Source organism: Lissotriton vulgaris, chromosome 2_1 (assembly GCF_964263255.1).
Source record: "Lissotriton vulgaris chromosome 2_1, aLisVul1.2, whole genome shotgun sequence".
Lineage (NCBI taxonomy): Eukaryota > Metazoa > Chordata > Amphibia > Caudata > Salamandridae > Lissotriton > Lissotriton vulgaris.
Window position 1 is genome coordinate 730,866,340 of NC_141687.1, and position 72,089 is coordinate 730,938,428.

Consider the following 72,089-nt stretch of genomic DNA (forward strand, 5'->3'; position numbering starts at 1 on the left):
CTTTTTATTTACCTGGTATGGTGCTCCGAAGACCAAAGACCTGCTTCTGAGACGGACACGTGCCCAGTAAAAACCTTTCACCGTTCTGAGAAGCAGGCAGTGCAATAAAGAAGCCACACTTGTCCCTTCGATGACAGGATTAGCACCAAAAGCAGGTGCTTCGGAGTGCATTTTTCATAGGGCCGGACTGCGTACTGCTCCTTGGCCTCACCTTTGCATGTCAAATAATCTTACTGGCCTGCTACTCTCTCGAGCTCACAACCCACACCATGCCTGCATCGCCTAGTGTTTGTCCCACATTAATGGCAATTTAAAATAAATTGGCCTGTTTTATTCCCATAAAATTAAGCCCCCAGGACACCGACCACCCAGGGGATAAAATCAAAACAAGAGCGGGTGACTCTGCAGCAATTTTTTGTAAACATTTTTTTGCTTTGGCGGTGTCCCAAGATGGCTGGCAGCACTTCCTAGTTGAAGTGCTGACAGTCTATCCAATCTCACCATGAGGTCTGTACTTAGTATCCCCCAGATATATAAAGTTTCAGGGTGATCAGTCAAGAGGGTGCAGAGAAAAAGGGGGGAAAAGTGTGTTTCCCATGATAAATCCCATGGAGATTTTAGACATGACTACAACCTGAGCTGCTGAATGGAATGACACCAAATTAGACAGAAAGTTATCTCTTGGTCCAGAAAGAGCCCTTATTTGTAGTTTGGTGTAAATTCGTTCAGTAGTTTCTGAAATATTTTAGGAATAAGAAATGTGTCTAGGTGCAGCCTATGTACACATCTCATTGTGAGATCTGATTGGCTTTCAGCACTTCAACCAGGAAGTGCTGGCGCCTTGGGACCAATATACATGATAGAACCCCATTGAAATGCATTGTAGTAAATGGCAGGTTTTGAGGGTCACCAAAAGGAGAACGTATAAAGTGTTATAACAGATTTTAGTTACATTATGAATCATTTGTTGATGGTACCATACTCATTTTAGGGCTTGTGGTGTGTTCTAAAGTGATTTTACCCTGTGAAAAAGCCTTCTGCTGGGATTTCATGAATCATTTTTGAGAGTAAACTATTTTCTCATGATTTTCCCATAGAGGTTATGGAAGATGCTCCAAAAGCTAAAATGAGAGCATACTTTCTGTAAATTTACATTATCTTTCTCAACCAGTCCAACATTCTCAATAAAACATGTACATCCATTAAGAGCAGTGACTGTCAGTTGATTCCCTTGTGTTCTTCTGTGGCTTCCCATAGTGTTCTAAAGAACAACTAGAGTGCCAACAGTTTTACTTATGCAAAGGTATGGCACTCCGGAAGTCGTCTTAATTGGATTAAACACTTAGAACATTTCATTTAGAAAGGAACAAAATGAGGGGGTTCATTTTACAAAAGAAATTATGGTTAGTGCTACAGAAAGACGCCATCTTACCTGCGCTAACTATAACTTACATCCCTGCAATGCACTGATTATTACATTATTCATGACATGGTCAGTGACATCACTCATGACATCTCAAATTATGTGTGAATGGAATGGAACTATAATCGCTAGAACTCTGTTTAGGGTTTGATTATGGCTAATGTGTGTATATTAACACCCATTTTCCTTTCTTTTCTTTTCCTTTCTGCAAGAACCACTATAATACATAAATTGCCCAGTTCAATGCGGCCGACAGCCTTTCACTTTAAAGTAATATGTAGTTCATTGTTTATGTCGATGTTTGCAATTGTAAGTATGTTTATTATGAGTAAGTCACGTTGACAAACCTACAGGTACGGTAGTCACAGGGCAAGATATGCTGAAATGACAATGTGTGTATATTGTAAGAATTCCTGAATATTCGCATCATGACTAGGTAAATATGGCCAACAGCTTTTTGGTCAATGTTGGCAAATGGAGGCATTTGTACATTTAAATAAGGAAGCCACAATAACGGCTGGCATTGTAAGCAAGGTTCAGACGAGCCGAAATGTGTGGATTGGTACTTTACAGATTAAAAACTTCCAAACTACAACCTGAGCGCTGATTCCTTCCTTGTAAGAGTGAGAGGAGATGGATATATATATATATATATATATATATATGAGGTATGTAAAGCTCCGAAGGTCCGCAAGTACAGCAGGTGAAGCCACACAAACAAACAGGAACCAGCAAGACCCTGGATGGTGCAATATTTTTGTTTATTTAAGTTTCTAATCCCAGCACCAGTCCGCCATGACGCGTTTCGGCTAGAGATAGCCTTGATCACATGACGACGTCATGGGGGCTGACCACCCATTTAAAGTGCAATAGTGCCATCACGTGACATAGAAAGGGAAAAAATACTGTTTCCTATTTTTTCACAAAGTTGATAACTGCATAAATGCCGGTATTGCGCAGAGAATACAAATCGGTAATAGATGGTTAAAATATCTGTAAAATACATATTCCAAACCCGAATGTAAAACCTCAGTGACCAAATAATATTGTGTAAATTGATGGCAACACTATATAAATATACAGTTAAAACCTATAAAATGAGTATAAATGTTAAAACTTATAAATATTCACATATAAATATTGCCATTTAAAATCCATCAGATCAAAGCACCCTCCGTATGTCGAATAGGGCAACAGAGGATAAATGCAAAAGGATAACAAATAATCCTGATTGTCGCACATTCATGTCTGATCAAAGGAAAAAATGCCCAAGTGGGCTATACACTAGCACTGAGGTAAAAGGTGAAATTGAATCTGTTCAAATACGCGTAATTAGTGCAAGCATGTCATGATGGCAATAAAGTGCTACCAGAGAAAAGTGCAAAATTGTTAAATCAATAAAAATAAGAAAACAGTTACAAATAGGTCAGGAGGGGTCTATGATGCATGTTAGAGTTACATTTCCCTGGCCTAAACTCAAGTTTACAGGACAATCACAGTACTGATGAGAAAGTGCAATGTGCATGTCACAGAATGAGCAGATACTATAGATAGGTGTGGCAGTCCTCCCCAGTGTTGAGCCCTTGCGGTGTCTTGGTATCTAGTAATATAATGTAACAGGTCTCTAGCTTTCGCAACAGGGACTCTCTGTCACCTCCCCTCCGCTGGGGGGAACAGAATCTATCACAAAATACTTTAGCAGGGAAGCATCTTTCCCATGAATCTTCTCAAAATGCCTGGCTACAGGATATGAGGGATCTGCGTTGATGATCGCTCGCAGATGCTGTAGAATGCGTTTGTGGACTTGTGGCCTCGTACTGCCCACATATCTTAGCCCACAAGGGCATTCTAGAACATAAACTGCAAATTCAGATTTGCAGTTTACTTTTTGCTTGATTTTAATGGGAAACAGGGAAAGTGGCGAGCTCACCTCAGACTTGCTGGTGCCATTTTTGCATGCTTTACAAGTAAAAGATTTCAGGAAGCCCTTGCTTTCGTCTAACCAAGATCCCATAACCACCTCTGGGCTGCTAGAGACCAAGCTTTCTTGCATTGACCGGGCTTTCCGATAAGTTATACTAGGGCGTTTGGGCATGACAGGGCCAAAGACAGGATCACTAGAAATGAGGGACCAATTGTCCTTGATTATTTTATGAAAACGTGTGTGTTGATTACTGTATCCAATAATCAACCTTGTCTCCTCACAGGATCTATTAGCGGGAGACTCAACCTGTTTAACTCCTGAGCCCAGGAGTACTGTCCTGTCCATTTATTTATTTATTTATTTATTTATGGAATTTTTAATGCGCAGCTAATACCCGAGGGTGTCTAGGCGCAGTATGATGCTTTAGGAACCAGTAATCAGCACACAAACTTATTGGTTAAAGAGCCAAGTCTTTAAAGCCCTACGAAAACAAATAAGAGTGGGGGCAGTTTTGAGTTGGGAGTTGCTACCAAGAATCGTCTGTCTCCCCAGGTGGCGGTTCTTGTTCGGGGCACAGATAGTAAACAGCTAGCTGCTGATCTTAGGTTCCTTATAGGGGTGTATAGCTGAAATGCCTCTCTTAAAAACTTCGGGCCAGTATGATGAATGGCCTTATAGGCAATACATAAGGCCTTAAATTTGATCCTGCTCTCCACTCTTAGCCAATGAAGATGGCGTATAGCTGCCGAGATGGACTGGCGCCTTGGAATGTTGAGAAGGATTCTGGCTGCCATATTTTGAACAGATTGAAGCTTGTTCAAGATATATTTATGAGTGTTAAGAAAGAGGGCATTTCCGTAATCAAGCTTGGAAAACACCAAGGTGGTGATTAGGGTTTTTCCAGCTGATGATGGTAAGTACGGTAGCAGCTTTTTTATCTTTTTCAACGTAAAAAAGGCAGCTGAGACAACCCTATTTACATGGTGTTTGAAGGACAGATGTTTATCAAAGATCACTCCAAGATTCCTGACCTTTGGGACTGGGACCGGAGGAGGACCCATCTGAATAGGCCACCAAATCGGGGACCATTCTGGAGAGATGTTGCCAAAGGTCATAACCTCCGTTTTCTCCGCATTCAGTTTTAAACAATTACTGTGCATCCATGCTTGTACCTCCAGTATCCCCTCCTGGAAATTAGCTGCTACCACTGGGCCGTTCTTATGGACCGCCAACACAAGTTGGGTGTCATCGGCGTAAGTAGTTAGGCGCATCCCATGAGATTTTATGACCCTTGCCAAGTCTGCAACATTAATGTTGAAAAGCGCAGGGCTTAACGACGATCCTTGGGGGACCCCGCATGGCAGTTTAGAAGTCGGTGAATAATAATTGCCCAGTTTGACTGCCTGTTTGCGGTTAGCCAAAAAAGAGGCTATAAGATCTTTGGCCAAATTGTTAATCCCCAGGGCTGTGACACGGTCGACCAAGATAGCATGGTCGACCGTGTCAAAGGCCGCCGAGAGATCCAACAGAATGAGCACTGCTGCTCCTCCCGAATCCAAGATGTTTCTAATTTCATCGGAGGCCTTTATCAGCGCAGTTTCGGTTCCGTGTCCCCTCCGGAAACCGAACTGCGTATCATCCAGGAGTTCGTATTGTTCAATGAACTCTGAGAGCTGCTGGGTCATGATGGCCTCTACGATTTTAGCGGGAAAGGGAAGGCAAGCAATGGGTCTGTAATTGGCCGTAACGGTGGGGTCTAAGGAAGGCTTTTTGAGCAAAGGTTTGACGATGGCCTTCTTCCAGATCTCTGGGTAGACGCCTGTTTTAAAGATGGCATTACAAATGGTGGTAAGCGGCTGAGCGATGGTATTGTAGAGTTGATTCATTATATCAGGAGGGCATGGATCAAGCGGAGAACCCGATTTGATCTTGGCAGCTAATATGCTGAGCTGATCTTCTGTCACTAGCTTGAAACCAGAAAAAGAAGGATGGGTCACAGCCAAATGGGAGGATGGATCAGTCCTAATTTCCGCCGGTAGCTGTGGGAAAATGGAATAAATGTCCATTACCTTAGTGGTGAAAAAATTGGCCAGCGAGTTACAGAATTCCTGAGAATGCTCAGTTGCCGGGCCAGTGGGAGGAGTAGAGAGAGAGTTCACCACCTGGAATAGCATCCTCGCTGAGTTCTGGGCCTGTTCAATTTTACCAGTAAAGAATGTATTTTTTTGAGTAATGATAGCTTTCTTATAGATCGCCAGAGCATCTTTATAAATTTGCTTAGCAGAGGGACTATAGTGCTTTCTCCAGCGTCTTTCTAGACTTCTACAATACTGACGCTGGAGACGCAACTCCTCTGTGAACCACTGGGCCGATGGTGTAACTCTATTTGGGCAATAAGATTTCTCAGGTGCCACCTGATTGGCTGCCTTTAATAACCATCCCTGAAAGTTAGTGGACAAACTTTCAGGATCACAAGAACTTTCCGGGACCGAAGTCCTAAGGAGATTTGAGAGATGTGGAATATCGGCATTTTTCCAGGCTCGTGTTCCCAGTGATAACCGGGCTTTGGTCTGTGGGGGATTGGATTGTATTGCTCGAATTCTAAAGATGATGGCTTGGTGATCAGACCATACCAATGGTAGTACTGCTATCAGGTCAATGTCTGGATTATTTGTGAACAGACCATCCAGTGTATGCCCCACTTCATGCGTGGGACCCCTTACCAACTGTTGCATTCCTATTGCTTGCATGTCTGTAATAAGTTGGGCAGTGTCCTTAATTTCCATATCTTCCAGCGGAAAGTTAAAATCTCCAAGGATAGTATAATCCAAGGATCCTATGACCGCTTCAGTGATATCTGCGAGAGCAGCTAAGAATTTTGTTCGGGGACCCGGTGGCCTATAGACCAATGTCCCTCTAAAAGCTTGCTTCTGGGTGAGATTAATAACAAACGCGATAGCTTCGCAGTTTGGGGTTGGAATAAGCTCAAATTTTGTCCGATAAACATCTTTATGGATGATGGCCAAGCCACCACCTCGCCCAGAAGTTCTATCTTGTCTAGCGACACAATAGCCTTCGGGGGTGACCGAGACAAAATCAGGGCCAGAGGCCTCGTCACCCCAGGATTCGGTGATGAACAGAATGTCCAATTCCTGGTTAATGATACAGTCCCTAATAGATAGACTATGTTTGGGGAGGGAGCGAGAGTTGATAAGTGCTGCTCTGAAGTACTGAACAGTTCGAGAGTGAGCCTTGCTAATTGAAGGAAGATGTAAAGTGTGATTAGCTACAAGTACAGGCGGTGGGAGGGTATAATGACAGCCCATACAGGATGACACTATGGGAGTAAGGTCTTTAGGAGGCGTAAGCATAATGCAGGACCTACCTAACCCAGGGTTCATCCCTCTTAGTTGGCTGGAGGTATAGGTTAATGTTGGTATACTATCATGGATGGCAGCATGGACAGGGGGGGTGGCCCTGCGCCCGGATCTGGCTCGGACGGGCGCAGACAGGCTTGTCTTAGGCGCGTCTTCGGCGCGCGCCCGCTGCGCACGTCCGCTGCGCATCCTGATGAGAGAGGACTAAGTAGCTCCCTCCCGGAAGTGGAGAAGAGCTAGAACGCGTCCCGAGGCAGCCCCAAGATGGCGGGTGGTGCTCGAGGACGAGTCCGATTCGAAATGCCTATTCCCTCTGATGTGGAAGGGTGAGTAAAGTGCAAGTATGCGCAAAATCAATTCAACTGACTGCTGCAATTATTCCGTTTTAAAATACAACAATTTACATTAAAAACGTCAAGCAACCTAAAATGCCTAAACACAGGTCTAAACAGGTCTAAATTATTAAAAAGCTGGGCGATGTGAGAACACTTCGTGCTCAGTGCTGTGTCATAAAGTTATTCTGTTGGCTCTCTGTATGGCACTGTCTCTAGTTTCTGGTTTGTAACCCCTTTGGAGGAATCGGGCCCTACATTGGGATTGTGCCAGCCGGCATTGTTCCTCACTGCTGCAAATTCTCCTGACACGGAGCATCTCCCCATAGGGGATACTCCGTATCAGGTGTGCTGGATGGTGACTACCAGCGTGCAGTAGTGTGTTACCCGCTGTGGGCTTGCGGTACAACTTAGTATGGAGGCTACCATCCTGGACGAAGATTTCCACATCCAGGAACACAATGGATTGAGTGCTGACTCTGCTAGTGAACTGAATATTGAGATTGTTAACGTTCAGTTCTTTTATAAAATCCGTCACTTCAGTCTCGATGCCATCCCATATAAAAAACAGATCGCCAATGTACCTTAACCAGAGTTTCACTTTGGTGTTCATTGTGGCAGCATAATCAGTCATGAGGACCTGCTCCTCCCAGTACCTCATGTGTAGGCAGGCGTAACTGGGTGAGAAGCAGGCCCCCATTGCCACTCCCCTGGTCTGTAAAAATAGTTGCTTGGCAAACAAGAAGACATTATTCTCTAAGCATACAGAGATCATATCTAACAACATTTTCGAATGTTCCTGGAAGCATTCCTCTCTCTTCCCAAGAAAATGTTGAGTGGCTTTGAGTCCATCTTGATGGAATATACTGGTGTATAATGAGTTAACATCCATAGACACCAAGATGTAGTTTGAATTCCATCTAAAATCAATAAATCTCCTTAGTAAGTCACTTGTATCCAAAATAAAGGATGGCAGCCCTTTTACAAACTCTTGTAGAAAAAAGTTGATGTATTTACTCATGTTTTCCAACAGGCTGTTACAGGCTGAGATGATAGGCTTGCCCGGTGGCTGCTGGTAGTTTTTATGCACCTTTGGGATGAAATAGATTACCGGGGTGACTGGGTAATCCTTTTTCAGGAATCTGAACTCATCCATAGTCAGCAGGCCTTTGCTCCTCCAAGCTGAGAGTTTGGAGTAGATTTCATTCCGGGCCGTATGGGCATCCTGCATAGTAATACGCTTGTAACAGTCCCTGTCATTGAGCTGTTTAAGAGCTTCATCCAAATACATCTTACGCGGCCATAAGACCACGTTGCCACCTTTATCAGATTGTCTTACCACCAAAAGTTTGTTTGCTTTAAGCTTCTTCATAAGTTTATGGTACTCACTGTCCCTATAGTTGTAGCGCTTAATTGCATGAGCATTTTTGATCTGTAATTCCTTCAATTGTGTGGTTACTCGGTCGTGAAATATATCCACATTGTCCTTAATCATCAGGGGGCAGAATTTTGATTTGGGTTTGAAAGGTGTGGGACACAGTACAGGAAATGGTTCACCTCCAAGCGCTGCCTGATTATCTGTTTGAGAAGGGATCTCCTCCTCCTGAAGCTCCAAAAATTCTTGCGTCAGAGCTGCTCCCAGAATGGCCACTTCACTGATTTCACTGGATTCATTGTGGGCAATGGCAGCACCCAGAGTCCCACTAGATGTATTTGAGTTCATTGTTTTGCGTAAAGCATGGTATTTGCGCAGTTTTAATTTTCGCACATATTTGAACACATCTATCTTGGTTGTGGCATAGTCAAAATCGCCATGAGGACTGTATGTTAATCCTAACGCTAAAATAGATGTTTCCTTTGGAGTCAGAGCAATGTCAGTTAAATTGATAACTGCATGAGCATTGGCATTGGCATCGATGGTGACATTTACTCCTGTTGTTGCGCTTGTTGCGCCTTGTTCCGCTGCCATCTGGATCGTGGTTTCTTTTGTCTGCCTCCTGCGTTTACGGCGATTGCTGCTTTTCCGCCTCTCTGCACGTTTCCTGTTGGCGTGCTGCCGGCGGCTGCCTGGGTTCCTGAGCGCAGGGTTAACTTGTGATCCTGCTGGACCACCTCCAGCTCCTGGGCTAAAGTAAATTTTCGAAACCCCGACCGTTGTTGGCGCCTGGCTTCTGTGTCAGACTTACTTTCAGGTTGCGAGCTGTCCCCTGAAACCGAGGACACCTCAGTCTGCCCTGTGATCACTGTAGTGCCTGTAGTGTTTTTAACGGCGGTAATGTTTATGTTCTGGCGCTGTTTGATATTATCGTATCTCTTCACGAACGTAAAGATCTGGCCATTTTCGTAATCCAGTCTGTCGCGTTGAAACTTGTATGCCTTCCTTCTTTTGATGACATCCTCCTCACGCTTAAGGCGTGTATTCATTGCCTCTCTGTATTTTGTAAGTTCAGGAGAGGGAGGCAGTTTATCAATGTCAGCATTAATTGAGGGTATATCATCCAAAAGTTTAATCCTATCGCTCTCAGCATACCGAATGAGTATGCCCATTAGGCGCTTTGAACCATCAAGGTTACATTGCGCCCAGTCCGATAACATTTGTGGGTCGGGTTTTTCATATGAGGGGGCTAACATGATGCGCAGTCCACGCGGCACCCGCCCCACCTCTAGGTAGCCCGTTAGAGAGGTGTGCTCCCACCACTTGGATTGCTCACTTTTGCTGCATTTTTCAAGCCGCTTGAACAGGTCCTTAGCACCGCTGCTGTGTTCAGGCACGGTATTTGAGCTAGTATTGGGAACTGACTCCCCGCCCGGTGGGTCCGTAAACATGCCCCTGGACGCCTCCACACGCCCCCTTAACGTGTCTGCCGATATGGTGCGTGTCGATGGGCAAATGTCAAGTGCACAAAAAAGTCGATACTCCTACCAGGCAATGCTCCTCGGAGTCAACTCTGTTACTCCACACAGGGGATCTTGCAGTTAGTCCGTCACAGCATTGCAGGTACTTGCTCGGTGAGCCCAGGATTCCCGACCAGCTTCCGCCGACCCGATGCCCTGAACTACTTCCGGTCTTTCCGCTGCGTCGCCTGCAAACAATTCCGCTTTCCCTGGGGCGTTGGTGGCGTCTCCTACACGGAGGTTTCGAATGAGTCCCAAGGAACGATGCTTCTTGCCGCAACTTGCCCAGAACGTGGAGGGGTCTCACAAAATCCGGGGAAGCAGTCCCGGATACAAATATGAGGTATGTAAAGCTCCGAAGGTCCGCGAATACAGCAGGTGAAGCCACACAAACAAACAGGAACCAGCAAGACCCTGGATGGTGCAATATTTTTGTTTATTTAAGTTTCAAGCCCAGCACCAGTCCGCCATGACGCGTTTCGGCTAGAGATAGCCTTGATCACATGAAGACCTCATGGGGGCTGACCACCCATTTAAAGTGCAACAGTGCCATCACGTGACATAGAAAGGGAAAAAATACTGTTTCCTATTTTTTCACAAAGTTGATAAGTGCATAAATGGCAATGCCGGTATTGCACAGAGAATACAAATTGGTAATAGATATATATATATATATATACATATGTATATGTATATATATATTACCTACTGGCGGTCGCCAGTAGGTATATATAGTTAGGATTTTTTTGAATAGGGATTTCTGAAAATTCTATGTTGAATAACTTTGGCGTTGATGGACGGAATTGGCTGACATTTTCAGGAAAGTGGCACATTTTGTTTCTGAGCATCCCCCGAAAGTTTGGGGGGGTTTTGTCAAGCAGGGGCTGAGAAAAAAGGGGGGTCCCAAAACGTGTTTTTAACATTGAGTTTTCCATAGGGCGGTTGGACTCACATTTAGCTCGAACGGCGGAATGGATTTCCACAAAACTTGGCAAAATTGTAGAGACTGGTAGACCGATGTGCCTTTGCTATGTCTCAAGATATATACTCCAGTGGTTTTTACGAAAATTAACTTTGAAAAATATATATTGGGCTACATTGGGCTATATATACGTTAGAGCCCAAATGTAGCCCAATGTAGCCCAATGTAGCCCAAAGATGGCCACCAGAGACAAAAAAAACAAATGTAGCCCAAATATCAGCCAGATGTAGCCCAACTATAGCCCAGTGACAGAATGTCCCTGAGTGTTCTAAAGAACAACTAGAGCGCTAACAGTCTTACTTATGACAAAAGTATGGCACACCTGAAGTCATCTTGATTGGAATAAAGTGTTAACACTTAAAACATTTAATTTGCAAAGGAACAAAATGAGGGGGTTCATTTTGCCATAGAAATTATGATTAGTGCTGAAGAAAGAAAAATTAGGGCACATTTTGAGTGACTTCTCAAATCCTCTTATATTTCATTAAAAAAATTCTGATATGCAGTCTCCCAAGATGGCCACCAGAGACAAAAGAGCCCAAATGTGGCCCAAATATCAGCCAGATGTAGCCCAACTATAGCCCAATGACAGAATGTCCCAGAGTGTTCTAAAGAACAACTAGAACGCTAACAGTCTTACTTATGACAAAAGTATGGCACACCTGAAGTCATCTTGATTGGAATAAAGTGCTAACACTTAATACATTTAATTTGAAAAGGAACAAAATGAGGGGGTTCATTTTGCCATAGAAATTATGATTAGTGCTGAAGAAAGAAAAATTAGGGCACATTTTGAGTGACTTCTCAAATCCTCTTATATTTCATTAAAAAAAATTCTGATATGCAGTCTCCCAAGATGGCCACCAGAGACAAAAGAGCCCAAATGTAGCCCAAATATCAGCCAGATGTAGCCCAACTATAGCCCAATGACAGAATGTCCCAGAGTGTTCTAAAGAACAACTAGAACGCTAACAGTCTTACTTATGACAAAAGTATGGCACACCTGAAGTCATCTTGATTGGAATAAAGTGGTAACACTTAATACATTTAATTTGAAAAGGAACAAAATGAGGGGTTTCATTTTGACATAGAAATGTTATATATATATATATAATATATATATATATATATATATATATATATATATATATATATATATATATATATATATATATATATGTATATATGAATTCAGCTTTTCTCCTCACAGAGAAGTTTTTTCCTCGTGCACTCCCGTGTGACATTCAAATTAAACCACACTGGTTTTTAGTCGATTGTAAGGTTTATTTCCAGCAACCAGCAACACCTTGCTGGTGTTGCTGGTTGCTGGAAGTAAACCTTATAATCGACTAAAAACCAGTGTGGTTTAATTTGAATGTCACACGGGAGTGCACGAGGAAAAAACTTCTCTGTGAAGAGAAAAGCTGAATTCATTGTTTCGCGGCGGGTCCTGCCGTGCCTCGCGTGCACCGCTTCAGAGCACCCGAGAGCCTCCAACTTGGGCCTGATGGAATCAATATATGTATATATATATATATATATATATATATATATATATATATATATATATATATATATATATATATATATATATATATATATATATATATATATATATATGTATATATATATATTTATATATATATATATCTATATATATATATATATATATACATACATATATTACCTACTGGCGGTCGCCAGTAGGTATATATAGTTAGGATTTTTTTGAATAGGGATTTCTGAAAATTTTATGTTGAATAACTTTGGCGTTGATGGACGGAATTGGCTGAAATTTTCAGGAAAATGGCACATTTTGTTTCTGAGCGTCCCCTGAAAGTTTGGGGGGAGTTTCGTCAAGCGGGGGCCGAGAAAGGGGGAGTCCCAAAACGTGTTTTTAACATTGAGTTTTCCATAGGGCGGTTGGACTCACTTTTAGCTCGAACGGCTGCATGTATTTCTATGAAACTTGGCAAAATTGTAGAGACTGTTTGCCCGATGTGCCTTTGCTAGGTCTCAAGATATGTGCTCCAGTGGATTTTGAGAAATTAACGTTCAAAAAAATATATATATCTGTGACAGCGTCCCGGTTAGCGCCCCGGTTCGCGTACCAGACGCGTAACGGAACTTCGCGAGGAGAAGCGGATTGGCTCTCCGGTGACTCTCAACATTCTAAACAGTCCGGAGCGGCCGCCATCTTGTCTCTCTGTAGGATCGAGAGACAAGAGGTGGAAATAAACTAAGAGGGAAATGAATGAAAGGGGGCAAGGTAGACCCTCCTGACCCCCTAGGATTGATGTGGGGGCTATTAAAGGGCCCCGCGGGTCAAAAAAATAAAAAAAAAATGTTCGATTTTTCGCGGTCGAAGCGCTACTCGGTACGCGAACCGGGTAGCTCACCGGTAGCGTAACGGGAGTCCGCCATCTTGTGTTTCGGATGAATTTAGTCACAAGATGGAGGATAAACAATGTTGGGAATGGGTATAAGGGGGCACGGGAGACATATCCTGACCCCCTAGGTTTTCTGAGGGTGGCTGAGGAGGCCCATATATGTAAATAAAAACAACTTGTTTTTTTTCAAATTTTCGCACGGTTAGCGCCCGGTCCGCGCACCGGGTAGCGTTCCGTAAAGCGTAACAAGGGGAAAACCAAGGGAAATAGTAAAATAATATTTTAGAGTGCTTTGAGGTAGGGTAGCTCTGAACAGAGCTGTTGTGTTGTGTGGGTGATGTAAGTACCAACATGTAGGTACCAATGAAGAGTCTAAAATTCAATGTACACCGTCTCCTCTGCAGATATTTTGTATGTTCTAATATGGGTTATTTAAATGTAAATGTGTGGAAAAGCACTTCATGCTTTAAAGCAATTGTATTTTTGAACTGATTGTTCTTTCCTCTTAGTCCTCCTCTTTGGTTTTTTTTCCCCACACTCTTCTTCAGCATGATAGTTGATAACTTCGTTCCCTCAAAACATTTATATACATAAAAAAATTATATTAAATACATATAAAATGTATTTTTCCTTTAAAAGAAGAATACATTTTACAGCTTTTGATATTTGCTATTAAAAAAACATTGAAATTCACTGAAAAAACCATAGGTTATAGACCATATATAGTTAGGAATTAGCATTTACAAAACCTTGAAAATTCACTGAAAAAACCATATGTGACATGATCAGCAGTGGATTGCGGGTGCGCGATATATAGTTAGTGCAACTAACTATATATGTGAATTTCAATGGTTTTGTGTGAGTAAAATAAGGTTTTGGAAATGCTAATTCCTAACTATATATGGTCTATAACCTATGGGTTTTTCAGTGAATTTTCAAGGTTTTGTAAATGCTAATTCCTAACTATATATGGTCTATAACCTATGGTTTTTTCAGTGAATATATATATATATATATATATATATATATATATATATATATAGTAGATAGTTTTAGTTAGGACCTAGTTTCCCTAGCAAACTCGTTTATTCTTCCCCCAATAGCTTAACTTTGGCGCCGGTTCACGAATCTTCATGACATTTTTAAAACTAGTGGGGTGTTCTGGTCAGCTCCGATCCTGAAAGTTTTGGGGAGATTCAGCAAGCGGGAGCTGAGAAAAAAGGGGCATCCGAAAACATGTTTTTGCGATGGTTTTTTCCATAGGAAACTTTAGACACGGCTACAGCCTGAACTGCTGAACGGAATTACACCAAATTTGGCAAAAAGGTAGCCCTTGATTCAGAAAGAACTCTTTTTCTTAAATGGTCTAAATCCATTCAGTAGTTGCTGAGAAAATAAAAAAATAAAGGTTTTGATATATAGAGGCGCAGCGGATCCATGGACCCTCCCGACCACAAGCTTTATTCTATTAACTGTCAACACTCCAAACCAGGAAGTGTTGGCAGCCATCTTGTGACTCTGTAGAACCAAGTCAGAAGAAAACAGGGAAACAAATGTATAAAAAAGAAAAGGGGGCAGGGTAGAAACACCCTGACCCCCTAGGCCGGCTCACGAGGTCCCACAAGGACCCCCAGGGCCCAAAAAAGCTTCTTTTTCTTTTTTAAACAATGGAATGCACAATGGGAGGGCTTCCTCGCTATCTTAATTTTAAGCCCCAGGGTGGGCCAGGTCACGGAGGGGTTTGGAAATGTATAGCAGGGGTTCTCTTTTTTAAATTAAAATCACCTGTGTAGGGGGGGCTCGAGCCCCCCCACATGCCCCAGGGATGGGCACTAACATTTAAATGCGGGGTCCATTATGGAACTGTAAGCCCTCAGGGACCACCAGCTCTGGGGCTTTGGAAAAGTTTGGAGGGGGCCATACAGCCCCCCTCCTCGAGCCTTTGATGGCCTTGGGGACCACCACCCCCAGGGCCGGCTCCTGCAGTGTCCCGGGGTGCCCACCCCCGAGACACTGCTGTTTGCTTTGGTGCTCCTGCCCTACCATAGCAAACTCTGGCTTGGATTTTGGAAGAGAGAGCAGGGCAACCTGCTCTCGCTTCCAAAATCCAAAGCAGATGGCTTTTCCACACAGGGAGCTGCATGTCAGCAGCTCCCAATGTGAAAAAGCAGTGCCGGCTTCCTCAGGACGTGGGTAGCGGTGGGACCATGGGGAAATTGGGGCTCCCCCCACAGTCCCCAATAAAGTGGCAAGGCCCCTGGGGATGGGGTCCCCGGGGTGAATATAAATTACTTCTAGGAGCTGGATTTTTTCAGTTAAATTTGAAGTCACGACCCTAGCGTGGCACTCCCCCTGGTGTGAACATGAGGGGCGCACTACTCCCAGCATGGCCCCCTGGTTTGAACACGAGGGGTGCGTGGCTCCCAGCGAAGCACCCAGGTGTGAACGCGAGGGGTGCGCATCTCCCAGCACGACCCCCTGGTGTGAGCACAAGGAGTGCGCGACTCCCAGTCGCACTGGGTGCCTGGCTCCCAGCAAAAAAAAATGAAGGTTTGTTTATTATAAAACTAGGTTATATGTTCGGATCTTGGGTGGCTCTTAAAAGAGCCCTTGTGTTTATTTGGAGATTTTTATAGCTACATGTAAGTGCAGATGCAGAGTCTTAAGTTGTTGAGAAGGACTCTATTTCCCTTATATGTGAAGTGTACACCATCACTCCTGTAGATACCATCCATATCAATATGCAGATTGTTGTTGTGTAGGGACCCCATACTATGGTCTCTGAGATAAGCAGAAAAAGCTTAATTGACATTTTTTCTAGCTTTCTCAATCTGTGGACAGAATTGATTGGACCACTTCTATTTCAGTCTTTGTCATATGTTAGAGTACACAAAGGCAGTTTGGGGGAAAAGCAACATCAATTTTGTAAAGGTGTCCTTCATTAGCATTTCCAGACCTACCCCAGTCAATGAGCCAAGGTCATTGCCACTGCAGTGCACAATCATGAGGACAGGGAGTTGGAGATGCAGACAGGTTTTAACCAATGGCATCAATTGGTGCCTCTTTAATCCTCTCTGTTCAATCCATTCAATGTCTACATTTTGCAAAGCTAGGTCTTTGACAATACCTCTGCTTTCAGCATACTTTTTGCACCAAAAAACATAGATGTGCCCAATAAGCCACACTGAAAGCATCTTGAAGGGATCTCTGTAGGTAATCAGAAGATGTCTGTAGCTGAGGTAGGCAGGTGGTAGAATGAAATATATCTAAAAGGGTGGCCAAGATGCTGTTTGTAAGAAAGTAGAGATTTGAATGGCTGTTTAAGAACATTCTACATTCACATATAGGGTGCATTTTACTTTGCTTAGAAAGCATGTTTCTTATTGGTTAGTAACACATGTTGGAAAGGTACAGCAGGAAGGATAAGGGCATGCTTTGCAAAAGCAACCGTACTTGCTGTTGTAATTTGCTACATTCTGGGGTGAACTTTTGACCTGACAGTTAAGTTTAATGTTGCATGAGCTGTTGCTATGGAAACTGGCATTAAGCACAAGGGGTGAAGATGTCAGTTGAAAAGTGTTATTATCTTTGACAAATGGAAATCTGTTTTTCAATTTGAAAAACACTGGGAAGCATTGCCATTTGTGGCTTATTTGTATATGTATGGAAAAATTGAGGGAAACTTTGCCAATACTGATTTGACTTTGGAAAGTGTGCTGTTCTCTATAAACTGTGTGTTAAATAGAATCCTGTCTGAGTGTGTGAGATTTTTCAGTCAACAGATTTATTTAAAAAGGTGAGTTATATTTTTTGAGATTTATTTAAAATAGATTTGACATTTTTATGAAACTGTGTTATTTAAATTTAAATATTAAATGTACAGATGCATATTGGGATAATTTCTATTGTATTTGAAGTTTGTTTAAAAAATAGTATGTGCAGCGATATATATAGTATTAAGTGTGTTGAAAGGTATAGTTGAATGATGCCTCTTATTTATTAATAATTGGTTAAATATGCACTAAGAATGTGTATTTTCAAAAATGTTCATATAAGGTGCAGTTTATTAGGCATGATTATTTCTTCTTTGCAAAAAGGTATAGTTTAATAATATTGAATTCTGTTAATAGTTTGGTAAAATGAGGTAAGACTGTGCTGTTTGCAAGATGATCATATAAGGTGTTAATAATGATGAGTCTGTTATTAGTTTGTAGAGTTTGTATGGTTTTAGAAATCCTCATAAAAAAAGTATTCTTTATTACTCTTCTTCACTAAGTCTGTTGAGAAGTACAGTTTGATGATGTTGCATATTTCTGGATTTAATGGTCAATATGTAGCTCAAAAGACAACCAGTACATTTTATTCTTTCTGGTATGTAGTAGTTATCTACCTAAGTAGATAGTATGTCATGACTCATGTATTTGTTTAGATTGTTTTTATATAGTTGTATTTATATTCAAGGAATTAATGAGAGGTACCTGACAGATTAGAGGAGTGCAAAGGTAGTGAATATGTGATTTTATAAGTGCATGAGTAGTGATTTACTGGTTCTATATTATCTAACCTCATAGTTAGTATTTAAGTACTATCCATGCATTTATGGAATAAGTCATACAGTAACTTATGTAGTGGTAAAATCGGTAATACAATATATATGCAATCCAGCTATTCCTTTGTCACTCCCTGTAGACTATTTCAATCATTCTGCCATGTCTCTATTTAATCACTGTGCCAAAATGCAAGCAGTAATAAATTCACCATTATATTAACCATGTCCTTATCTAATAACTTTGCTGAAACACAAGCACTTATAAACTCACCCTGCTGTCAAGTACCAGCACTCTAACTATCCAGTCACTGTTCATGCATGTGATTCTCTCCTACAAAAATGCAGGTAGAAGCCATGCAGATCAGCAATCAGACTGTCACTCTCTGTCCACTCCTGCAATCATCCTAAAAGAACCAGGACATTTTCTAATCACTGGGCCGAATCACAAGCACTTATAAACTTGCCCTGCTGTCAACTACCAGCAATCTAACTATCCAGTCACTGTCCATGCACTTTTACAATGACTCAGGCATTAAGACACACGGTGCTACAGTTAAATGTGCACAATCTATGCAGTCCCCTAACCCCATGCAGACTACTGATTCACTCCTGGAAAAAATCCAGGTAGTAGCCATGCAGTTCTGCAATCAGACTGTCACTCTCTGTGCTCACCTGCAATCATCCTGACAGAACCATGTCCTTATCTAATCACTGTGCCAAAACACAAGCACTTATAAACTCACCCTGCTGTCAAGTACCAGCGCTCAAACTATCCAGTCACTGTTCATGCAATTGTACAATGCCTCGGGCATTAAGACATGCAGTGCTACAGTCAAATGTGCACAATCTATGCGGTCCCCTAACCCCCTGCAGACTATTGATTCACTTCTGCAGAAATCCATGTTGAAGCCATGCAATCTAGCAATCACTCTATCACTCTCTGTCTACTCCTGCAATCATCATGAGAGAATCATGACCTTTACTAATCACTGTCCCGAAACACAAGCACCTATAAACTCATACTGCTGTCAACTACCAGCACTCTAACTCTCCAGTCACTGTCCATGCACTTGTACAATGACTCAGGCATTAGGACACGTAGTGCTACAGTCAAATGTGCACAATCTATGCAGTCCCCTAACCCCCTGTAGGCTACTGATTCACTTCTGGAAAAATGCAGGTAGTAGACATGTAGTTTAACAATCACACTGTCAATCTATATCCACTCCTACAATCATCCTGACAGAACCATGGCCTTTTCTAATCACTGTGTTGAAACACAAGCACCTATAAACTTGGCCTGCTGTCAACTATCAGCACTCTAACTATCCAGTCAGTGTCCATGCACTTGTACAATGACTCAGGCATTAAGACCTGCAGTGCTACAGTCAAATGCGCATAATCCTTGCGGTCCTCAACCCCCCTGCAGGCTACTGATTCACTCCTGCAAACATCCAGGTAGAAGCCATGCAGTTCAGCAGTCACACTGTCACTCTCTGTCCACACCTGCAATCATCCTGACAGAACCATGTCCTTATCTAATCACTGTGCCAAAATACAAGCACTTATAAACTCACCCTGCTGTCAACTACCAGCACTCTAACTATCCAGTCACCGTCAATGCACTTTTACAATGACTCAGGCTTTAAGACAAGCAGTGCTACAGTGAAATGTGCACAATGTAAACAGTCCCCTAAACCCCTGCAGACTACTGATTCACTCCTGCAAAAATCCATGTAGTATTCATGCAATGCCCCAATCACACTGTCACTCTCTGTCCACTCCTGTATTCATCCTGACAGAACCACCTCCTTATCTAATCACTGTGCCAAAACACAAGCTCTTATACACTTACTGTGCTGTCAAGCATCTATGTACTTGTATAATTACACAGGTAGTGCCCATGAAGTGCAGTAATGGCACTGTCACTCTCTGTTCAGTCTTCCAATTATCCAGTCAGTACCATGTCCTTATCTAATCACTGTGCAAATACCAAGCGTTTAAAATTTCTCCATTCTCTTTTGATGCAGTACTCTAATCATTCAGTTAGTACCCATGTGCTTATGCAATGACCCAGGTACTAATACTTCCAGTATTAGAATCATCTATCCAGTATTGATGCAGTCCTCTGAACATGTAAACTCTACTTACAAACAACCACCAGTGCACATCCTTTTTAGTCACTGTTATCCAATGGGCATCCGGCCACGTCAATCCAAAATCTCAAGTCGCAATGGTGATGGAACTTATCAAGGCTCCAAGTAGCACGTCTAAACTTTGGAATTTAAAAAGGTGGATGGATCCTAGAATAAGGAACTACGCTCACAGCATTTTGACGTGTGAATAGTGAAAGGCTTGGAGGAACAATGCCCAAAGGTTTTTACTAGTTATCGATTCTTAGAACACATGCTGCTCACCTAAAAAGTACTTGCTTTGAAAAAGCCAGCGGAGGGCGAAACGCGCGTCGGCTGTGACAAGAAAATAATTAATAAAAGAACACTAAATATTAATGAACATTGTGCGTTTCTATTGTGGATCAAAAGAACACTTGAGATATTGGATTGACGTGGCCGGATGCCCATTGGATAACAGTGACTAAAAAGGATGTGCACTGGTGGTTGTTTGTAAATTGTATGTGACACTCTGCCTCACCTTGAGTGGGTAGGGGATCATAGATTGGTGCTAAAAGGTGGATGAGCACTACATCAGGTTTGCACTCCAATAGAGTGATATAATTGACATTGTCTAAATCCATAACAAGGGAGATATTCTATTCTATGATGTGCTGGTCGTGCTAAGCAAATCCACCACTTGTGTTTTGTCATGTAAACTCTACTTATTCAGTCCTACAATTATCCAGTTAGTACATGTGTTATGAAGTAACTTGATTGTGATTTCAAAGCAAAGTTTTCAAATGGTTTTCATGTAGAACATGTTTGTTTAGTAATACAATAGTACATTTTATAGATTTATTTTTAATAATATTATAGACATATATCTGTTTTAACAGATATTGTTCATCATCATTTAAAAAAAACTTACCATGGGTAGAAAAACAGAAAAGACGAAACAACCAAAAAAGGACTATTATTTGAAGAAAACACAACAGCAAGAATTAGATTAACTACAACATGTGGGGAAAAAGAAAAAGTCTTGTGCTCAGAGGACAAAAGAATTTATTAAAAAACTTTCAAAGGCTAGAAACAGTGTGCACAATGTGGAAAGTAGAAAGAATGTCCCAACAACAAAGAAGAATAAAAAGAAAAGAGGAGAAATAAATGGGAAATTACGTTTTCAAGAATCAATGTTTGGTAAAAGGAGAAAAAATCTGTTTGAAGAAATTAGACAGAGAATGTTGTACAACAGAGTTGTCTTTAATTTGTTGAAATATGTGAAGAAATATAAAAAAAATTAGCATTTTATGTAAAGAAGAAACAGATTGAAACTATTGCTGAGAATGCTTTTGAATTGAAAAGGAAATGATTCATTTTAGATTTAAACCGAATTCGATCATTAGATAAGCCAATACATTTTATGAAGGCAAAAAAGTAAGAAAAAGAGAGTAATTAACAGAACTAACATTTGTGATTTTTTTTGAGTGAATGGAAACACAGCTCAAGTTCAGAGCCCTTTTTTAATGAAGAGAGCCATTTTCAAACCAATACATTATTGCACGCAGTTGATACTAGTGGTTAAAAATAGTTGTCCAATTGAAAAAGAAAAGGTGGTTCCTAGAAATGTAGAAGAAGTGATAGCTGATGACATTCTAGGGAGACATACTAAAGCCCCAGTGTATACATGGAATTATAGTAGTATTTGCAGTATACAACAGGAATCTATTGTTATTTTACAGAATTTCTTACGAGAGTATAGTAAAAAAAAAGTGTTAAACAAAAGATTAAGATGCTGCAATGACTAGATCCTTGCAGAGTGAGAAAAGTACTGGTTTGCAAGGTAATTCTCTGGCTTTTCTTTCTAGAAAAGTATGTCAAAGTGTTTCTCATCATTTCAGAATTTTAGCAGTACATCATTCTCAAATGTGGAAGTTAGTCAGAAGATTGTATTACGCAAAAAGTCAAGCAATATTTTTAAATGATTTAAGCAGTGCTCTTTTGCATGGGTCAGTATCAGTAAAAAAAGTTAGTGATGAAATAGAGTTACGTTACTTTGGTCCTGAAGAAGAGAGTAGACAAAGTGAGACATTGATAGAAGTAGGTGTTGAAGAAAATAGGCAAAATAGTAGTACAGAGAAGTTTGATAAAGAAATTACAAAGTTTTAGGTAATTTTGTGTGAAAGGCCAATTTATACTTGTATTTGTTGTTGATGAACTCACTATAAAAATCAGACTATGGCTGTTGGTCTATATTTAAAAAGTGAAAGAGAAAATAATGATAAGTGGAAGGAAATTAATACTTATTTTCCAGTAGAGGATTACTTTGATTTGGGTACTGATCAGCGTATTTTTAAATATTGTTATAACAAATTAGAGGATAATAAAGTGCCAGCTACAGCTGTCAATATTAATCTAGTGTAGGTAGCTATTCCTCCAGAACTGATAGATTTAAATACGTATGAGTCTATTCTAATTCAATCTGTACACCCGTTTCAGGCTATTGTTCGTATGGAGCCGAAAAACAGTTAAATTGCCTCTTACAGAGTGGATTAAAAGGAAGAGTTGTATATTTACCTCTAGATTTAAAAACAATATTGAAACTATTGGTGTAGAGAAAGAAAAACGTGAACCACTAATTATTCTAGTTAATGGTGTTCCTACTAAGAGTAAGAAAATCTGGCAGGAATTAGTGGATGTCAGAAAAGTGCAAAAGGCAACATTGTATCTTATAAAAAACAATGATTACTACAAAAATGTGTATGTGGAAGAAGAAGAAATATTTTTAGGAGATGATAGTGAAATGTTAAGTGGTCAAATTGTGAGCGTGGACATCTCCAAAAGTGAAGAAATTTATGAACATTATAGTGTACATCCTTTACATTAGAAAGAAGTGATGTGGAATGCTATTGAATTATTCCAAATGTAGAAAGCGAAGGGGATTCCTATGACTGTTTGGGAAAAAAGTTTGGAAGCTCGTTGTTTTCCTCAACTGTTCCCAACTGGAAAAGGTGGACGATATGACAAACGATCAGTACAGATTCCTGCATCAGAATATCGGACAACAAGATTGTATGCAGAAGATCTAAGATTTAAACAATGTATCCCATATATATTTCATCTTTTGCTTGAGAGTGACTTGTCTGGACTTTCATATGCAGACAACCACATTTTAAAAACAGGAGTACATCTTCAAAATGTTTCTGCAAAGGAATTTATGGATAAAGTACATCAGAGTGATGATCATTTAGAATCTCAATTCGTTAATTTAATGGCATGTCAGCGTGATACTAATGAGTATTGGTATCGTCGTCATGGAGAACGTAAATGCATGCTAAGGAACTTAGGAACTCCTACGTGGTTTGTTACCCTAAGCTGTGCTGAATACTCATGGGATGACTTACTTCAATTTCTTCGAGAAGCAAATTCAAAAATTAAAAACATTGAATTCAGGACTCCTGGAGAATTGTGTTCTTTGGATCCTGTACATGTATGCCGATATTTTAATCATAGGTTTGAAGCTATGATGTCTTTTATCTGCAATAAAAAGACTCCTCCTCTTGGAGAAGTTATTTATTTCTTTTGGAGAAATGAGTATCCAGATAGAGGTGTTTCTCATATACATATGCTTTTATGGATCAACGATGCACTCAAATTTGGAACTGATTCGGATGAGACTGTTTTATCTTTTATTGAAGTTTATGTTGCATGTGCTATACCAAAAACAAGATAAGAAAACACCTTAAGACAACAAGTGTTACGGTTTCAAACTCATCAAGGTGGCAAATACTGTAGACGGAAATACAAGTCGAAGGAAAAGTTTTATACCAAATGTCGTTTTGGATTTCCACGTCCAGTAATATCCAAAGGAAGAGTAAACAGTTTCATGTCAGCAGTTAGACATACCATCAGTAGAAAATCCCATAAAATACTTACAATTTGAAAAGAAGTAAATAATTAAAATATATTAATGATTATAATCCAGTTATTCTGTTGATGTTGAATGCTAATATGGATATCCAGGATGTTGCAGACAATTCCATTGCTGTTGCCCAGTATGTAACATCATACATAACAAAATCAGAAAAGACGGAGTTGAAAGAAATGTGGAAAGAAATTTCCCACGAGAAGAGTCTTAGTAATAAATTGTACAGCTTTAGTTTGAAGATGCTCTCCCATTAAGAGATGGGAGCGTAGGAATGCTCAGATCGGTTGTCCCCCTCAAGTTTATATTCAAAGTAAAGAGGAATTATTTGGGTTAGTCTAGGTCTTCCTGCATCTCAAAACTGAGTACTTAAATCGCTACAAGAAATTGAATATTTAGCATTAAATGAACCAGAAGAAAGAGAAATTGTTAAAACAAACATGTTGGATACATACTATCCAAATAGAAGTCCTCATCTTGAGAACATATGTCTCTATGAAGTGCTGCAATATTACAGTTTTGAGAGAAATACTACAGAGAACATAAATGAAGTTAAGTATGTAGTGATTGGTTCAGAAGAATGTTTGGTGAAACATAGTAAAGGAAATCTGATTAATCATAGGAAACTGAGTTGTGCACTTTTGCAACTCTTCAAGCCTTAGTGTACGGAACTGGAATTACTTGGAGATTTTCAGTGCTATGAAGATTCTTTCAATGAATTTAAGGATAGCATTGAATGCACAGTTTTTGCAAATCATCTCAAAATGTTGAATGAAGAAATCGATCAAGAAGCTACTATTGCAGCTGATATTGCTAGAGACAGTTCTCAAGACAATCAAAGTTCTGCTCCATTGAGTCAAGATCCACTAGGCCAACCAATTCTTGAAAATGAAGCAGCAATCGCTATGAGTGAAGTGGAAACAGCAATGCATCAAGCTCAAGAAGATATTATGTACTTAGGAAACTTGAAAGAACAACTAAATATTGAACAGAACTAAAAATATCAGCAAGTGAAACAGCAGATCGGCCATGGTTTTCTTCATGAAAAGAATGCACATCATTTCAACCTATCCAAATGTATGTCAATAGTGCGCCACATGGCACTTTGAAAAATGCAAAAAAGCGAATTTTTCAAAGAAATCGCAAATTACCACAACTTGAAGTTGGTGGTAATTTGCGATCCCTTAAGGGCAAATCGCACTTTTTCTGTGCTTTATACATTGCATTTAAGGAATTGCAATTTGCAATTCCTTAAATGCAATTGCAAATTAGAGAATCACAAATTTTGTGATTCTCTAATTTGCTATGCACTTTTGGGGTGATACATCCCAAAAGGCTTTTTCCCGTTCGCAAATGGGCCGAATCTGAGAATCGGCCCATTTGCGAATGGGAAAAGGGCTTGATACATATGCGCCATGATGTCTTATTTGGAGGAAAACGTGATTGTTTTTGGTGATCTACTACAACTTACTCCTGTAAAAATGCAACCAGGATTGGATGTGGAAAAAGGTTTGTTAAATGGAGCAATGCGAAAAGTTGTTGATTTTGTTAATTATCAACATAGAGATGGAATTACATTTTTGAAAATCAAAATGTTATCAGATTGAAGAAGTAAAAGAAATTGCTTGTTGTTCTGTTCATTTTCTGCTTGTTAAAGATTTGTATGTTCATAGAAAACAGTTTCCTCTTTCTTTGGCATATGCAGTGACTATTCATAACTCTCAAGGTTTAAGTGTAGACAGTGCTTTGGTAAACATTGGAAGTACCGTATTTAAAGAAGGTATGGCATATGTTGCTTTGTCCTGAGTCAGAACTTTATCTGGATTGTATTTCATTGATTTTGATGAGAGAAAGATTAGTGCAGATTCAAATTGTGTAAGAGAGTTTAATCGGTTAAGAAGACTGCATGCTCCCAATTTAGGTGAATATCCTGTATATGAAAAGCATGTAGTAGGTCGAAAACGAAGATATGAAAATATCTGTAGTGAAATTGAAAAGAAAAAAAATCAAGATAATGTTGAGATTCCAAACAAAAAGAAAAAGGACACTATTGAAGAGATTGTAGGATATCTGTTAGAAAATAGTTCAGATATCAACTGCTATGCTAATGTAGTGGTCAATGTTGTACTTTTTCTAGAAAATCTCCAACAGCAAATTATGGAGAATCGAGAAAAGGTTTTGTTCGTTGTTGCATTCTATTTTTGAAAAATTGAGAACTGATAAAAGTAAAAATCAAAGTGTTTCTAATATTCAAAATCTTCTGGATATATGTTCTGGTTCTTCTCAATTTACACTGAATGTGCAACAAGATGCTCAGGAATTTCTAATGTGTATGCTTGCAGTATTGGAAGATGAAGGAATAGAAATCGAAAATCTGTTTGGACTTTGTTATAGATGGGAACATGAATGTGAAAATTGTACATTTACTTCAACCACTAACATAGATACTGAAGGATTCATATATTTGAAAATACCAGATTGTAAAACAGTGTCTTTCAACAAATTAGTTAAAGCAGCTAATCCAAACAGGGAGTGTAGCCAATGCAAATCAGAAATGTTATCAACATTATTTATACAAAGATTTTGACAGTATATAATTTTAATGATACAACATTGTAGAGCAGATGGAAAAAAATTGGAAACTTTAATTAAAAGTTTTTAGCAAGTCAGCTATCAATATCAGGAAGAACTTTTGTAGCAGTAGCAATTATTTTCCAGAATGGACCTTCTACAACATCTGGACATTACACAATGAAGGATGGACATATTGTAATATGCTAATTTGGTTTTAGATGTCATTCGCCTAAGGAAATACCAAATTCATACTTAATATTTTTAAAGCCAAAGTTCTAAGAACATAATTCGGCCTATTGGGAATATGTTAATATGTATTAATTAGATTACTTTGGACAATTTCAGAATAAAGGAGTTCAGGAATATCATTTGGCCTGGAGGAAAGATATTAATACAAAAATGAGCAGTTTTTCTGGGATATTCTGCCACCAAATGTTTTAAATAACATCATTTAGAGTATATGGAAGTTATTAAGAATAGCTGATTGAATAATTGTTTCTGTTCTTTCATAGTGTAGTACCAAAATTCTCTTAGAAAGAAGCATTTTATCTATTTGATAGTTGTATTATATGCAATCTTATTGAGAATGTTGTTTTTTACGCAATGTGCACAGATAGTTGACTATCTTGACAATATTTTTGAGACAGATTTGTTTTTTTTTAAACAATCTTATAGATTGTTTTTTTTTGCTCGCTGTTATGTAATGAGTAACACTGAAATCCCTATTAATAGTGAAATTGAATATATTCCTAGAACAGCAAAAAAGACAAACAAAATATTTATATAATGATAAAATTATGTTTTGTTCTTAAAATTATTAACATCATATATTATAACTGTATTTTTCGTCTCTTTTACAGACCCTAATTCTAAAGTGCAAAAGTTTTTAAAATTTTAAATATAAAAAACACTTCCAAAAAGTTTTTTTTAATATTTGGATATCTACTACAGTAAAGATAAGATTAAGTAAATCAAACACTATCCAACCACTACTACATTCACCTGTGCACTATCCATGCAAAGCTTTAACCACCTACTCATGGCTCATTAATGTCAGTTAGTACCCATGCAGCCTAGGAATCCCCCTGTCAGTCCCATGCACTTCTCCAATCACCCAATCAGCACTATCTACTTATCCGATCACTCGGCCAATACTTAAGCACTTATCAGTTCAACATGCACTCTATTTACAGCACTGTAATTATTGCAGTTACTAGTCATGTATTTATGGAATGGCCTAGCCAGTAACACTACTACATCTTCAATATTCTGTGCACTACCCATGCAGAGCTCTAACCAGCTACAAACTATTGATACGCTTGTCTAAATACTCAGTTAGTACCCATACAGTCTAGCAATGCTCCAGTCTGTCCTAAACACTTGTCCTATCACGCATCCAGCACTATCTACTTATCATATCACTCCACCAATACCTAAGCACTTATAAATTCACTATACACTCTGTTTGCAGCACTGTAATCATTCTGGTTACTAGTTATGTACTCATGGAATGGCCTAGCCACTAACACAAGTAGAGCTACGACATTGTGTGAATTATGCTTGGAGACCTCTAAGCAGCTACATACTATTGGTACAATCTTGTAAATACCCAGTTAGTACCCATGGAGCCTAAGAATCCTCCTGTCAGTCCCATGCACTTCTCCAATCACCCATCCAGCACTATTTACTTATCCTATCACTCCACCAATACCTAAGGACTTATAAATGTAACATGCACTCTATGCGCAGAACTGTAATTTTTGCAGTTACTAGTCATGTACTTATGGAATGACCTAGCCAATAACACTAGTACAGCTACAATATTCTGTGCACTACCCATGCAGACCTCTAACCAGCTACATACTATTGATACACCCTTCTAAATACTCAGTTAGTACCCATACAGTCTGGCAATCCTCCTGTCTGTCGCAAACACTTGTCCTATCACTCATTCAGCCCTATCTACTTATCCTATCACTCTGCCAATAACTAAGCACTTATACATTCATTATATACTCTGTTTGCAGCACTGTAATTATTCTGGTTAGTGGTTATGTACTCATGGGCAGCTATTCCCATTTCCAGAGGCAGGACGAGGCAGCAGAGAGCAGAAACGCCAAGGGCCAAACGCCAAAACCCCATAGCGAGCTGCAGCAAGCCCCACGCCACGCGTCCAGTGGAGAGGAGATCAGCGGGAAAGCTGCGGGAGAGCTAATGCGGCATACCGTCTGACACTCAGCGGCTCCGGTTGCGGTGTGTGAGTAGGCAGGGGCAGGCACCTGAACTCGCACCTGACCTTGCTCCCGGTGCTCAGGGAGAGCCGCGGCTGGGCTCGCGGCGGCGGGCAGTCTGGCGAGGTGAAGCACCGCCGCGAGGGACCATCGGGGGAGATCAAGGGTACGGAAATCGGCCAGCGTCAGCAGTTGAACGACAGGGAGCCACTTGCTCCCACAGCCACAAATCGCCGTAAACAGCATGGAGTTCAGAGGCACTCAGCGGCGGCGTTTCACTGCAGCAGTCCCGCGATCCACGGCAGCGGTTTCAAAGCGGCTCTGGCACCGGCACGAAAGCACCCACACCCGCGATAGCCGGAGGCCACGCAAGCGGGCCGTGGGTGCTCCTTTCCTTCAGCGGGGAGAGTGCTCCATTTACAGCCCACGCATCTCCGGCGGCATCCCCGGCGGCAGACCCCCCCCTCCAGCCCACGAGGAGAGGAGAAGAGAGGGGAGGGGAGGAGAGCACAGCTGCCCGGTTGTAGCTGCCCCAGAGAGCAGAGCGGAGATTGGAGAGGACCACGGGAGCACAGTAAGAAGGTCGGTGTGTCTCTTTCTCCCGCCTTCCCGCGGTCCTGTCGCCCTGGTCCCTGACCCCAGGCCTCTAGCCCAGGTCCCCCAAGTTAAGCCAGCAAGTGAGTAAGAGGGCCCTGTCAGGGCCGCTTGGCAAGGAGTTTAAACGGGGCACTAATTATTCAGCACAAGTCCCAGAGCACAGAGTAAAGAACACAGAGCACAGACCACATAGCCCCACATATAGCCCTACACGTTTAACCACAACCACAACCACAACTACAAACTGCTAAAATCTCTGCGCAACGTGCAAAGTAAGGGAGGGGCTCCTTTTGGTCTTTCTCTATGCTGGACCTCGGACATTGGTGCACCGCTCAAGGCCTAGCACCCACCACCATCAAGCCGGCAAGCAGAAATCAGTCAAGCAATAAGCATAATAGCGGAGAATACAACACATAGACTGGACCAAGCTAACCCCGCCATAGGAACAAGAGTGACCTTCGTGCCCAAAACAAACCGTCTACAGCTCTAGTCCTTTACCACCAACGTGACTCGCATCTCCAGGTCTCAACACGACAAAGGATTGCATTCCCACTAGCGTCCCAAACTGAGACTCCACCGTCTTCACCTTGGTCACGTCTTCGCCTTGGCCACGTAGCGTCCTATCATGAGATCAGGGAAAATCAGAACAGAACCTATAGTGAAAATTACCAAGAACAAACAACCCCTACGTCGGAAAATGAGTGAAGAACTAACCCTATCATCTGACGAGGACCTAACAGCGGACAGGTTAGAGGTGAAAGAGGCAAAGGAGGTAAAAGATATTACGGCCGGGGTGTTTACTGACAAAACACCAATGAAGACCGCAGCCCTCAGGAATGCCAAGATCACAGACTTTCTAATCTCAACCACTCCGTTAGCTCAGCTAGCACAACAGCTACCAAACTTAACGACCGCATCCAACACCAAAAGAAGATCCCAATCGGCGACCTCAACAACAAAAGCCTTGCAGCTTCAAAATAACATCCTGAGAAACAATTCTCACGAAACAGCATATCATCTCTGGGACTATTCAGGAAAAAAACCGACCAAAAGGAAGAATCAATTGAAGGTGAAAGCCCAAATAAACACAGGGGAGGAAGATGGCGACCTCTACTCAAACGTTGCGCTTAGCAACGATCACATCAAGGGCTCAAAAGACACATTAACGTCGACCACCGGCATAGAGACACGGCGTTCTCTCAGCCTAGGCTCATACTTCACCCCAAGGGACCAAGACGATCATGGGGTTGATTTGCGCTTCGCTTTGAGAAAGGACAATAAGGGTCCATCAGACACACTGGACATCTCTGATACCCCCACTAAGGACCAGCCCCCCCTTGACATCATGGATTGGGACGAACAAACACTGCCAAAAGATGGTTCGTCAGATACCCCAGACAAGGTCATTATCGATACCGTCATCATGGCCCAGCCCGCACACGACAGGACAACCTCAAACGATCGCACACAGTCTGAAGACGGTTCGCCAGGCATTGAGGCTCAAGTAAATCATAACAACACAATTACCCCCGGCGTTGGGGTAGAATCGCAGGAGACACACAACCTGACCTACGCTTGTTCCGCAAATGCCGGCCAGATGACCAACAGGACAACAACAAACCGTTTGTCAGGGCTATTCCTGCTCCACTATAACCTCTCTACAACAAGCACCATAACTCCCCTTAAGGACACGGGGAAGGGCGGAGACCAACGAGACATACTAGACTTTCGTGAAATCCGAGCCTTGGGCGCAGCAAGGAATAAATCAAGGGACAATCCCGGAGTAGTCCCAAAGATCACAATCATTTTGTAGATAATAGCCTACCAGCGTATGCACTATTGTGGCCGCCGTTCATCAACATGATGGAAACCATCTCGACAGCCCTACTACAACACTCTGAAAAGTTGGATGCGCAGAGAGACATCTTGCAAATACTATCCAACCATGTTGGGGGCATATATAAAAAAGATCCTTGAGCTGAACTCCCTCATTGAACGGGTACAGAAAGACCCGCACACAATGTACCATGAATGTCAGTGCTACGAAACAATGAACCATCTAAAAGCTTTACCAGCAATCCTAACTGACATCCTGGAAGAGGTTCAAAATAAACCAAATAACGCTCATCACACCTCCGAATCTTTTGGGACCAGAGCTTCCCCAGAAAGCACGCTAATTTCAACTTCTAGCGCTCCATCAGATAACGAGGATATAAGGGTGGACAAAACAGAAGGCGGTCCATCGCCTCGCCTCATGGCTATCGAGGAAACAACCACCGAAGCATTAAGTGAGCATCAAAAAGGTACTACGAACCAACCCGGCATATGCACAGAATCTTCCGGGTCACCTAAAAAAAAAGGCATCCATCTCCACAGAAGCATGGCAGAGTTTGAAAATCTGAGGAGAGAAGAACCGGGATCAACATATAACAGGGAAACAAACCAAATCAATACATTGACAAAGCGCGAGCGTAAAAGACTGAGGAAATCAAGACAAAATAAACATCAAGGAAATAAAGACGCTAGAAGGTTCCCAACACCCAGCACTATCACAGGCATGACATTGCAAAGTCCACACCCTACAGACTGGGCGGACCAGGAAGAGCAAGTAGTCCGGAGTTCGAAATGTTCGCAAGCGACTCAGCCCCCCGAAGCTTCATCAACAGTCGCTGATAAGAACCAAAGCACCCAATCCGCTAACCATGAAGAGTCACCCAAGGCGGACCAGGAAGAACAAATGGACGGTAGGCTTTCACGCATTTCAGTGACCAAGCCCCCGGACGTAACAACAAAAGTTGCCATCGAGAATCCAAGCATTCCAACTGCAAAACAACCTCAACCAAAAACGCAATCGGCGGTTGGCTCTCCCGCGGCAAAACTCCACACAGAACAGAAAACTATCTCACACTATTTCTCGAAAACGGTGTCGGGTCTCAAAGTGAACCAATCTGCAACCGAGTATTACCAACCAAGACCTCATACCCTAGCCCTAACGGACCCAATAGAACAACAGGCGGTCCGTGACATCGAGAGGGTAAAGCAGCAGCTTGGCTTAAATCAGAGCAGCCCAGACAGACCATCCACACGAAACACCCAATTCCTCTCCTTATACCGGAATGGGAGGTCAGAAACTACCTATTCGGCGGGCTCAATAAAACATGAACTTACACCGCATTACACTTCAAGGGGGAACCACGACATCTTAAACCGGAGTGCAATTCTAAAACTCACCACCTCATTCGAGACGCTAAAACATGTGGATACAACTCACATACACAGCATCGAATTTAAAGCAATTCCCAACACAAATGGGAAAGAAATTACAGTGGTAACATGGCAGGACCCCAACATTGCCAATGAAGTATGGCGATACAGAGAAGAGTTCGCCAACTGGGGAATTGAATTAAAATCAGTGCCGCTGGAACGATACCCTGGCCCACTAGCTGCCCCTGTGGAAAAAAGATCTAAACCAGAAGGCGGAATTCTCCGGGGGCCGTTGGCGGTATGGCCACCAAAAAGGCGGAATGGGCCAATCTACGAATCATCCACTACGGCAAGACAGGGGGACTTAATGAATGTCGGAATATTCTGCCTCCAACACAAAATTTATTGGTGGCAGGGAGGAAAGAGGCATGAAAACCGAATTTAAAAGCCTGTTCTTGGAACGTAAATGGCCTGGGGGGCAAAACAAACGAAGCTGAACTAATGTCATTTCTAAAAACTTTTGACATCTTATTGTTACAAGAAACTTGGTTAATGGCTTCACAGCAAATAGATGGCTTCAATGAAACCCAACTATTATCAAACAAAAGTGGCCGATCGGGTAGGGCCGCGGGAGGTCTATCAATCTTCCTGTCTACCAGCATCGCCTGGTCATTTGTTAATATCGACACAGGCCAACAATGGATACAGTGCATCAAAATCGATCTGACGCAAGACCCTGACATAGCACACAGAGGGCTCAAGATCTCTCGCCAATGATAATTTTCAACATCTATATACATCCAGACTCCAAGAACAAAGTGGAAAAAATCCTGACCTTAAAAGACCTCATCAAATCCATGCAATCCATCGTCCCGCCGGCCGGGATAGTTGTCAGGTGACTTGAATATGTTCTTGCTACAAAAAGACTTACCGCCTGATTCATCAAGCTTTTTTGCGCTCACAAAGGGCCAGATTCTGAGAATCTGGCCCTTTGCGAGAGCGATTTTTGCATTTGGGATTCAGCATCCCAAATGTAAAAATCGGTAATTGCGATCTCGCAATTTTGCGAGGAATTACATTTAAGGAATCTCTATTTGAGATTCCTTAAATGCAATTCATCATCCTATTTTTTTTTTGCGAATTCGCAATTTCTAGGCGCAATTTACCGCGAGGTCAGACCTCGTGGTAAATTGCGAAGACTCAGAAAAATGCATTTAATTGCATTTTTCTGAGTTGCATGTTACACACCACACATGTCCTTTGGACATGTGTGGTGTGTAACATGCCTACCCAACGAGGAGCAAACGCCTATGATGAAGCATGACACTCGCAAGGGTGATCCAACAAAATGGATACCCAGGGTATACCTCTACTTTGAGCTATCCCCTTCTTCCCCTCCCAGTGGTGACCTCCCTCTATCCCTTTCCCAAAGGAACAGCACAGTCCCACTATTGTTGTTTAACATTGCAGGCAACACCATAGAGCAATCTGCCTCGTACAAATATCTGGGCTTAGTGGTCGACTCCAGATGGACTCTGAATGACCACCAATTGTACAGAAAGGCTCAGGCAAACAAATTACGTTTTGCACTAAACCTACTGAAAACAAAATTGAATTGCCCCTCCACTCGCACCTGTTGAAGGTAATAGCTGCCAAGTTTCTACCATCTTTAACTTACGGGTCGGAATTATACAGGTGTAAGGATGCAAACTTCTTGAACATGGAGGCGCTAGGGGGCGCACAGCGGAATGGCTGCCTAGCCGTGCAGCTCCGCCGGGCGAATCCCAATATCGCCGATAAAATGCACTAACTTGGATCGCCGTGAGGTCCCAGGCTCACCGGACAACGTGGGAGGAGATCGGAGGTGCGGTGAATGCCCAGTGAAGACCCTGGCCGTGGCGGATTCACCACACCCATGGACACAGAACAAGTTTACGAATTGCAACAGTAGTAACTTGATATATCTGATCAAATGTCCTTGCGAACTACGGTATGTCGGCATGACAACCAGAAAGGTACGCACACGTATCCAAGAACATAAAAGCACAGTGCGGTGCCGCAAACAAGCAACCAGACTGACCGCACATTTCTTGGAGAAGGGTCATGGTCCTGAAGATTTCTACTGGACAGTCCTCGAGCAACCGCACATTCCTGATTCATGTGCGGACACCAGCCGTTTTTTGTTCAAGATAGAACAGAAATGGGTTTACCGCCTTAACAGTGACAAAGAGGGCCTAAATGAGCCCATACCATGGATGTCCCTTTGAATGGTTGTGTGCATTATGTCCCTTCTTACACTGTCTATAAATATAAATATAAAAATTTCATCTATAAATACAAATACCTATTTGTAATTTAACACCCATTAGTGAACGTACACTACATGATTCACGCCACTGTGACCCTGTTTAACGATTTGTGTAAGAGACACACCATGACACAATCGTGAAATAAAGTCCCTTCTATTTAATAGAGGCAGCGCTAGGTAGCGAATTTCAACTCCCAGAATTATGTCCTTCTAATGGCGCATTGGCACTTGCCTATAAATATAAACATTTGTCTATAAATATTCATATGTAATTCATCACGCATCAGTGTACACACTACATGATTTATGCCACTGTGATCCTGTTCAAGGATGTGTGTAAGAAACACCATGGCAGAATCCTGTAACGAAGTCCCTTCTATCTAATAGAGTAACTGGGTAGCGAACTACTATTCCCAGAATTCTCACCGTCACGTGACTGCTCGCATTACGTCTTGTTTGTAGAGTATACAAAACACTACCTCATTCCGCGGTCGGCGCCCCCCCGAGCAGTACTGAAGACTGCCTGGAGACGCCGACGGAAAGGTGAGTGAACGCATAATGCGTGACTTCGTGTTGTTTCCCTCTGCGCGGATATGCCGCTAGAGGCCACCCCGCCATCAGAAACACGAAGCGTTTCTCGGAAGCGTTTCTCGAGTGCGGTTTTTAAACATAACTGAAACTGACACGGATCGGTTTTCATGCATTACTTGTCCCTACCGGGTGGTCATCGTTCTCGAGTCATGACAGATTACGGCGTTCACGCCTAGCCTGGGTACTATTTGACTATATAAGAGGTTTAGATCACCTCTCATCTCGAAGTATATTTTATTATTATTTTGGTTTAGTGTCATATCACTAGCCGCTCTGTAAACATTATGTGGTTATTCACAGAGCGGCGCTCCTTTTACCTGCGCTGCAGCCAGGTGGGGTGAAGCTCCTCAACCTACACGCAAGGGTGAGTGCATACTTGAAATAATGACCAGGTATGATTAAACATATTGCAATGTCATTATGAATACAAACAGAAATGATGTGAATAACTTGACGTGTTCTATTTGTTTCTTCGTGTGTTTGTTTGTTTGTTTTACATGTTGGACCCCTTACCATTTTGCACTGATAGTATACGGTTGAGCACGCCTGGATGTCCAGGTGATATCTTTATAATTTATTTATTTTTTACAAAGCAGTAGTGTATCCTGTATAGGTCCTGAGGAATGCATTGAGAAAATCTTATGAAATGCTGAAACATGTCGACCACCAATAAGTGCGGTTATTATTTAAAACCTGCACCCACACCTGCCTTTTAACCTTAGGGTTTGGGGGATACTAATAAAATTTCTTTTTTCCACCCATTCACCTAATTTTAGTACTACCCTTCACTTCTCCACTTTAATCACCATACACTGCTTTTGTCATTAGCCACTACTACACTCCTCTGTTCTGCTCTCATATCACATTTCGGTCACGGTAATGTTCACCGGCCGTCTTGTCTCCTGGGTAAGGAGATCCCACATGATGACAATAAGGGCGGTACAGTGTGGCTTCTGATGGGAACAATACATTTTTCTCCTTGTGCTCTTGAGCCTCGACTTGACCATTTACTAACTATCATTTCTCACTGATACTTTTCTGTGTGCATTTGGTATAGTGGTCCTCACTGTCAAACCCTTCTTTTTTCTGACCCCCAGATATTATTTGTTGTGATATGGATTCACCACACGACCCGTGAATCCAGACGGGCTCGGAGATTCAGCATGGCGATCGGCACCAGACGGCGCCGTCTGGGGACTGAGTGAGCCGGTGCCGTCCAGGGCGGCCCTCGGTCCTAGGGAGCGGGTCGGTGCTCGGAGCGCTGCCTCCGTGAGGATGCTGCCCACTCTGCATGCCGGACGAGACCTGCGGCACGAGTCTGACGGGGGGCGGCACTGATGAAGGTACAGCACCGCGGCGACATGGCGGAGCGCTGCCGGGCGTGAGGGTCGCAGAGAGCGCCTGTGTTAGTAACGCGCTGCCCCCTACGAAACCGCATGGGCGGTCAAGGCTCCTCTCAGCCTCTCCAGTAGCTCCATTGTTGTAATGCCCTCGCCGACGGCGGTTCCCCCCTAGAACTCTGTGTGACATTGATGAAGGCTCGGTGCGACACAAAATGGCGGCGCGAGGTCGTGCTTAAGACCGGACCACGCCAGGGTGCAGCCTAGATGCTGGGGGGCAGACACATAACGGAATCAGCGCCTGACGCCCCGATGCCTCCCAGGAGAACACAGGGGCCTTGAATACATCAACGCAGGGTGTTGGACCCCCGTGGGTGGAGTAGGGAACTTCTGGTGGTACCCTCGCAGATCATCACCGCCGGTGTGCCTTCATCTATGACTCGGAGGGGTGACTACGGATGCGACTGGGCGCTTGCTGTCCAGCTGAGCTACCGGAGGCACGCTTTCCCGGCGAGAAGTGGGGAGGCCGCAGGCCAGCGCTGTGCCCTGCTCCCGCTCCCTGCGTCACCATTGGCGACACCCTGGAGCCATGTTGAAACCTCCACACTGATCTGCCACGCACCTCTGCCATACACTTGCTATCGTTCATAGGGGAGCGGGACCTTGTTGCCTGCCTCTGATCCATGGCGCTGTACAGCACTCTTACACGGCATTCATCCTAGGGTCCAGCATCTCCTTTTGCCGCGCACCATGGGCAAACCGGACAAGCAACAGCCCAAACTGACGTTTGAAGCACGCAAGCCGCCAAAGACCCAGACCGGTGCAGCTGAAGATGTTCAGGACACTGACTCTCCAGATGGTACTGTCATGGAAAATATCTTAAAATCCATACAAGCTAACCTGCAAGACATAAACAGTAAACTGGATCATCTGATGGGCCACGTGGACAGCATGGCGGCCAACTCGATAAACAGGGCGAACGTCTGGATACAGCCGAAACCAGGATCTCTGCGGTCGAAGACGAATCACGCACTACGGTGGCCAAATGTACAGGAATGGAGAAGGTCCTGGATGTAATCAAGGCCAAAGCAGAGGAGTTAGAAGCCAGGTTGAGACGCAACAACGTGCGCATATCTGGTCTGCCAGAATCCACCAACACTGGCCGCATGGAGACCTATGTGGAACAACTTTGTAAAGACGTGTTTGGCCCTGAACATCTTTCACAGATTTTCATTATTGAGAGAGCGCACTGATCCCTGGCGCCAAAGCCGAAACCGGGGGCCGCGCCCAGACCGATTGTGGCGAGAGTCCTGAATTATCGCGACAGAGACACCATACTCCGGCTAGCGAGGGAAAAAGGCGAGATACACCATCAGGGCAATAGACTCGAGTTCTTCCCAGACTTCACGGTTGCAGTACAGCAGGCAAGCAAGGAATTCAGCAAGGTCAAAACCAAACTCCGAGATCTGCAGATCCCGTACGCCATGTTGTACCCGGCGCGCTTACGTGTCACATGGGAGGATAAACCGCTTCTCTTTTCGACACCGAAAGCTGCACTGACGTTCATCAAAACCACGGCTGCTAAAGGTAAAAGGTCCAATTGTAGAGAGAGGAACACTTAGTCGGACTGAAACGTAAGCCCTGCTAATCCCTGCTGCATTTGAACTTGCCCAAGTGACAACCATGGGGTTATGGGGGGAATGACTGGGCGCCATTGGAAGAAGGCTGCCCGCCAAGTGACTCCTTGGTATACAGACTATAATGTATGGTGAGACAATAGCGATTGGGAGCCTTCTCCTGTATCGTGGTGTGATTTGGGAACTGGAGGGAACTCACTGTGTGGTACGCTTGACAACGGACCATGACACTTCGCTGCAGTGCGAACTATGTTGTTATGCCGAACTATACCGGGTTTATGAACGGGGGGATAGCCTACGTTCTTTGTGAAATATGCAGGGACACTGTTCTGGATGCCTATTGCTCCACAATTGTACAATTAGACTGGTGTTGCCTAAGGGCCAAGGCGACCTAATCAAAATGCACGGATTCGCCCACATCCTTTCACTAGGATGGAGCACTGCGTCCTCGGCGGAACTCCACTAGGGCAGTCCCCGACTAGTTATGTTGACAATGTCAAGTCAAGTCAAGTCATAAAATTTGTATAGCGCACTACATACCCAGAGGGTTTCAAGGCGCTTAGGGAGGGGAGGAGGATTATTTGTCAAATATCCACGTTTTAAGCTGCTTTCTGAAAGCTAGGTGGTTCTGGGTGAGGCGAAGGTAAGCGGGGAGTGAGTTCCATGTTTTAGCAGCCAGGTATGAAAAGGATCTGCCTCCCATGGTGGTCTTGTTGATGCGAGGTACAGTGGCGAAGGCTTGGCTGGAAGAACGTAGTTGGCGGGAGGGGGTGTAGAAGGACAGTCGAGAGTTGAGGCAATCTGGTCCGATGTCGTAGAGTGACTTGTGTGCGTGGGTAAGCAGTCGGAAAGTGATCCTCTTATTGACGGGTAGCCAGTGGAGGTCTTTAAGGTGACCAGAGATGTGTTCATTGCGTGGGATGTCTAATATGAGCCTGGCTGAGGCGTTTTGGATTCGTTGGAGTTTCTTCTGGAGTTTAGCGGTGGTACCTGCGTAGAGGGTGTTTCCGTAGTCCAGTCGGCTCGTGACCAGAGCGTGGGTGACTGTTTTCCTTGTTTCGGAGGGGATCCAGCGAAATGTTTTTCTGAGCATGCGAAGAATGTTGAAGCAGGAAGAGGATACGGCGCTGACTTGTCTGTTCATTGAGAGTGATGAATCTAGGATGACGCCAAGGTTCCGTGCGTGGTCTGTCGGGATGGGTGCTTTTCCGAGGGCTTCCGGCCACCAGGAGTCGTCCCAAGCAGAGGGGGATGTACCTAAGATGAGGACTTCTGTTTTGTCTGAGTTCAGTTTCAGACGGCTTTGTTTCATCCATTCGGCGACTTCTTTCATTCCTTCGTGTAGGTTAGTTTTGGCGGTGCTGGGGTCATTGGTGAGAGAAAGGATCAGTTGAGTATCGTCCGCGTAAGAGATGATGTTGAGGTTGTGTTGGCGTGCGATGGCCGCGAGGGGGCTCATGTATACGTTGAAGAGGGTGGGACTGAGTGAGGATCCTTGAGGTACGCCGCAGATGACTTCAGAGGCCTCGGACTTGAATGGAGGAAGGCGGACTCTCTGGGTTCTTCCGGTGAGGAACGAGGTGATCCATTCAAGTGCTTTTCCTTGGATTCCGATGTTATTGAGGCGTTGTAGAAGGGTGCTGTGGCAGACTGTGTCGAAGGCTGCGGAAAGGTCGAGGAGGATGAGGGCGACTGTGTCTCCATTGTCCAGTAGGGTTCGAATGTCGTCTGTTGCTGCGATGAGGGCGGTCTCAGTGCTGTGTTTTGCTCGGAAGCCAGATTGTGAGGGGTCGAGGGATTTGTTGGCTTCGAGGAAGGCGGCGAGCTGGTTGTTGACGGCTTTCTCGGTGACTTTGGCCGGGAATGGAAGAAGCGAGATGGGGCGGTAATTTTTGAGTTCGGTGGGGTCCGCTGTGGGTTTTTTCAGAAGGGCGGTGAGTTCAGCGTGTTTCCAGCTTTCTGGAAAGGTGGCGGAGTTGAAGGAGCAGTTGATGACATCTCGGAGGTGCGGTGCTATGACGGAGTCTGCTTTGTTGAAGATGTGGTGAGGGCATGGGTCTGTGGGGGATCCAGAGTGGATGGAATTCATCAGGCGGATGGTGTCCTCAGTGGAGATTGGGTTCCAGGCGTTAAGGGTGTTCACGGGGGGAAGATGGTCAGTAGATGGTAGGGTGGGTTTCTTTCCGGGTTGGTTGTCAAAGCTGTTGTGGATGTCTGCAATCTTGTTGTGGAAAAAAGAGGCTAGGGAGTCGCAGAGGGTTTGAGAGGGGGTGATGTCGTTGGAGTTGGCCGAGGGGTTGGAAAATTCCTTGACGATGTTGAAAAGTTCCTTGCTGTTGTGGGCGTTGTTGTCAAGTCGATCCTTGAATGCTGTTTTCTTGGCTTTTCGGATCAGTTGGTGGTGAGTGCGGGTGGCGCTTTTGAAGGCGTCCTTGGTGCTGGTGGTTGGGTCTTTTTTCCAGGCCTTTTCAAGGGAGCGGCAGAGTTTCTTGGATTTCTTAAGATCATCGTTGAACCATGAGGCCTTCTTGATGCCAGGTTTGCTTTGGCGTTTTTCAGTGGTGCTAAGGTGTCGGCGGTGTTGGATAACCATAGGGTGAGGTTGGCGGCGGCTTCGTTGGCGTTAGAAGAGAGGGCTGGGGAGTTTCGAAGGAGCGATGCGGAGATTTGGTCCGTGGTGATTTTGTTCCAGTTTCTTTGTAGGGTAGGTTGGGAGTGGTTGATGGGTTTCGGCTTGTTGTAGGTGAAGTGAACGCAGCTGTGGTCGGTCCATAGGAGATCTGTAGTGTGGCTGAAGGAGACATGATTGCTGGATGTGAAGATGGGGTCGAGTGTGTGACCTGCGATGTGGGTGGGGGAAGTGACTAGTTGTTTAAGTCCGAGGTTGGCGAGGTTGTCCACGAGGGTGGCGGTGTTGTGGTCGTTTAACTTTTCAAGGTGAAAGTTGAGGTCTCCCAGAAGGATATAGTCTTTGGAGGGGAGCGCGTGTGGAGAGATGAAGTCCGTGATGTCTTCACTGAATTTTGCGCGGGGTCCTGGTGGTCTGTAGAGGAGAGTGCCTCTGAGTGTTGTTTTGGGGTCGATGTGGATCTGGAAGTGAAGGTGTTCGGAGTTGGCGAGGTTGGCGTCAGAGCTGGTTGAGATGCGGATAGATTTCTTATGGACGATAGCAATTCCTCCTCCTGTGTGGCTGGTACGGTCTTTGCGAGTGATCTTATAGTCTTCAGGGATGGCAATGGTGATGTCTGGTGCGGAGGAAGCATTCATCCATGTCTCCGTAAGGAAGGCGACGTCTGGAGAGAAGGTGTCTAGTAGGTTCCATAGGTCAATGGCGTGCCTGTGCACCGATCGGGTGTTGAGAAGGATGCAATGTAGGTGGTTGGGGTCGGGAATCTGTGGTGTAGTCGTAGCGGAGATGTTGTCGGTGCCGCTGAATTTGCAGGAGTAGCAGGAGAAAGGTCCATGGGTGCGTCCAGGAGCGGCTTGGACGCAGTTGGGGGCGCGACCGAGGTTAAGGGCTAGGAGGGTGGCGGCATCGTAGGTGATGCGGGGGGCTGGGCAGCGCGAGGGGCAGGGGCTCTGGCGCTGGGCGCGGTCTAGGCGTAGACGGGCTTACCTTTGGCGCACCTTCGGCGTGTCCGAAGCGCGTGGACGCTGCGCGTGGGACCATTGGCCATAAATGGATGGTGGAGGGGGCAGAGCGTGGGAGGGTCAGCAGCTGGGAGGCGGTGGCGGGAGGAGGGGCGGCAACAACAACAACAACGCAAAATGGAGGGTCAAAGGCGAGAGCCTTACACGCAGTAGCAGCTGAATAAAGTTTAAATGCAAAGTAACTGCCTCAGCGACGTCGCGTTAAAAATTAAATAAGAGCGACAGTGCGGCGCTGATTAAATGAGTCAAATACACAGAGCAGCACAAATAATGAAATAATTAAGTTAATCTCAACAGTGCAGCGCTATGAAGCGATCGTGTAGCGCTGTACAAATGAAAGGTTCTCTGAGACAATGCAGCGCTAGTATCTAGAAGGCAGGGGGTTAAACGATACCAGGCTGGAGCGTGGGGGAGCAACCGTGCTGAAGGAGGGTCCAGGCGGTCACAGTGATCTCGGGAGCGAGGAAGGGTTCTAATCGTGGGTGGGAGGGTCAGCAGCTGGGAGGCGGTGGCGGGAGGAGGGGCGGCAACAACAACAACAACGCAAAATGGAGGGTCAAAGGCGAGAGCCTTACACGCAGTAGCAGCTGAATAAAGTTTAAATGCAAAGTAACTGCCTCAGCGACGTCGCGTTAAAAATTAAATAAGAGCGACAGTGCGGCGCTGATTAAATGAGTCAAATACACAGAGCAGCACAAATAATGAAATAATTAAGTTAATCTCAACAGTGCAGCGCTATGAAGCGATCGTGTAGCGCTGTACAAATGAAAGGTTCTCTGAGACAATGCAGCGCTAGTATCTAGAAGGCAGGGGGTTAAACGATACCAGGCTGGAGCGTGGGGGAGCAACCGTGCTGAAGGAGGGTCCAGGCGGTCACAGTGATCTCGGGAGCGAGGAAGGGTTCTAATCGTGGGTGGGAGGGTCAGCAGCTGGGAGGCGGTGGCGGGAGGAGGGGCGGCAACAACAACAACAACGCAAAATGGAGGGTCAAAGGCGAGAGCCTTACACGCAGTAGCAGCTGAATAAAGTTTAAATGCAAAGTAACTGCCTCAGCGACGTCGCGTTAAAAATTAAATAAGAGCGACAGTGCGGCGCTGATTAAATGAGTCAAATACACAGAGCAGCACAAATAATGAAATAATTAAGTTAATCTCAACAGTGCAGCGCTATGAAGCGATCGTGTAGCGCTGTACAAATGAAAGGTTCTCTGAGACAATGCAGCGCTAGTATCTAGAAGGCAGGGGGTTAAACGATACCAGGCTGGAGCGTGGGGGAGCAACCGTGCTGAAGGAGGGTCCAGGCGGTCACAGTGATCTCGGGAGCGAGGAAGGGTTCTAATCGTGGGTGGGAGGGTCAGCAGCTGGGAGGCGGTGGCGGGAGGAGGGGTGGCAACAACAACAACAACGCAAAATGGAGGGTCAAAGGCGAGAGCCTTACACGCAGTAGCAGCTGAATAAAGTTTAAATGCAAAGTAACTGCCTCAGCGACGTCGCGTTAAAAATTAAATAAGAGCGACAGTGCGGCGCTGATTAAATGAGTCAAATACACAGAGCAGCACAAATAATGAAATAATTAAGTTAATCTCAACAGTGCAGCGCTATGAAGCGATCGATCAAAGTTCTGGGGATACAATGGCTTCGGCAGGATTGGGTTGCTGAAGTGGGTGGGCACAAGGGATGTTGGGGTTTGTTGTTAATTTTTTCTTGGAACTACCTGGGCGGTCAAAATGCACTGCTGTACGCCGAAGTGCAGATGTTGTTCACTGGTCGACAACCTACATCATGTTCCTGTGTGCTAATGAGCTGCGAAATGTGGGGAGGGTGGTTACGGGTGGTGCAAGCGAAATGCCTTGAGTTACATCATGTGTAGTACTAGCCTGAAACTCCTAACGTGGAATGTGCGAGGCCTCACCAATCCCAAAAAGGTCAGACAGGTATTTGCATGTCTGGATAGGCATCACATAGACATAGCATTGCTTCAAGAGACCCATGTAGACCCAAAGGTGCGTAGACCTATTGGCACTCGCTGGGCAGAATCGAACTACTCAGCAGCATACTCCTCCTATTCTAGGGGAGTTATGATACTGGTCAAAAAAGGCACTAACTACAAGATAACACGTACAATTGCAGACACGAACGGTAGATATGTAATTGTGTCGGGTATGCTGAGGGGACAACTTGTTACGATAGTAAATGTGTATGGTCCAAATGTTGATGCGCCAGAATTTTTTCAGGATATATGGGATCACTTGCTGGAATTTATTGACACAAGGATACTCTGGGGAGGGGATTTTAATGTGGCACTGCAGGACTCTATTGATCGTTCTACTGCCTCCCTAGAATCACACAGGAAGGCCAGGGACAAACTAGGGGACATTTTGGTAGACCTTGCACTCAAGGATATTTGAAGGATCCGACATCCGTCGACACCAGGTGCGACGCATGTGAACATGTCCCATTGCAGCTGGTCAAGAATTGATTACTGGTTGGGGACAGACAGCGTGGTCTTGTGGGCTACACAGATTAGGACTCTCCCCCGGACACTATCCGACCACAATCCGGGTGAACTTACACTACAGATACCTCACTACACACCACCCCCTTTCAGCTGGCGTTTCCGAACACAAGCACTGCTGGACCCATTATATGTAACCACTATAAAGAAGGCTATAAAGGAATATTTCCAGTTGAATGAGGGCTCCGTTGAAGACCCATGTATCCTATGGGAAGCTTTTAAGGCGACACTTAGAGGCACCTGTATTTGCACGACAGCTGGGATCCTTAAAGATATACGAACACAGATAGCCAGGCTTGAACGAGAGGTGTCAGAGCTGGAGAAAGAGTATGCACTTACCGGAAATGTGGCACTACAGGGTAAAATTAAACATATCCTCATAGACCATCAGACGTATGCGGAGGACGAATTGAAGTATGTGAACAAGCGGCCAATGGCCAGGCAATTTGGGGAGGGAGTAAGGCCAGGCAGGGTGCTAGCGAGGAAAATATGTGCGGGGAGGGACACTCAATTAATTACACAAGTACAGGACAAAGACGGCAACCCACACACACTTCCCGCAAGTATACTTGCTTGCTTTGTGCGAAACTATGCAGATTTGAACACTTCCCGCCAACCCGCGCCACCACAGGAAATGCGTGACTATCTACACGACATAGCAATAGCGTGGTTGTCCGACAACCAGCGTGAGTACCTGGCCCAACCGATCACAGTAGAAGAGGTCACCGCCATTATACAGGCATTACCAAACGGGAAAGCACCAGGGCCGGATGGCTATACATGTGAATTTTACAAAACCTTTGTTGACATTCTTGCCCCTTACATGGTCGAGATGTATGGCGCGGCCTTTGACCAGAAAGTATTACCGCCGTCTTTACGTGAGGCAGTGATTATCACTCTCCTAAAGCCTGGCAAACAACCGGACCTCTGCGAATCATACCGCCCCCTGTCCCTTTTGAACGTCGACTCTAAAATTTTAGCAAAACTCTTGGCTGACCGTCTGCAACCTTTAATGACAAACCTTATACTCCCAGATCAGGCAGGGTTCATCCCTACACGTGCCACGTCCCACAAAAAAAGAACTTTGTTCGCACTCTCACACTATCTCAACCCTAGGACGAGGGCAGTGGCCGTCATGCTTGACGCAGCCAAAGCCTTCGATTCCATCGAATGGTCCTACATACACACAGTATTGCAGAGAATGGGGTTCCCAGCTCGGTATATATCCTGGGTGTCTCTCCTATACACAAGGCCTGTGGCGAGAGTGAGGGTGAACGGTTATATATCGGCGCCTTTCCATATTGCTAGAGGGACAAGACAAGGTTGTCCGCTATCGCCCTTAATATTTGCATTGTCCCTAGAACCACTCGCGTGCATAATCAGACAGACACACAACCACTCTGCTTTACACTTCCCCGGGAGACCTCTGCATATCTCGTTGTATGCGGACGATATGCTTCTCTATGTACGGGACCTGGAACACAATCTTAGCCCACTATTGCGAGAGTATGTAAAATTCGGTCGCCATTCTGGGCTACAGATTAACTGGGAGAAATAACTAATCATTCCACTCACGGACTCCACCACGCCGTATTCCCCGGACTTTCCTCTCGCCTGGCAGACTGACCCCACACGCTACTTGGGAGTATGGTTTAGTAGGGACCCCGAAGAAGTGATCAGGACAAACTATGGGAGGGTACTTGCAGAACTGGAGGGTAAGGTGGATAGGTGGATTCAGTTGCCGCTCTCCTTGGCAGACAGAATTGCAATAGTCAAGATGAATATCCTTCCGAAATTTCTGTACTTATTCAATAATATACCAATTACACCACCCAAAGCTGTCTTCACACACATAACATCCCTGGTGCTTAAGCTTATATGGGCAGGTAAGCAGGCACGCATTGACTTACACACCTTAACACTACCCTATGAAAATGGAGGGTTCTGTGTGCCAGACTTCCGGCTCTACTATCTATGTGCTCAGGCCCAATACGCGGCGCACTGGTACCATCCCACCCCATATCTCACACACACGGCTGTGGAAGAGGGCGATGCCGCACCGATCCCGTTGAACGCGATAGTGTCACATAAACGACCGCCGTCACACTCAAAAGATATCAACACGATAGACACCACGGCTCACGCATGGAGAACACTAGGGAGGATGGCACACAAGTTACCGCTCTATGCCCCCGCGCTTCCATTGCACTTTCACCCACGCATATCCGTGACCAGCGAAAAGGTGGGAATGGACATACTGAAAAATATAGGTATTGATACCTTTGGGGATTTATATCATGAGGGGGTCTTCCGCACATCCGAAGACCTGACAGATGTCAGTAACCCGACTCTACTATTTAAGTTCACACACTACCGATTGCAGAGGGCGATTCAGGAATTGTATCCGTGCTACCCAGAGGAGCCGCCCGCTCTGCAATCATTACAATTTATAATCACCTCATCGAACACTTCCCATATGGTCTCTAGACTATACAAAGTGGCCCAAAGCGAGCTCCAGTATAATACTGACAAAGCCCTACAAAAATGGAATAACTTGCTCCCAGAAGCACTTACAGAGCGTGAATGGTCTACTGCTTGTACACTCCTCAAGCTCCTTACCTCGAATGGCAACCTGCGCATTACGCACCTTAAGTATTTACATCAAACATATCATACACCACATCGGTTACATAGATATGGGCTACGAGAAGATGCTAGATGTAGACGATGTGGATACGATGGGGCGGATTTTATTCATTTAGCCAGGTACTGTCAGCGGATACATACATTTTGGGGCACGATCGTGGCCACTTTGAGCGAAATGGTGGGGATCGAGGTGGAATGTACTGTGAAAAATTGTTTGCTGGGGCTGTTGCCGGGTGTTAAAGCAAGGAAGCGTAAGTTTTGTGCTGTTGCGATGTTACTGGCTAAGAGACAGATATCCAAATGCTGGGAAGGGAAAAAGGTCCCTGGTGTAAAAACATGGCTCACAGACCTGACTTATTGTAGGGACATGCTGCAGACGTACGAGGAGGAACTGCCCAAAAGATCCCGCTCAAAGAACTACTGGTGTTATCTGACAGACTATCTACTGACCTTAGGGGGGGTTGACGAGGAGATATAGGTTGGTTTAATCTTCTTTAGCTTACTACCTACCTCATTGGGTTTGGTATGCTCTCCGCATAGCTCAAAGACCTGGACCGGTATCTCACACACATACATCATGCTACATACGGAGGACGTCAGAGTGTGGAATTGCCCAAGGGTTCTTAGGTTGATGGTTATGACTGTTCAAAAAAAGGGGCTAAACACCCCCAAAAAATGAAGTTGCATGACTAGTAGCTGGCCGCTGGTCCCGCACGACTATGATTCATCACTGTTTGATTCCCATAGGTACGCCGCTGGACCCCCGGGTTGCCAGCTGTAAGGCTGTGTTGTTTATTGATGCTGTGATTCTGCACCTCGCGGCCGGCCCCAGGGTTGTAGGCCTAAGGCTGTGTCAATTTTGCCTAACACATGTCAATAAAGATATTGTTGAACTTCAAAAAAAAAAAAAAAAAAACTTCTTGAGCACGCAACAGTCAGAGCTGTTCAAACATATTTTCCACATCCCGAGGTTCGTATCCCAATCGCAGATCCGCCTGGAATTCGGCCTAACAAATCAGCACCAAGTCAGACAAGCGGCTATTTTAAAAACATGTTGGAAACTAAGAGCAGCTCAAGAAGACACGCTCATGGGTTTGTGTTGGACGGAGATGAAGCACCAGAGAAATTCAAAAAATGACTGGAACACAGTATGCGCGAATGCCCTGTCAGAACTCAATCTGGAAAAGGCATGGAATACAAACCAAACCTTCGCGGCTTTTAAAAAAGTGACCAACGGAGCCGCAAAGCAAAGATCATGGCTATTAGATAAAGCAGCAATAGCGAACAAAAAACACGGGTGGACGGTAATGGCCACGTATGGGAAAATGGAGCCTCAACCTTACTTAGTCAACCATATATACATGGCCGCCCAAAAGACTCTTCTAAATCTACGGCTGGGCACCTCCACCTTAAAAGAACATACACCAGCATGGAAGCAAACATGGTCGACCACTGACTGCAGACTATGTGGACAAAAGGAAGAATCATTGTTGCACATACTATGCATCTGCCCCTCTCTGAAAAATCTGAGACGCTACTTTCTCCTTCACTCATTCAGTTTTTTTAAAATCAGATCATGCCGCTCGGCTGTCATGCTAGCACTGAATAGCCAACAATTGCAGACAGCTTGTAGAGCCGCAAGATTCTGTCAAAAGTCACTGCAGCTAATACAAATTACTGAGAAACACAATACTAAAGCTCTGAAGCCGGATGCGTGAACTAAAATGAACTAATGCACATTGTGTGCACTATGCATGGAGACCTCTAAGCAGCTACGTACTATTGATACAGTCTTGTAAATACCCCGTTAGTACTCATGCCATTTAGGAGTCCTCGTGTCTGTCCCATGCACTTCTCCTATCAACCCTCCAGCACTATCTCCTTAACCTATCACTCCGCCAATAGCTACGCACCTATACATTCACCATGTACTCTGTTTACAGTACTGTAATCGTTCTAGTTACTAGTCATGTACTTATACAATGGCCTAGCCACTAACACAAGAACACCTACAATATTCTATGCACAATGCATGCAGAACTCTAACCAGGTACATACTATTGGTACACTCTTGTAAATATTCTGGTACTACCCATGCAGCCAAGGAATCCTCCTGTCAGTTCCATGCACTTCTCCAATCACTTATCCACCACTATCTACTTATCATATCACTCTGCCAATTCCTAAGCATTTATAAATTCACCAGGCACACTGTTTGCAGCACTATAATCATTCTAGTTAATAGTCATGTACTTATGCAATGGCCTAGGCACTAACATAAGACACCTACAATATTCTGTGCACAATGCATGCAGATCTCTAACCAGGTATATACTATTGGTACAGTCCTGTAAATACCCAGTTAGTACCCATGCAGCCTAGGAATTTCGGCTACTAGTCATATACTTATGGAATGACTTAGCCACTAACACAATCATCCATCCAGGACAATCTACTGATCCTATCAGTCCGCCAATACCTATGCACTTATAAATTCACCATGCACTCTGTTTGAAGCACAGTAATCATTCTAGTTACTAGGTGCGTACTTATTGAATAGTCTAGCCAGTAACACAAGTACAGGTACAATATTCTGTGCAGCATGCATGCACACCTCTAACCAGCTACATACTATTGGTAGACTCTTCTAAATACCCAGTTAGTACCCATGCAGTATAGGAATCCTCCTGTCTGTCCCATGCACTTCTCCAATCACGCCTCCAGCACTTTCTACTTATGCTATCACTCGGCCAATACCTAAGCACTTATAGACTCAACTTGCTCTCAACTTGCACCACTCTAAGGGCCCCATTAGGATGGTGGCAGATTGCCCCACCGTCCCGTCGGGGGCAATCTGCCCCATCCCTGTTGAAAAGACCCCCGCCATATTATTAATGCTGGGGGGTCTATGACGGACGGAAAGACCGTCCGCCACATTTCCGCCCCGGTCCACTTGCGACCGGATGGAAAAGGCTGCAATATGGTGGCGGTGTCTGTTTGACACCACCAGCCATATTACAATGTGCATTTAGGAATGCCTTTCCGTGGCACAAGGCATGCAGAGTCTTCTTGGGGGAACAGTTCCGGGCCCCCAAGGACTCTGGAGGGGGTAGGGGGTGCATAGTCCAATGCACAACATGGCAGGCACCGCGCGGTGCCTGACATGTTGAGCTTGGAAGTGCACAACATGCCTCCCTAACACTGTGGTGAGCGGCGCTGAGTGCACCTCCCGCCACAATGTTAGGGATACAGGATGCGCCCGCCACTGTGGCAGGCGCATCCTAATAGCGAAGGGAAGGAGTAGGAGGACGAGGCAGAATCACGAACGCGGAGCAAATAAGAATAAATCAAGTTGCCCAATGAAATAAGGTGGATATATGCCCGTCCAGAAACAGTTTTACCAATTTTTTAAGTGACATATACAGTCAGAGAGAAGGATTGGAAAATTACCCATAAATCTACAAAGAAGCGGAAAGTTCCTTTTACCTTCAGCAATTTATCAGCGAAGAGGAAGGATTTTTTAACCCAAATGAGAAGGCACGAAGTAGTGCAGTAGTTCAAAAAAATCCCCGGGGGTGAAATCTACCGACACCCATAGGGGAGGGTGTTAAATGATAATCCCTGATGCCGGTGACCCCAAAGAAACGGCAGTCCTGAAGAAGGTGCTACAATATCGAATGTCTATAGCACCGAAAAAACGCATCGACACATTCTTTTTTCTTTGTGCAGAATCCAAGTAGGGTCTGGAAAGCAATAGATACTAGATTATTCAGGGTACTATTGACTATACCACGTACAAACCAATTGAAGACCATTGGATCTAGTTATTCGAGTGGCAAAGAAATCTAAAGGCCACACTGTAGAGGGGGTTTTTCTGTGATACGGTCTAAATTTTATTGAACTGTCAAAAGTGTTTATTCAATAAGTACTAGATTAAAGTATGAGCAAAACTTACATAGGTCAAAGCCGTTGGAATTAATGGACTTGATTGGTCATTGTGCCTACACATAAAGTATGTGACATGGTCCAAAACTATTGCAATAATCATGAACGTTCTAAAAATCGGACAACCACTTGGTGCTAGTGGTTTTCATTAATATGCAATATTGTAATATGATATTGGGCCTAAAATGAGCATTGAAGGAAACTGTACTTAATAGACTTTTATTACTGTATTAAATATAATGTATGTTGTTCAACTATCGTTTCTGTATTGTTTCATTTTTTTGAATTAGTATCCACCCCTATCTTTGTATATGTGATTTATTAAATATGTAATGTTGTATAATGAATGTATTCTATTATATCATTTTTCCAGGTAATACGTGGCTATTCCTGAAGAAGGCGCTGGTTCGCCGAAACGCACGTCGATTTAATTAATGTGCCACTGGTTGTTTTCTTTTAATTTTGTGATTTTGTCTTATTAATATTGTGTGATTTGGTCTATATTGGATATGGATACAAGTCTTTTAATGAAACATGTATTTTATATGTAATTGTGTTAATAAAAATCAGAACCATAGTTGTTATTGTGATGCTTTTCCCAGTTGTCATTGTACAGACAAGATGATATAATTGCCTAGGTTGTTACTTTTCATATATGTTACCCAAGTACTAGCCATTCAGTCCAACAGTCGCACTGTCACTCTGCTTCCACTCCTTCAATCATCCTGACAGAACCATGTTCTTATCTCAGAACTGTGCCAAAACACAAACACTTATAAACTCACCCTGATCTCAACTTGCAGCACTGTAAGTATCCAGTCACTATCCATGTATTTGCACACTCAGTCAAACATTAAGACATGCAGTGCTGCAATCAAATGTGCACCATGTATGCAGTCCCCTAAGCACTTCCAATCTAATATCCTCCTCATGCTTTACAAATGAACTTGTGGCATCATGCAGGCGCTAGTGATGCATTCATATAATCACCATTCACGACGTTCTTGCACTTAATGCATTGCTGCTGCAGGAAGGCAAATTCAGGCCTAATGTCCAGAGGAGGTACAGATGTTGACGGTCCTAAAGTGGCTCCTGAAGTGCTTGGAACACCTGGTGCTGGATTCTGTGATGCTCATTTTAGCTCTTCACGAGCAAGGTTCCGGGGATAGATAGTGCGCAGATGTTTATTCATGCTTGCTGTGTATCATGAGAGGACCCTGTCACGAGCTTGCAAGTGACTTTCCTCGCATCGACTTTCTTCTCTCCAGCAGGAAAAGTAAAAAACGTCCAAACAACAGATTCAAGTCTCTGATTTGGTGGTGCCTCATTCAAGACTTCTTCATCAGAAGAAAGATGAACTTGCTGCTGCCCAGCTGCCATTGCTCCTGTAAAGTTTCTAAACAACACCAACAAGAACCCAAAGAAGTTCTGGTAGGAGAAGAGATATTTCTCATAAGCTGCTCCAACAAGAATGATTAAAATGAGTGTGGTCCTTCAACTGTTACAGTGGGAAATATTATGTACCAATCAAATCTTTTTTTTTAAGGTCACATGGAAGTCGAGCACCCAGCGCGCACGGAGAACGCACCCGACGTGACTCCGTGAAAATATATTTAACAGTAATATAAGTTTATTACAAGTAGAAATATAATATTTTTATGAGTAGTGTAGTTAATCTCTTGCCCTGATATGTACATTAAAGTTACATATATGTAGTTTTACAATATAAAAACTTTTATGGGAGTCGCGCACTCAGCGCGCCCCAGCACGTATGTGACGTCATGCAGGTCCCGCCACAGCACAGACGTTGTGTACCGTAATACGTACCAGACGCAAATATGCGGGAGCAGGAGTCGCGCACCTATTGCATACCAATGGCGCACATCATGTGATGTTATATGTATATGACGTAAGACGAAGCCACGCACCCGTCACACACCGTACGTGGATCGTTCACGACTTTTCCAATATGGTGGCTGGAACACGCTCACCCGCTGTGTTAGGTTTGCGTTGGGTGTGCAACTCCAATTTTTTGGGGAAAAAATTTTAATAAATTAAAAGACAAAGGAAATTACAAATAAACTCAAATAAAACAATAAAACAAAATATTTATAGAATATCACAGTTTAAAAAAAAATGTTTTAACAAAAATTGCAATTTTCAGAAAAGTATGTAATATTGTTTAATAAATATTATAATTACAAATGTACTAAATAACAATTAAAAACTCAAGAAATTCAATAAAAAAACATAGGTATATAAGGACCATTATACTTAAAAAGTAGCATTTAGAAAACCTTTGAAATTCACTGAAAAAACCATAGGTTTGAGGCACAATATAGTTAGAAATTAGCATTTAAATAAACATTGAAATTCACTGAAAAAAACCATAGGTTTCATGCCTGTTATAGTTAGAATTTAGCATTTAAAAAACCCTAGAAATTCACTGAAAAAAACATAGGTTTCAGAGACTTTATAGTTAGCTGGACATTTCACTCGTAAAAAACCATAGAAATTCCCCCATTATACCTAGTTGAACTAATTATAACTCGTGCCCCCGCCATGCACTGCTAATGACGTCACATATTACATCATTCATGACATGGTCAGTGACATCACTGATGACATCTCAAATGACAATACTGCCGATCTCGTGCTGACACCTGATTGACTGCCAACACTTCAAACCAAGAAGTACTGGCAGCCATCTTGTAACTCGGTTGAATCGAGTCACAGGAAGAAAACACTTAAGAAAAAGAAAAAGGGCTGGATAGAAACACCCTGATTACCTAGGCCTCTTGTGGGGCCCCCCTAGAGCACAAAACCTTTTTTTTTCAGCAGTAGTCGCGCTGGAACTGCTAAACCTGGCAACAATAAAAAACAAAGCACAGTCTCCAAAGATTCGCAAATTATAGGCCCCAGTGAGGTATTTATAGAAATGCGGGGCAAACATTTGTAGTTATGCAGAGAAACTAAATATGAAAACTGACACTGGCTGCTCTCAGTAAGAATTATCATTGTAAAGTGACAAGGAGAAGAAGAATACCAGTCAGCAAAGTGAATCACATGGCAGGCTTCCTTGCTGTAATCTTTCTAAAGCGGGGTAGGGCTGGTTCCTGGCATTCAGACATGGACATGGAGGGCATTACTTAATGCACCACAGAGCAGTTGCACTGCTAAAAACTCTCATTAGAACAGATGTGTGAGGATGCAGCGGCAGGGATTAAACAATGAGTTGGTACTGGGCAAAGGGCGACGACCCAGCACCAATCAACCCCCCGGGTACAGGTCGGAGGTTGGCACTGGGGGCTGAGTGGCCCCAAACCGTGCCATAGAAAAGTTATTCACGCGGGACCACTGAGTCCCCATGGGCGAGCTCCTTGTTGTTAACTGCACTCACAGGTCCTCCCATTGTCCTCTCCTCCCATGGGCACCCCTGCTCTTCTCCTCGTCTGGCCACACGTGGGTCTCCCTGCGCTGCCTCTTGTCCAGCTTCCATTCCCTCGGAGCTCCATGCCCTGGCCTGCACTGATGCCCTCCCTGCCAACCCTTCATGCTCAAAGTACAGGGGTCCAGCCCAGCTGGGACTATTCCAGGAGGTCTGGCGTTACTGCACACTGATTGGCTGCCTTCACATGAAGCTCCGTTGAACCCTTCGTTCCTTGATGCGCACCCACTGGCAACCTAAATGCCCTACCGGCGGGAAAGCAGGTACTCTGTCTAGAATAATGAGGAAATTATACACTACAATAACGGGGTGTCATTACCGGGTATGCCCCCTACCCCTCCTGTTACCTCGAGTAAGTCCCACACAGGTGGATTTGTAAGAGGTCTTTGGAGAAAATGTACTGTTTCTTCACCACTCTGAAAACGCAGCTTCTGGTGCAATAATGGTTGGGCAATAAAGTCCACTTGACTCCTGAGGGACCTTGGGGGCCAAAAAGCACTCCTGGTACCTCCTGCAAGTCCTACACAGCGGGATTCCTGAGTTCTGGTCGGAGGCTCCACCCCCTCTTTCCACCACTCTACAAATGCAACTATTCACTGAAAAAACTAAAGGTTACAGGTACTTTATAGTTAGGAATTAGCATTTAAATAACCTTAGAAATTCACTGAAAAAACAAAGGTTTCAAGAACATTATAGTTAGGAAATGAAATAATAAAAAAAAACTTAAACATTTACAAAATAAAATAAAAAGGTTAGAGAGACGTTATTGTTATGCTCATGTTTTACTCCTACAAAACCAGTGAAATTCATCTGTTAGCGCCAAATTCATTGAATTGATTGCGGTCTTATACTCCAACCCACCGTGAGGCTCCAGGTTAATGGAATTCTGTCTCCTCCATTCCCCGTGGAACGAGGCAGGGGTGTCCACCATCTCCCCTTCTTTTTGACATGGCCATGGAACTCCTACCGGCCCCCGTAAGGCAGCATCACATGTACCAGGGTCTGGACTTCACCCCACAGGTGATACATGTCTCTTTATATGCAGATGATGTTACATTATATGTAAATATGAGAACTTGGATCCTCTGATCAAAGAATTCATCAGGTTTGGGGGTCTATTGGGCATGCTCATCAACTGGGCGAAGTTGATTATCTTACTGCTAACAGAGGTCACAGAGCAGTTCCAATCGGGATCCCTGCCCTGTTGGGTAGAGGGCCCAGTGAAATATCTAGGAATTTGGAAAAGCCGTAATGTTGAAGAATTGTGGCGCTCCAACTATGGACGACTGATTGAATGGCTGGAAAGCCGACTGAAAAGGTGGATGGGATTGCCTTTGCCCATGGTGGGCGGGCGGGCTGGCTGGCTAAAGTCAAAATGGCCATTCTGCCCAAATAAGTCTCTATCGAGCTAGTGAGCTACCTCTAACTCATTCCCCCACAATTTCCTGCCTTTGACCTCACATATTATTTACATTACTCATGACATGGTCAGTGACATCACTGATGACATCTTAAATGACATCACTGATATCATCCACACAAGCTCTGATGCACCCACTCACACCCCATATAACCTTTCATACACCAACTTCAAATTCCACCCTACCATTCTCAAACCCATTCACATACCAGTACCAGTACTTACACAGCCATTCACTGACTCATAGATCAACACACACATTCACTCACCCATACAACCACTCATATATCCATACAGCCACTCACTCACCTCATCAGTCACCCATAGAGCTACTCACATACTACTCTCTGACCCATACAGTCAATCATATGGACACTTACTCACCCATACAGTTATACACACACACCCTTACTTACTCACACAGATACTAGCATGTATTCACTCAACTATACAGTCACTGATATAAACACTCGCTCATCCATACAGTCACTCATATACCCCATCATTCATCTATGTTGCCTTTCACATACCCAGCTACTCACCCATATACCACTGCACTGACACATCCACTCACTCAACCACACAGCCATACACACACACACTCACCCATACAGCCTCTCACACACATACTCATTAACCCATGCAGCCACTGACTTACCCACTCACTCATCCATGCAGGCAGTCACATACCCCCTCAATCACCAACACAGACACTCAGACACCCATACAGGTACTTAAACAACCAATCAACACCCATGCAGCCACTCACAAACCCACTCACACACGCATGCAGCCAATTATACATGAACTGACAGACTAATGCAGACATTCACACAACCAGTTACTCAGTCATACATTTACTGAGACATCTAATCACTGACTTATAAAGTCAGTCACGCACCCACTAAATGATCCAACCATGTACTCATACATGAATGATGTTATTTGAGATGTCATGAGTGATGTCACTGACCATGTCATGAGTGATGTAATATGTGAGTGTATAAGTAGTTCATTGCGGGGGCACAATTTATAGCAAGCTCACTAACTATCGCAGCAGAATTTCACTGGTTTTGTAAGGGTGAATCCTGAGCCTAGCTATAACGTCCCTGTAACCTTGTTTTTTTCAGTGAATCTACCTATCTGTCTGTCTGTCTATCTATCTATCTATCTATCTATCTATCTATCTATCTATCTATCTATCTATCTATCTATCTATCTATCTATCTATCTATCTATCTATCTATCTATATATATAGATATAAATATATATTTACAAATGCAAAAGCGACGAAAGGGACCCCAGCCTAGCGGGGCGGGGTTTGCAGGCAACCTCACCGCTAAAATATACAAAAAGAAAGTCACGCAATGTAGACAGCGTGAAAGCAAGCCCTCGAGCCAAACGTCAAATGAACGATTTTATTCCTCAGACAGACAAAGCATAACAGATTTCGACCCCATGCGGGTCTTAGTCATATGCAAATATGAGGGTTAGCTACACCTGGGTTACATATGTAAAGGTTATCAACACAAAGGAAGGACTACGAAATACAAGTCACTTTTCAACAGCGCAGGACTTGGATTTTTCAGCACATCAGACCTGGTAGCAGTTTTTATGTTCGGTACCCTTCAAAATATCATGCTAATGCGCTCTATCTCGACAATGTTCAGGTTTGGGAATTCTGGTCTGTAATCACTGTTAGTTACTTGGACTCCAATGTCCATAATGCTTTGTAGCTGAATTCAAAATCACAGTGACATCCTTTACTCTGAGCCATTTAATTATGCCTTGGTAAGTATAAATGAAACAAAAATGCCCCCTTCTTGCCTCAGAGGGATCTAATTCCATGTAGTGCTGGGTGGCAATATATCTCAATTTGCTTCCTCATGTCTTTGTTGTTCACGATCTCCATGCAACTGCCTGTCATTGTTTCAGTTTGGAAGTACAAGCGTTCAATAACCCTCGCAGACCCCAGGCTATCTCTAAAATGTTTGAGAAATTTCCAGCCAGCAGGCCTCCTCAGAAATACATGGCAGAGCCTCCTGTGTTTTCAAAGAGGCTCCATCTCAGAAAAATCTTTCTTTTCACATAAAGAGTAGCTGGTCGGCATCCCATGCTCAATATTTCCAAATGCAAATGCGACAAAAGGGAGCCCAGCCTAGCTTGTAGGCAACATCACTGCCAAAGTATACCATAAGAAAGTCACGCAATGTAGACAACATGAAAGCAAGCCTTCCAGCCAAACATCAAGTGAAAGACTGGAGGGCTTGCTTTTGTTCTGTCTACATTGCTTGACTTTCTTATGGTATCTCCTCCATTTGAGTGGCAGAGCATCACCTCACGAAGAAAAGCCCTAGGCCAGAGCTGAAAAATAAGATGGTAATAAAGTTTATTTATGAACATTTTGTTTTTCAGCAACTGACCAGTCCCAAACTGAGTGGCTGATTATGATGGCGGTCGTAGGCACATCCGCGGTGCTGGCAGAAAATGTCCTATTCCGCACTCCCTCGGTGGTCCTCGCGTCCACCGTATTACGATGGGCAAACATAACCCATTTTCCGTCCGCTGCGGTACGTGATCTGCCAGAAATTTCCTACTGCAACAGTGGCAGAGGGAGCCAATAGAGAAACACTGCTGTGTGGTATGATGTTCCGACCCCCGGACAAATCACAATGCCTCAAACCGCCAATCACACTGCTACGGAGAATCCAGCCACCTGGAGATGGCTGGAGCACTTCTGCGGAAAGCGAAACTACAATCCCGGTCACCACCACGCGATCCTGACCGCTATAGATCCAGCTCTTCAAGCACTTCCGTTGCTGTACCCCATCCACTACCAGACGTCGCTGCGGTCAACACCGCAGGTACGTAAAAACACAACTTTGCATACAACCACAACACACAACTGTGCTGAAATACTGCTCCTGTCCTCATCAGACACTCTGGTGGGGACAGGAATGTATCCCCCAGTATACTCACACATGTCCTGCCTGCTAGAAATCCACACGTCTGCATATGGGACACCCATCAACCCCAAAATCCCTGCAATGGCCCAGCAGCAGTGAAGATGAGAGAAAACATGCAAACAATGAATTAGGCAGGGCCCGTGCCAGGCATGGGCTGTCTGGCCAGATTCACAAGGCTCCACCTTCACCGTACCCACAGTACATTTCTCACACCCATTTGGGCACATGCTGTGTGCCCCTCCTGTGCCCCCCTGCACAATTTATCAGCCAGGTGTGGCTAGACCTCGCACCTCACACATCAATGGACAAGGTAGATTGACTGGGAAGATGGGGGTGAAGATGAACACTCTGCACAGATGGACAGGGGTTGGACAATACTCCTCCTCACACCTACCTTCCACTCAGGTGAATAAAACTGAGTATAATTAAGAACTAAAGACTCACACTGCTTATGAACAACCACTGAACTGTTCACACAGCTTGTCAAGTCCCTCAGAAAGATCCCACACTGACACTCTGCCACATACACATACCATTGGTCAGCAGCAATGGAGGACAATAAATGTGCTAGCCCAAAGTGAAGTGGACAGTGCTGGAAATCCATGGAGCAAGCCACATAGCATGTTAATATGAGTTAAATTAAACCACTGTGACCTCTGAGTTTGTGTATTGTGATACATTCTCCTATGCTTGGCCTGTCACTTGTTAGGTTTGTGCATGTGCAGGCTTGTAGTACACTATGGCACCATATTCACTTGATGACTGGTATGGTGTGTATGTGTGTGTTAGCTGATTAGTCCCCTTTATCTCCGTTATTGTTCATGATTTCTTTTTGAATAGGCAATTCTTGGTTGTGTTGGGGTATGGTGGCTGTGCATTGGTCCTGAGTGACAATGTTGTGTATTCCTGTTCTGTCTAGGGTCACATTGCCTTTCCACTGTTTGGCTGCACATGGCTGTTTTTTTGGACTTCTGTGGATGTTGTTTGTGAGATTTGTGTTTTGATATTATTTTTGGATCAGCATTGGTTCAGGAATCCCTGAGTGTGAGTCTGACATAGTAGTACACTTGCATTGGATAATCTCATAGAAATGTATACATGTATGATGATGGACACAGTACCTAGCCATCTCATACACATGCAGAGTGCCAGCACAGAAACCAATGTGGAAAAGGCCCTCATCTGTTATGTAGTATGTGAGTGAGCAATACACACAATACATTTGAAATGGTATGTAAGGGCAGACTCACTGTGTCCAACACTACACACCCCTCAATGTCCTTGGCCAGTGAATGGCTTCTTGTGTCATGGAGGTCACATTTAGGGCCATAAAATGACATTCTCACGCTCTTCTCCCAAGGTGTAGGCCTGTCTTGTGCAATCCTCAGGCCCAAGATAGCTCATTGAGAAATAGGGTGGCGGACAACATGTATGATTCACCCAGTCCATTTACTGATAGTTCCTTGCAACATTGGGCAGTTTATGTGCAGACCAGGGGCACTCACAATGAGGTTAAATCTGGGCCATCAGAAAATGCACATGCATGTACAATATGAGAGGGCAAACAGTGCCTGCACATGCGATACAGATCACATAATGAAAACAATGGAAGAATGATATCTACAAATTACATTTCTCTGATGTGTCCTAGGCAAATTACCATCAAGAGTGTTACACACAGGCATGTTACTCTTGTGCATAATGCACACATACCCATAGGGGCAATATGAAAACTGAACACACATTCTTCAGTTCCCTCTGGACGAAATACATTGGTAATGTCACAACTGAACATGTGAAACCCTCATGGACTATGATATCATATGCAATGTTTTTTCATTCTTCGACTGTTCAAACAAACGGTGTTACTGTATGGCTGCAAACACACTGCATGTCCCTCCCATCCTTCAATGCTGTCATGGAGCTGTAGAAAGAAGGCTACACATCCCTGTGACATGAAGTCAGCATGTTAGGCACTGTATCACACATTTACATTACCCAGTCTCAGACCAACGTTTGTATTTTTCTTCCTGAAGAAGGGCTGTAGAAAGGTTCATGATGCCATCCTCCTCAATTACTCAAGTGCAATTCTTAATGGGCCATGTATGGAGCATGGTATATGGAAAATAAGGATGCATGCACATTAACTTGCAATCACAGGCACATAGTACTGCCGAGCAATATCATGTGAGCTCTCTGAGCACTTTCAAACGTTCACTCTGTAACACTTACCCGTACATCTGGCGCACCATATAGCCTCCCATACTGTGAAAGCACCTCATGCACCAGGACCTCCAGCTCCTCTGTGGTGAAGGGACGGGCCCTGATGTTCTCAGTTCTCGTCATCACTGGGTCCAGGAGACAGGAACAGCAGCAGTTGGTGGTGGAGAATGTCAGGCAGCAGTGTCTGGATGGAACTGAAATGTGTGGCTCTCTCACAGACATATATAGCCCTCTGGGGTTGTTTCAGTGGTACTCAGCTGCTGCAATTGGTATTCCTGGTCTGCATGTTTCAAATCTAACCAATGACCGGGACCGCGGTGGTGGTGCACGCCTACCACGGGTTTCAAAATTGAATGGCACAACCACGATCGCAGTTCCGATTGGCTGCAATGGCATGGGTATTTGGGGTGTCACACCATGGGGGCCAGGCGGTTCTTAGTGCAATCATGCATCTTTCAATTGTACCCAATGACTGGGCCCGCCATAGCAGAGCAAGCCTATCGCAGGTTTCAAATGCGTTTTTCACGACTGCAATCGCTGTTCCCATTGGCTGTGAGGCATCGGCACTGACTATGTCACACCGCGGGACCCAGGAGTTCACTACCGCAATCGTGCATCTTTCAAATGTACCCAATGACCGGGGCCGCGGTAGCGGAGCACGCCTACTTCAAGTTTCAAATTTGTAATTTGCAACCGCGATCGCAGTTCCCATTGGCTGTGAGGCATGAGCATTGGCGGTGTCACACCACGGGGCCCAGGCGGTCGCTACCGCAATTGTGCATCTATCAATTGTACTCAATGACTGGGCCCGCCGTAACAGAGCACGTCTACCGCGGGTTTTTAATGTGTAATTCATGACCACGCTCGCGGTTCTCATTGGCTGTGAGGCATGGGCATTGGTGGTGTCACACTGCAGGGCCCAGGCGGTTGCTACCGTGAATTGCCATTTTTCAATTGTGTCTAACAACCGTGATTGTGGTGGCGGAGCACGCATACGGCACCTATGGACACATGCTGTAGCAGAAATTGCAATGGCCACTTCTCATCATGGAACACTAGACACTTACAACGAATTATGTGACCTCATAGCTAAATGCTTTGCTAGTGTGACAGACTAGAGAATTCCCTGCCTTTCCCGATCCATCAGGAAACCAACAACCTTGCGTTCCGTAGACAACTGAAGACATAGCTTTTTCCTTAAAAACTCCATCTGCTCCCTAACGCACGTCCGCAGCGCTGGGATACTTTCGGGTAGCCATGCTCTATACAAGAGCATATTCAATTTTATTCTATTCTAAGTAAGAAATCAACATACTGTGAGGTGTTTTCCAATTAGTCTACCTGGTGGGGACGTTGTGGAGTTGGGAAGAAAATACAGTATCGAAAGGTTTGGAAAGTTGTATTTGCATTTAAGAACAGGTATTCTTCCCACTCAAGTTGGCCTTGGTCCTTCCACTCAGTCAATTTATCGTAATAGATCTTGTTAGTCTTCAACACCTCTTTCTTATTAGACACATTATTTAGAGATGTGTCATTCAGTTGTCTGTGGCCTTCCCTTAAATGCATTTCAATAGGAAGTACAACTACATTGCCTGATTGCTTTATCACAATGTCATGTATTTTTTTTTAGTTCTTTGATTTCTTGACAGTGACGGCTTGCAGATTGCACCTGTTGGTAGTTGTTTTGTATCTTAGTTTCCTCAGTTCAGCCCTCCTTGCTCAAATATCTCAAAGGCATCGCCAAATACTGATTTGGGTTTGAAATCACTGGGATAACTCATGTCATACTCAAAATTCAAATTGATTCATTTATGCACAGGGTCTCCTAAGATGTCATCTCCTTCTTCTAAAGAGCTCAAAGTGTGTAGAAAATCAATGTCACTAATGTGCAGATTGGAAGGCTTAGGTGTAGTAACATTATGTTTTTATTTGTTATGTTGTACCTCAAACCATCTTTTCAGTTTGGGTTTCCTAGTGAAATTGGACAGGTCAATGCGACTTTATGTGCAGTCAAGATTCGTTGTAGGACAGAAGCTCAATCATAATGATAAGTTTTCTATCTGTGAGTTACTTAGAGTGTATTGAGATTGATTTACCATACTTCTCTTTAACTCTTTTATTTTGTTGCTGCCTCTTGCTCTCATTTTTATCGAGCCGCTGGTGCTTGCTGTTGTTTCCGTACCTCTTCTGTTTAGTCCTCTTCCTCCTTAACCTCATCTTTTTGAAGCTCCTCTTGTTGGTTGTACTTCCAAAATTACTAATGTGTAGAGTTGAAATTCTTTAAAAAATTGCTGTTTACTCCACCCATGTCTCAGGTTACTGAGGCATCACTTTGGTTGGAGTTGCTTCCTTCTTTCGTTTTGTTATGAACTATCTTATTGATGGGCTGTGTATAGTTGCCTGCAACTGCTCCACTTTTGTTAATCATGCTTTGAACATTTTGACTGATCTGCCCTTGTTGCTTTAGGTGTATTCTGCCATCTTTCTTACCAAAGGAGAGTATCTGGCCTGTTGATAATCCCTGCAATATCTATAGAATTTCCTTTGTTTTTATGCTTTGATTTCTTTTTCTTCTTCTTCTGCTTTGTCAGGTATTGTGTTTATCAAATTCCTGATTTGTGCACATGCTGGTCCGAAGTGCTGTTGTTCTCTCAATTTCTTCCAGCAGTTTATCCCTTTCTCTCCATGTATACTTACTAGAATCTTTAACATCACATTTGAAGATTGATGAGTGTTCACAGCCAAACCTCTAACATCTCGGAATCAGGGTCTTGGTAGGTGGGTATGATAAAAATCCTTAATCCCCTTGGGATTCTTTCACCTTCTATGCATTCTATGTATTTTTATGGCATATCAGCCTCCAACCATTTAGTCAAGTCAAGCTGTAAAATTCTGACTTTCTGTCTGGAACTGAATGGCCAATCCTTTGCTGCCCTTGGATGATAGTGAAGCAAAAATGACATGCCAACTTTGTCTATGTATGCCTGTATCAATCAAATCCTTCCAAATAGGAGGGCGTAAGGCATTGTTGCGCAGCCAGCAATTTACACGGAAATCTCAAAACTGTTCCTTTTGCATCAATTGCCCAAAAAGGTTTGCTATCACACCGGAGTCAGTAGTTATTCTTTTTTAAAGTGCTATAGTTAACGGGTTTCGGCCGTCATGTAACCTTTGTCCCAATGAAGGGCACCATTTTGGAAACGTATTTAAAGAGCATATGTGGAAAGTCATACTAAACATAAAAGCCAAACTTCTGAAAGTACTTCATGCTGTACAATCAACCTTCAAATTTACTACTAAGTATATATAATCGGTGTGGATTGCACTAGGTCATCCTAGGCTTAAATACTTTGCTGCAAAAAATTACAAAAGGCTTTACTACTTTTCTAGCTTGGTATGCATGGCGCTGTGGTAATCCTATGATAAAAATCTGCTGCAAAAACAAAACATTTGGCGAGAACAGATTTATGCTGTCAGTGGTGTTGTAGAGTTCTTATGTAAAGGTCTGCTTTCCATTGAGAAGTTCTGAATTACCCAGGGCTCTCTACTTTCTTTTTTGCATAATTTACACAACCCTTTAAGCTTAAAAGAGGAATGTTTTTGACTTGTAAATAAATATATAATATAAATTAGTTCTATATATATCTCCAATATCACAATCCTCTTGATCTTGAAGGAAAACTCAGACACTTCTGGGTGTGTGAACATTTGTTTATTGATTGTGAAGCCTTCCCGACTCATGAACAAGGCCATGGCTGAAACGCGTCAGGAAGGCTTCACTATTGGAAACCCAGCTCAGACCGCCACAACTAAAAGCCCCAGAACTCTGGAACTCATGTATTCACACACACACACATGTATATATTTGTGTGTATATGTTATATATCTATATCATATATATATAAATATTTATACACACATACACACATACATACATATATATTCACTTGAAAAACCAAAGGTTACAAGGATGTTAGAGTTAGGAAATAGAATTTTTAAAAAACCTGAGACATTCACTGAAAGAACCAAAGGTTATAGGGACGTTATAGTTAGGCTCAGATTTCCCTCATACAAATGCATAGAAATTCAGCATTTATACTTACCTGAGTTAACTATAACGTATGCCCCCACAATGCACTGCTTATGACCTCACATATTACATCACTCATGACATGGTCAGTGACATCACTGATAACATCACTGATGCCATTTCAAACTATAACATCCCTATAATCTTTGTGTTCAGTGAATTTCTAAGGTCTTTTATAATCTATTTTCCAACTATAGCCCCCCTGTAAACTTTAATTTTTTAAGTGAATTTCTATGGTTTTGTAACTAGTTGTTGCATTTGCAGAGTGGTGGAGGAAGGGGCGGGGGCCTTCGAACAGCTCTCAGCAATCCAGCTGTGTGGGACTTACTGAAGTTAAGAGGAGGGGTTCTAGGTCTTCAAAGACCCTCAGCATTCAAGTGGTCTTCATTCCCCAACCAGTAGTGCACCAGGAGGCATGTTTGCAGAGTGATAGAGAAAGAGGGTGGGACCTCCGACCGGCTCACAGCAATCCCACTGTATGGAACTTACTGGAGGGAACAGGAGGGATTCTTGGCTCCCAATGAGCCTCAGCATTCAAGGGGATTTCATTCCCCAACCAGTAGTGCGCCAGGAGGAGTGTTTGCAGAGTGGTGGAATAAGGGGGCATGGCCGTCGAAGACTTCTCAGCAATCCTGCTGTGTTGGACTTACTAGAGGTAACTGTTGGAAATGGCCCTCTTTGCAGGGTTATCCCCAAACTTTTTGCTTCTTCCTCGTTTATTTTTCCTGACCTGTGGTTGTTGGCTATAGGACTCTGGGCACTTTACCACTGCTGATCAGTACATAGTACATGCTCTACCTTTCACATGCACTGCACCCTGCCCAGGGTGTACCTTGGGCCTTCCATAGGGGTGTCCAATGTTTACAGAAAGGGAAGGGTTAGGCCAGGCCAGTGGGGACACTGGTCAGGTCTGAATGGCAGTTAGCAACTGCACACAGGCACTGAGGTGGCAGGCCTTAGACACCATTTTAGGGCTACTCATGTGGGTGGCACAATCAGTGCTGCAGGCCCACTAGTAGCATTTGAATCACCAGCCCTGGCACACTCAGTGCACTTTACTAGGGACCTAGTGGTAAAACAAATATGCCAATCATGAATAACCAATCATAATAACAATGTATACAGAGAGCATATGCACTTTAGCACTGACCAGCAGTGGTTAAGTGCCCAGAGTCCTATAGCCAACAACTGCAGGTCAGGAAAAATAAAGGAGGAAGAAGCAAAAAGTTTGGGGATAACCCTGCAAAGAGGGCCATTTCCAACAGTAACAGTTACTTATATATATTGCCACGGTATACTGTTGTAAGTTCATGGTGTACCGTGGTACATTCAAATGATAAGGCAGTGTGTGATTGGCTAATGGCTGTGTTTATCAAATGTAAAAAGCAGCCAGGTTTTTTTCAGTACATTTTGTCTGTATTCTGGGTTTCGCTGCATTCTAGGTTAAGGCCTTAGATCTAGGAAAGTACTAGGTTTTATTGCTGTTCCCTACCGATCCCCACTTTGTTGAAGTGTTAATTGGTAGAGAAATGTCTTTATTATTTTCTTTATATAACACACCGCTCTACACGTCTACACTGTACACTATTACACTCTACACCACTTCATTTTATAACACTCCAGTGTAGAAAATACACTGTACACCCTTCTACTCTGTGCTACTTCACTGTACGCTATTGCTGTGTGCAACTTCACTCTACAACATTACACTCTAAGCTATTCCACTCTATGCCACTCCCCTTTATGCCTCTTCAATGTGCACCACTGCACTGTGCACTATTCCTCTGAATGCAACTGCACTTTACGCCACTCCACTGTAAGTCAATCCATTATGTACACCACTCCACTCCACGACAATCCACTGTATGATATTACACTGTACATCAATCCATTCTACATTACTACACTCTACGCCACTCTACTCTATGCCAGTCCACTCTACCGTACTACACTCTACTCTTTTGAACTGTATTACACTACGGGCAGATGTACGACTGATTTCTGCATGCGCAAATGGGTTTTAGACCCATTTGCGCATTAACAAATCCTGTTGGCCATTTACTAACCCTATTTTGTGAGTCGCAAATAATTTGCAACAATAGTGTTTAGCGACACGCTATTAGGAAGGGACGTTCCCTTCCTACTAGCGACCCCAACAGCCATGTAAGAATGTTTTGCAACCGCAATTGCGGTTGTAAAACACTCGCAGTTTACCATTCTTCTAAGAAGCGTGGTAAAGCATTCACAGACGGGAAGGGGTCCCCAGCAGACCCCTTCCCCTATGGGAATGCATGCGCAAAAAACAATTTAAGGGTAGGCAGTGGAGCTTGTAAGCTGATGAGCTTCTGGAGATGCACCTGTGCAACTGTGAGAGGTACTGAGACCTGAAAGGATTGTGGCAGCCTGCTCAGCAACCCCAAATTGTATTTGTTTTTATCTGTACTGATGATGGATGATATCCAGAAACACATGTCTACAGATTTACAGCACTAACCTGCACCAACTTTGGTGTAATACTCCTGCAAAATTTGAAATAAGCATGTACCATGAACTGCATTGACCAGAATGCAATTGGGCGAACTGCGCTGGAAGGTGAAGCAGTGAGTGTGTTCCCACCCTTTCCTGTATGAAAAGGCTCCATTGAGCCACTGAGCTGACGAGCCTGTGGAGATGCACCTGTGCGCCTGTGAGAGGTACTGAGACCTGAAAGGATTGTGGCAGCCTGCTCAGCAACCCCAAATTAATTTCTTTTTCATCTGTACTGAGGATGGATGATATCCAGAAACACGTGTCTACAGATTTACAGCAATAACCTGCACCAACTTTGGTGCAATACTCCTACAAAATTTGAAGTAAGTATGTGACATGAACTGCATTGACCAGAATGCTATGGGGCGAACTGTACTGGGAGGTGAAGCAGTGTTCTCCCACCCCTTCCTGTTTGAAAAGTCTCCCTTGAGCCATTGAGCCGACGAGCCTGTGGAGATGCACCTGTGCCCTTGTGAGAGGCACTGAGACCTGAAAGGATTGTGACAACCCTAAATTCAATTCTTTTTTATCTGTACTGATGATGGATAATATCCAGAAACACGTGTCTACAGATTTGCAGCACCAAGCTGCACCAAATTTGGTGGAATACCTCTGCGAAATTCGAAGTAAGCATGTACCATGAACTGCATTGACCCGAATGCTATGGGGCAAACTGTGCTGGGAGGTGAAGCAGAGTGCTCCCACCCCTTCCTGTGTGAAAAGGCTCTCTTGAGCCACTGAGCTGACGAACTTGTGGAGATGCACCTATGCGCCTGTGAGAGGTACCGAGACCTGAAAGGATTGTGACAGCCTGCTCAACAACCCCAAATTAAATTTGTTTTTATCTGTACTGATGATGGATGATATTCTGAAACATGTGTCTACAGATATACAGCACTAACCTGCACCAACTTTCGTGGAATAATCCTGAGAAATTTGAAGTAAGCATGTACCATCAACTGCATTGACCAGAGTACTATGGGGCGAACTGTGCTGGGAGGTGAAGCAGTGTGCTCCCACCTCTTCTTCTTGGAAAAGGCTCCCTTGAGCTATTGAGTTGACGAGCTTGTGGAGATGCACCTGTGCGTCTGTGGGAGGTACTAAGACCTGAAAGGATTGTGGCAGCTTGCTCAGCAACCCCAAATTAAATTTGTTTTTATCTGCACTGATGATGGATGATATCCAGAAACACGTGTCTACAGATTTACAGCACTAACCTGCACCACCTTTGGTGGAATACTCCAGCGAAATCTGAAGTAAGCATGTACCATGAACTGCATTGACCAGAATTCTATGGAACGTACTGTGTTGGAAGGTAAAGCAGTGTGCTCACACCCCTTCCTCTTTGAAAAGGCTCCCTTGAGCCATTGAGCCGACGAGCTTGTAGAGATGCACCTGTGCGCCTGTGAGAGGTACTAACACCTGAAAGGATTGTGGCAGCCTGCTCAGCAACCCCACATTAAATTAATTTTTTATCTGTACTGATGATGGATTATATCCAGCAATAGGTGTCTACAGATGTGCAGCATTAACCTGCACCAACTTTGGTGGAATACTCCTGCCAAATTTGAAGTAAGCATGTACCATGAACTGCCTTGACCAGAATGTTATGGGGCGAACTTTGCTGTGAGGTGAGACAGTGTGCTCCCACCCCTTCCTCTTTGAAAAGGCTCCCTTGAAACATTGAGGTGACGAGCTTGCGTTGATGCACCTGTGCGCCTGTGAGAGGTACTGAGACCTGAAAGAATTGTGGCAGCCTGCTCAGCAACCCCACATTAAATTAATTTTTTATCTGTCCTGATGATGGATGATATCCAGAAATAGGTGTCTACAGATGTACAGCATTAATCTGCACCAACTTTGGTGGAATACTCCTGCCAAATTTGAAGTAAGCATGTACCATGAACTGCCTTGACCAGAATGTTATGGGGCGAACTTTGCTGTGAGGTGAGACAGTGTGCTCCCACCCCTTCCTCTTTGAAAAGGCTCCCTTGAAACATTGAGCTAACGAGCTTGCAGTGGTGCACCTGTGCGCCTGTGAGAGGTACTGAGACCTGAAAGGAGTATGGCAGCCTCCTCAGCAACCCCAAATCAAATTTGTTTTTATCTGTACTGATGACGGATGATATCCAGAAAAAAGTGTCTACAGATTTACAGCACTAACCTGCACCAACTTTGGTGGGATACTCCTGCAAAATTTGAAGTAAGCATGTGACATGAAGAACTGCATTGACCAGAATGCTGTGGGGCGAACTGTACTGGGAGGTGAAGAAGTGTGCTCCCGACCCTTCCTGTTTGAAAAGTCTCCCTTGAACCATTGAGCTGACAAGCTTGTGGAGATGCACCTGTGCGCTTGTGAGAGGTTCTGAGACCTGAAAGGATTGTGGCAACCCGAAATTATTATTTTTTTATCTGTACTGAAGATGGATAATATCCAGAAACACGTGTCTACAGATTTACAGCACCAACCTACACTATGGGGCCGATTATGATCGCGGACGGACTTGCGTCCGTCCGCGATCATTGAGGAGGAGGGGACGTCCGCATGGGCTGCGGAGTCCCCTCCTGTGCGATTAGGATGTGACCGCCACCCTGGCGGTCACATCCTCTATTTTTAACATTGCCGCGGGTGCAGCTTCAAGCTGCACCCGCGGCAATGTTAAAAATGCACGCATTGCATTTGCATGCAGAAAGAGGCAGGCACCGCGCGGTGCCTGCTGCTTTCTGCATGCAAATGCAGGGGGGTACCATAGGTACCCCCCATGTGCACCCCCCACCCCCCCTTCACCTAGGGGGCCCGCAACGGGCCCCCTAGGTGAAGATCCGTATGCTTTTCCACGGCGGAAAACCCGCCGCGGAAAAGCACTTTTAAAATCCCATCCTGATATGGCGGACGGTGTCTGAAAGACACCGTCACCATATCAGAGCTTTTCCGCCGCGGTTGTAAGACGACTGCGGCGGAAAAGCTGCGGACGGAAACCAGGACCCACCAGCCATCCTAATGTGGCGGCGGGTCCTTGGTCAGTCCGCTGCGGTTTTTCTGCATCCTCGGGGCCGGCGGTGGCTTACGCCGGCCCCGAGGATGCGGAAAAACCGCAATCCTAATGACCCCCCAAATTTGGTGGAATACCCCTGCGACATTTGAAGTAAGCATGTACCATGAACTGCATTGACCAGAATGCTATGGGGCGAATCGTGCTGGGAGGTGAAGCAGTGTGCTCCCACCCCTTCTTCTTTTAAAAGGCTCCCTTGAGCCATTGAGTTGACGAGCTTGTGGACATACACCTGTGCGCCTGTGAGAGGTACTGAGACTGAAAGGATTGTGGCAGCCTGATCAGCAACCCCAAATTAACCGCTTCTGTGCGGTGCAGATTCTTCCCCAGTGCTGGACATTCCAGAACAGGGTGCGTCGTGACGGAACCATTCCCTCATCAGCACAGCTCAACCTTGACTGATGACAGAATGGTTCCGTCACCAGCATCGAAGTTGTTAAATTAGTTTTTATCTGTACTGATGATGGATGACATCCAGAAACACGTGTCTACAGATTTACAGCACTAACCTGCACCACCTTTGGTGGAATACTCCAGCGAAATCTGAAGTAAGCATGTACCATGAACTGCATTGACCAGAATGCGATGGGGCGAACTGTGCTGGGAGGTGAAGCAGTGTGCTCCCACCCCTTCCTCTTTGAGCCATTGATCTGACGATCTTGTAGAGATGCAACAGTGCGCCTGTGAGAGGTACTAAGACCTGAAAGGATTGTGGCAGCCTGCTTAGCAATCCCAAATAAAATTGGTTTTTATCTGTACTGATGATGGATGATATCCAGAAAAACGTGTCTACAGATTTACAGCACTAACCTGCACCACCTTTGGTGGAATACTCCAGCGAAATCTGAAGTAAGCATGTACCATGAACTGCATTGACCAGAATGCGATGGGGCGAACTGTGCTGGGAGGTGAAGTAGTGTGCTCCCACCCCTTCCTGTTTGAAAAGGCTCCCTTGAGCCATTGAGCTGACGAGCTTTTGGAGATGCACCTGTGCTCCTTTAAGAGGAACTAAGACCTGAAAGGATTGTGGCAGCCTGCTTAGCAATCCCAAATAAAATTGGTTTTTATCTGTACTGATGATGGATGATATCCAGAAAAACGTGTCTACAGATTTACAGCACTAACCTGCACCACCTTTGGTGGAATACTCCAGCGAAATCTGAAGTAAGCATGTACCATGAACTGCATTGACCAGAATGCGATGGGGCGAACT